Genomic DNA, 72,089 nt, shown 5'->3' with positions numbered 1-72,089 from the left:
ACCTATAATGGGATTTGGCTGCTAAAGGAAATACAAAAAACACACATGAACGCACACACACACTGCACACAGCATTTCTAATACAGCCCCTTTACATTTTCTATGATTAGAGCAGTAACACAATAAAAAACATAAAATAGCACTGTTGATTATAACGACATGATTTTCAATATAAAAACAAACATTCAGTAAACGTTGATCATGGCAGCAAATATAGACACTGGAAAAATTATACATTTTCCATATTACACTTAATAGGGGACAAAAAAACTAGTATTCAATCAGTTGCATAGTTATCCAGTGTCGATCACTTCAGAAGAGCGTTGTAATCCGAACTTTAAACATTCTGTGCGATTTGAAAGAAAAATATCCCCATGTATTTTTTCAAATTAATAAAAATCTTAAATTAGCATGAACATGTTCATGAGATGAAACATCTGGAAGAACTGAGAAATAAACTCACGTTTCCTTTGATGATAAACCAAACGAAGCAGTTCTTTACAGTACTGATATTACACTGCCAATACATTTTTAAGATATCGTGCAGCCTCTGGAAGGTGGAATAGTAAAACTAACGTATAAGGATGGAAAGATGTTTTCTGCAGGCAAAGTTTGAACACACCTTCTCTTTCAAACAAATGGAGAAGTGTATCCAACACTTAAATCAACAATAAAAAAAAAAAAACAATCACAACTTCTAGACACTCAGTGACATTGCATGCACACATATTTTCACACAGACCTCCTGGATCGTCTCCATCGGTGGTGGAGGGTCCTTGTGACGGCACAGGTTGACCATAACCCAGGTGACATTGCGGAGGAAGGTGATGGGGATGGAGGGACTAATGAATGAGAGCAGGGGCTTGACCACACCCAAGCTGATCACATAGTCTCTGCACTGCGGGCCATCACCTGAGCACACACAAAAACGGAAGGTGCTTTGGGACCAATTTTCTTTCCCCTTTGATTTACATCCTTGACACAGTGACAGGTGTGGGTTCTTCTCATAAACCCCAATGACAATTTAAAAAGTAGGGCAGATAAACAGTATGACAATGTTTCCTTTTGTTGTTTAATGTGTTAGATTATTTCCATACATGTCTGCAAGTTTCCAAATATAAGTAAGTATGTTAAATATGTTAGATGGGACTTTTTGTTGCCAAAAGTGACAAACAAACCACCATACTAATTAAAAGACATCCGGTTTGCATCGACTCACCTATGATGTTGCCCAGAGCCCAAACGGCCTGTTCGCACACATTCTGGTGAGGAGAATGAAGCAGCCTCAAGAACAGAGGAACAGCATCTGCAAAAAAACATTAATGCAAACGTCAAATACAGCCCCGACAAATTACGTCTATTCCAGCTCGGCTGAAACCCGTACTTTAATCTAAGGACAGAGATACACTGGCGGCACAGTTAAAAGGAAATTTGAGGATACAAAAAAATAAATCTAATGTTGCTAATTAAATCCTTAGGAAAAAACTCAAAATATATAAATAGCAGATGCCAATAAAATCTGCTATAAACATGTGCATTTTTCACTTTTAATACCTGCTGTAAATACATTTCAAACAGTAAGGTGTCCTAAAAAAGGTGAGACATAGCTTCCAAAAGGAAAACATCAATATGCTATGAAAACAGCATACATTCACTTTAAATATGACTACCAGGTTATTATATTATACCAGTGATTATTTTAACTATTATTTTTGTTTTATGTTATTTACCTTGTACATTAACATCTGATTGGCTTCTCTACATCATATGGCTGTATAATGTAAATATTAAAAAAGGCCAATGTTACAATTTACTTCCCAAACTAAAAACAACGCCCATGGTAAAAAAAGAAAGAGAAAAAAATATATATAACAAACCTAACTAGGTGATAGAAACCTGATTTATCACAAAGCAGACAACAATGGATAAAAACTTTAAAAAGATGTGCGGAAACACAGATGGATGCAACATATCCTGCTAATTGGCCCTTTCCACTGAGGACCTCACTTCAGTAAATCAGCAACAGAAAGAAGTATACTACTTATTCTGACAGATCAACAGATCACAGAGTATGTTCAGATCACAAAACCCCCACCAGAGCAGCGCACACTCACAAATGAGCAAGGTACAACTCCCTTGTAGTCAGTTTCACATTCAAGCATAAAACAATGTACCCAAAGTACAATGTCTGCTTTGTAAAGAAGAAGAAAAAAAAATAAAAAACAACCAGAAATAAGATCAAGACAGTAAAAGAAATTGTGTTTTAACATAGTGGCACTTACTGGACTGGACCACAGCTTGGGTCTGCTCTGAGGTACCCGACGCTATGTTGGTTAAAGCCCAGGCAGCCTCAAACTGGAGAGACGGGCTGCAGAACGATAAGATGTGAGTAACAGCAGCAGAAGCAATGTCTGAAAACGACTGACACTGGGCAGGGTTTATTTATAATAACATGCCGGTGAGTCGTTCCACAGAGAAGGTGAAAACCGGAACACATTTGCATAAAAGCAGCACAACTCAAATCTAGGCTGGGGTAAACCCTGCATGATTTAGAAGCATTCATAAACTCAACATGATCAGGGAAAGAAGTCAACTTTAACTAATAACTGCACATAGAAAATAAATACATTTAAAAAAGCATGAGTCACTGCTACATGCAGATGAACTCTACTGCAGTTTTGCTTACTTGTCATCTCTGTCCAGGCAGTGGACCAGAATAGGAAGGATCCCAGACTTAATCAGGTCATCTATGGGAGGATTACGGTCGCTGGACAACAATTTCCTATTAAAACACAAAAAGAGAGATTCTTGCTTCAATGACACTAACAGATAAACAACCAAATGCTCAGAGTAAAATAGCAAACAAAATGCAAGTCAATCACAGCCCTGGAAATTAGAACAGCAGCAGAATTAATGCGTCCAGGTCAGTCCTAACGTGTAAACTAAAGTCAAGCTGCCTGGCCATTTACAACAGAGCCATGTTTCAAGCAGACTTCATAAATTCAAAACTGTTTGAACAGAGTTGGGAAACCAGTCAGCCACTAACACTGCGAAAGAGAAAGGTTATGTTGTAACAGAAAATCTACTGCAACCCCAAAGCATGAGTCAAAGCACTTGTGTAGTGACACGCAAATTCAGGAGCCAGTAAATAACAGCTATGAATAAAAATTACACCCAGACTGCTTCTGTAAAAATGATAAGTCACGGCAAAAGGGACAGTTTTTCTAGACAATGTGTCATCTTTTTGAAATGTCAAAAACAGAAACCCTGAATAGCAGATTGATGATATTTTGGAAGATATTACCTTGAGTTCTCAAAATCGCAATGTGAAACATAGTAGTACAACAAATAATTGTCATTGTACAAGCAGAGGTAATAGGGAAGTTTTATGGTTTTCTTGTTAGCAATGCATGTTTGTGTCTTTACCTTGCAGCCTGAACGGCACTCAGCTGGATCCCCTGGTTATCGCTGGTGGCATTCTACAAAACAACGTAACAGGATCACTCGCTGTACAACACTCAACCCAACTGGCAATATCCATTTCATTTTCCAAGTTAAATATTTTGCTATATTTACCTTAATTTGCATATTGAGAAACAAGAATATATTTTACACCCAGAATTTACAAATAGGAGTTGGAATGAACAAATAAAAAAAATGAATAACCAAACTTACTTGCACTATTGTTTCAAGTGAGGTGTTGTGCTGTAAAAGAAAATGTTCAAAGTGATTAGGTTTGAATCACAGACCATCCACTATGTAAAGCTCTATCAAGCTCTATCATTTATTCTTTTAAACAACTGATTCTGTGCTTAAGAAAAAAAAAATTTAACACAACAATATTTTTGAAAAGCACATATTTTTGATTATTTTGGGTTTCAAGTGACATTATGATGGCAGCTGACTCTGGGAAATGCATACCGGTGCTTTTATTGGATCTATCTGCAGCTTTTGACACTGTCGATCACAGGATTTTCATCAATAGACCTCAAGCTGAGGTAGGGCTTTTCTGGAGTGGTTTTAAAATAGTTCTCTTCATACCTCTCAAACCAAAGCTTGAGTGCCCTTAGAAATCAGGCCTCATCTGTTCAGCCTTATGTGCATACTTCTGTACTTTTTTCCCTTTGCTGCTTAAACTCTCGCTTAAAAAAAAGCAGTTGAACACTTTTCTTTTTAAATAGGTTTTTTAGTTGATAAATGGTTTTATTGGTTTACTGTTTATTGTTGGAACCTGTGCTTTTAATACACTTTTCGTTCTTTTGTATTGTTTGCATCTACCTTGTGAAGCACTTTGTGACTCATGTCTGTGAAAGGTGCTATATAAATAAAATGTACTTACCATACTGTTGTGTGACACAAGCAGGAGGTAATTTTGATCAGAAAAGGGGTATGTATGGTTCCAAAAAGGCTTATGGGGAACAAAATTATACAACAAATGTTCCCCAGGCAACATAATTAGACTACTGTAGTAGCTGGACTGAGAGCACGTGTGCAGCATTCACTGGTTTGCAAGAACTCAAACCTGCACACTTTCTACAGAAGCCCCCGGAGGTCTCTCTACCTGTCTTATAGCAGCATAGGATTGTTGATATACTACTAAGTATCCATTTTGAAATCAGGTCCCTCAACACTGTGAAGTGGTTACAGTGACTGAATCTCCAAATAGCCGAGTGGCCATTTAAATGCTGGAATACCACCAAACTGAGGTACCTTTAACTCAAATTCACAGAAACACTGTTTTCAGTTTCACAGGGCCGTTGTATTGTGCCTTCTATATGATGTACTCGTCTTGTGATCAGGAGATGTGAAATTGTATTGCCTTCACATGATACAAATGATAGCCAACAGGGGGTCACACGCTACAAAGATTTTGCTACACCAAACCCCTGACTTGTCTGACTAATCTCTTCCAAACACTTACATCTGTCATGAGCATTGAGTTCACAAATTTGTCATCACTAAGGTTAGAGTTAAATTATGACACAGGTAGCTTCTTGTGAGTCAACCTGGTTTCTTAAAAAAGACCATCAAGTTTCTCTCCATGCCTTCTCTCTCTCTAAAATTTTTTTCTCAAAAATTTAACAAATTATGCTGAGTTTCCAGAGTTATTTCTGATCATCGCTCTTGCTAGTGTTTCATTTATCTGTGTCATTCCTTTTCCAGGGTTCCCTTTTGTTTCCCCCCTACGCTATCCTCTCGTCTCACTTTACCCAGAAAGTCTTCCTTTCCTGACTTCAAAAAAATCTCAAACTTGGTAAATATCTTTAAGACTGAGGTGTCGGTGGATCTAATGAACCACATTTCTGAAGTCTTCATGTATAGTGATTACATAGTTCCAATCAAATGTATGCGTTACCAATTTGCCTGCGATGTATAATCTGACCAAAATAAAAAAATTAAAATCATATTGTAAAGGGGATTTTAATAAAAGGTGGGATTTTCTATGGCAATGCCCAGTTGTATGCCAAAGTTGCATATGTTGAGAGTTAACAACAGAGATACTTAGAGTTAATCTATTGAAAGCTCCTCATTACCCAGATATAACAATTGCTAATTTTCTTCAACAATAAAAGGCATCAATATATTATAAGATTAATTACATAGAAACAAGATAGGCCAAAAACAGACCAAATATCTGGTGTAGACATCGCACACATCACCACTCATGTAAAACTAAGAGAATTGTATTGTCAATTTCTTCTTTTATCTTTGAAAAATAAAAAATAGCGGAGATATCCACCTTGGTTCAATGTGTGGATAAAACAGGTAGGCATCCCATCTAAACTAAAAAATTGCTATATTTTGCATTTGTCGTATCACTGCATAGCAAGAAAAAGTATATATGCCTGTTTACAATCCTGTTCCATCCAGATGGGCTAATATAAGAAGCGCTGCAAGGAAGCAGCGCTGCATGGACAAATTATTCATAATTTTTGGAGTGTTTAATCTAAAAAATAAATACAATGTGAAAAACCTCTTGGACAAACAATCACACAAGATCATTTCTACCAAGCTCCATACCCTCACTGCTTCAGCAATGCCATAAATGAGTGATGGTAGTCTACACACCAAACATAAAACCATTTTCATAAAGCAGAGGACACCATATGTGGAAAACAAACACGTACTGATCTGAAATCTCCATCAAGATCAGAGTCCTCACAGATGTCCTCATGGGGTACATTTCTCCTCTTCAGAAGGTGCTCATCCCTTTTGTTCTGTTTTAGAAGGACAGAGACAGAATTTCATAAATATGGCTGAATTTTCACATTCATTTAAGGACAACTTGGTATATTTCAGTGTTTTAGGTCAAAGATTATATGCAGATAAAAAAAAAAGTATACTGTAACTCAAACTTAGAATTATGCAATATGGCAAAAATGTAATTACCTTTCTGAGTTCCACCACAACCTCAGTCCTCTGTCTCCTCATAGTCTGAAGGAAAGATAACATTTGAGCATTATACAACAAGGAACTTTAATTTCATCCTCCAAACCAGAAGAGTAACTGGGCTACAAAACTTAAATGAAATCTGTGCACCGTGTAGAATCAGAGAACAATTTGTGCAGTCATTCATCAAATATTGCTTTGAGCCCATCACTGCACATGACAGCATATAATATATGCTGAATATATCATATATATATTTCCATCCATCCTCTCCTCCACTTCATGTGTACGTAGGGTGGTACAGAAAAGGCAAGATGAAAATTACTCAATCTGACAAACTTCTACAATGATATAACAATAAAGGTTGACCCAATTATCTAAAAATAGAGCTTAAAAGAAAAAAAAGGACATCTTTAAATGTAGCAAACAGGCTTTAGAGTGATTTGAACAACTCAGTCCTGAAAACACTTATACTAATAATAATAATAATAATAACTATCTTAATCCAAATGTCAAATTTAAATTTTTACAATAAACTGAAAAGCTTTAACACAAATACCACAATATCATGAATTGTTAAACGAATATGTCATTTTACTATTCATGGCCCCCTTCAAAAAAGACCCTGTGCTTGGTATCAATCCATCCGGTCCCTCCTAGAGCCCACTGGAACAGCCAAGCTCAGGGTCTCTGCCTTCTACCAATATAAAGCATGTGCATATCAGTCTGAGGGGTAACTTTGTGGAATGGTCTGGATGATGAAATCAAACGAAGCACTAACTTTATACAGTTTAAAAACACATACAAGAAAGCAATTCTGGACAAGTGTAAAAATGGGGACCTCTAAAGAACTCAATTTGCATTGATTGTTATTTTGTTCCTTGTGGGATGGATCATATACGATACAAATATAACTGCCTGCATTCAGGAGTGGTCATGGATCATCGTAGAGGTGACAGAGATTGGATTTTTGAATTTAGGATATTGTAGGAGACCGGTTTAATTATGCCTTGATCTTGTTTATTGGTTGTTGTTTTATATTTATTTTTTGTTATTTTATTTCTCTTATTTCTCTTTCTTTTAATTTTTAAATGGCATATATATGATATGATATTGTGAGGAAGGGACAGGACTAAATAAGCGTCCTGCTTCCTCCTGTTCCCTCTCGAACACATTGTTTTGCTGTGTTTTATTTTTGGATGAGACTGTGAAATTGTTTTGCTTTTTTTAATATTTTGATGGGTTTTGTTGTGTTCGAGACAAAACCAACAATAAAAAATAAAATAAAAATATGGTGATAACATCAAGCCAAAACTACCCCAGTCATGCACAAGGTCCAAAACACTGCAGTCTGCAATGCCTGAATAGCCAAATGTTTTTCAAATATCAACTTGATAAAGTCCTTTGCAGCTTCAGCTTTCAAAATGGCTGCATCTTCAAAAGGAGTTTCAGTAAAAACTGAACAATCATGAAACATTTGATGCAGAATGACTGGATAAATTTAAACCACATGTGCCAAAGAGGAGCATTTGAGCATACATGCAAATCACTACCAATTTCTAAATAACGATATCAATCAGTGTGTCCTTTAAGAGCTGATGCTTGATGGAAAGTCTGGTTTATTAAAACACATTTAGGAGCTGAATCCACACACGTGACGACACCGTCTGAGCAGCAGAACCCCCACAACACAGACTTGTCAAACAGGATGTATAACAGAAACACCTTCAACGAGCCCGCCTCATACTCATATCGATACCCTGCGTCGTGCATGATCAGCCACGAATGCGAATCACCTGGCTTACTTATCGATCCGCCATTGGCTGCCGTGCAGCTTTGATCCATCAGCTCGATCAGCCGAGCCAAACGGAACATCAGCTAAAAAAACGGGACATATACACGAATATAACAATATAACCCCGCGGGTCGTGTGGAGACACGATGTGAGCGGTCAGTTTGGAGACTGGAGTGTGTTTCCGCCATTGTTTTTGCTGGTACAGACGGGGGATGGGTGGAGCTGCAGCACCACCTTGCTAAGCTAGCACCGGGCTGGCCGCCTAAAGGCGGATTCATGCTTCCGCGTTACATCGACGCAGAGCCTACGCCGTAGGGTACGCGGCGACGCGCACCGTACTATGCCGTAGGCTGATTTATGGTTCCGCGTACTCTACGCCGTAGGCTCTGCGTTGATTTACCGCGGAGCCAGAATTTAGCTTTACCCCGCCGCCACGGTCACATGGCAGCCGAGAAGGTTCATCCAAAAGACGTGTTAGGTGTGTTTTTATATTTACATGGAGGTGATTATTAACATTCACCACCGAGCTGAAGGATCGGTGTCACACACACACACACAGGCCCGGCTAGCCCAGGCTAGCACCGCATACACTACACCCTATGGGTTTATTTTATTAATATACATATATATTTATGTCTTATACCAAAAGTGATGTCATTGTGGAGCAGAACCCGGCCCGGGCCCGGGCCCGGTGCGGGAGCCCGGCCGGGCCTCGGGCTGCAAAGTTCCGACGGGGAGAAATTAGAAACGACGTCACAGCGGACACAGCGCAACTTTACCTCCAAATCTCGACCCTTATTCTTGAAATTCTTTAGCCGCTGGTTGTCCAGTTTCTCGTTGTCGGCCATTGTTATCGGTTGTGGACCGTGTTCGGTTTGGTGCGGGTCGTGGGTGAGCTGGGGGAGCTGTCCTCTCTCTGGTTCCCGTTTGCAGCGCTGGTTAGCGGACTATGCTCTGCTCGCTCCGCGGTGCATACTGGGAATGCCGGTGGTGGAGGGCTGGCCCCGCCCCCCTCCTGTGACGTAGAGGGGCGGGGAAACCCCCCGCGCTCTCATTGGCTGCCCTGACGACGTCTACGTGCCATGGCGGAGCTGGCGGAGCTCCGCAGCATGTAAAGCCATGGTTACGCCTGCATGTGAATATGAATGCGTGATCAGGGATGCAAGTGAAGTGGGGCAAATGCTTATCTGGTTTATAATCTGCGATTCTGTTCTGGGTTTTTTTGCTCCTCCACTTTTTGCACCCCTCTCTCATGAACTCACATCGCTCATAGTGATTGTGCAATAATAATAATAATAATAATAATAATAATAATAATAATAATAATAATAATTTTCATTTCATTTTTTCATTTTCCATTTCATTTCATTTCATTATTTATTCAAACAGGTTAAAACAAAAACAAAATAGTCAGAATACATAAAATGTATATACCGAAAAAAAAAACAAAGAAAACCATAAGCAAAACAAAGCAAACTAAAAAGACAAATCTATATGTAAATAAATATTTCCTGTTTGAAAGGGTGTAGGATGAAGTTTCAAAAAACTTTTCTAGTCCTACCCCTTCTAATGTTCTGTTTTTACAATGTATTCATTTCACAGAACTCCAAAAGAAAAGCATAAAAGAAAAAAAAAAGAAAAGAAAAATAATATATATATATATATATATTATTTTTCTTTTATATATATATATAAATATAATATATATATGTAATATATAATATATTTATATATATATATATATATATATATATACACACACACACACACAGGCCCGGCTTTCTATATAAAATTAGAATAGAATAGAAGACTTTATTGATCTCCCAGAGGAGAAATTCAATCGTGCAGCAGCCAAACACACACATGCTCAACTGTTTATACAAAAAATTAAAATAGAAATAACCAATAAATAGCTATCCATCCATCCATTATCTATAACCGCTTTATCCTTTGCAGGGTCACAGGGGTCTGCTGGAGCCTATCCCAGCTATTTTCAGGCGAGAGGCAGGGGTTACACCCTGGACAGGTTGCCAGTCCATCACAGGGCCACATATACAGACAAACAATCAGATACACTCACGGGCAATCAATTAATCATCAATTAACCTAGCATGCATGTTTTTGGACTGTGGGAGGAAACCGGAGTACCCAGAGGAAACCCACGCAAGCACGGGGAGAACATGCAAACTCCACACAGAAAGACCCTGCTGGGCCTGGGAGTCGAACCGGGGACCTTCTTGCTGTGAGGCAACAGTGCTAACCTAAGCCACCGTGCTGCTAAATAGCTACATAATAAAAAAATAGAGCAATATAAAATGTAGAAAAATTAGTAATGTACAAGAGAAAAAATAGTAAACAAAAAAACGGATGTGCAAAAATACATGAGGTATTTAGCGGGCAAAGGTTATTGCACTTTCAAAGAGACAGGTTATTGCACTCGGGCGGCTACAGTTTGTTATTATAAAGTCTGATGGCTGTGGGGATGAAGGACCTGCGGTAGCGTTCCTTCTTGCAGCGTGGGTGGAGCAGTCTTTGGCTGAAGGAGCTGCTGAGGGCTCCCATAGTGTCATGTAGGGCAGTGATTCTTAACCATAGGGCCGCGGCCCACACTTGGGCCGCGAGCGCCATCTAGTGGGCCGCCAAAAAAAAATCAGTTTTGTACGTGTGGGCCGCGAGGGCCGCGGGACTGCATAGCAACTCCCAACCAAATGAGGAGAAGAAGACACTCAGCTAGCTGTACGTGTAATAGTAAGAGAAATGGTGTGTCTTTACAGAGAAAATCCTTCATTTTGCACAGAGTAGGTTTAGATCTGCCAGGATTAGGGATCGATTAATTGGGTCTGCGCCCAGAGCGAGCGAGCACGGCGTGCTCATTTATCCCGGCGCGTGCCCGCGGCCGGGGAGGTCGGCTGAGGCTGCCGCTCGGGCGGTGGGCTCCGTCGTTACTGCTGAAGGATGGTAGATGTAGATGCGTGGGCTGTCGTGTCTGCTGGACTGGACTGTTCGGGCTTTCGAAAAAGCATCAGAAAGTAACTGCTGCAGCGCGACCAGAGAGCCGCGGTGCGGGCTGTGCCCGTCGCAGCTGATCAGGCTCGGATGAACCCGACACGCTGAGTCCTGACAACTTATTAATGTAAATAACTTAAAGTAAAATCAAACTAAGTTTTGTCCTCGCTGTATTTTTAAATATGCAACCCGGAATGGACAAATTCATCCTGTTCAGTCTTCCCACTGGGACAAAACCAGTGTCTCATACGTTCAGAGACCGTGGCGTTCAAAGTGCGAAAGTGAAACGCCACTGAAACAAAACACAAAGTTTTTCATCAAACATATCCACTCAAGTCTGAACTGAAGTCACAGAAAAATAAGCTGAGCATCTTAAAACACCCATGTTTGGGTCCAGATACAGCTGTGAAGCAGCTTTCTCCACAGTGAACATAATTAAAACTAAATATCGTTTCAGGCTCATCAATGAGCACCTCCACATGCATATGAGAACCTGAACCTGAACCTTAAATTGTTAAGATGTGTTTATATTAATTTAGTATAAAAATGTGTTGAGACAATTAACAAAGAAAAGGGGAAATTCAAACTGCTGGTAGAGAAATAAAATAAGATAGCATTTGAAAAATAAAATAAAATCTACTTTATTTTTAAGAGAAAAAAATATGTTTAATTCAAGTTAAACATGTTAATTGGCAAATATGTACTTTTTTTAATATAACAGTCAGATGCAGATGTTGATACAACTATGAGGCTACTTGAATATATACACACACACATATATATATATATATATATATATATATATATATATATATATATATATATATATATATATATATATATATATATATATATATATATATATATATATATATATATATATATTATGATGTTCTGGACCTTCGCTTGAGTAAATTTTCTCTAAATGGACCTCTTAAAGTTGAATACCCCTGCTATACAGTGTTTATATTTAATGGGCCCCGGGTCACTCTGTACTGAAAAAATTGGGCCCCAAGGTCAGAAAGGTTAAGAACCCCTGATGTAGGGGGTGAGAGGGGTTGCCCATGATAGAGTTCAGCTTGACCAGCATCCTCCTCTCACCCACCTCCTCGGCAGAGTCCAGAGTACAACCAAGAACCGAGCCAGCCCTCCTGACCAGTCATTAATAATAATAATAATAATAATAATAATAATAATAATAATAATAATAATAATAATAATAATAATAATAATTAAAGCTGCAAGCAGCGATGAACGGGCCCTGGCACGTGCAATTTTCACCAATAGAGGTCAAGGACTCAAAACTAAGTCCGATGACACCACCCATGACTCTTTTGCCGCTTTTGCACTAGTATCGCTTCTCCTCGGTTCTACCCGTTTTGCGCTTTTGCATTAGGGCTGAGACGGGTAGAGCCGCTCCAAGTCGATACTTTTTTCTGTAACCATTTCAGCGAGGTTCTATAGCGGGCTGAGCAGGGACTATTTCTGAGGTCACCACCCTCCTCGCCACCGATTGGTCGGGGGGCGGGGCCGTCATCACAAACGTCTGTTTGATGATCCAACTCTGAGGTGCAGATGTTCATAAACCTGGTGGCTGTCAAGAAAAAATTAAAAAAGGGATGTAGACGGACTGTTTTTTTCTCAGCCGCTCCCGGCTCCAGCTAATTTCTCATCTGCGCCGACACAAACAAAGGTGCTGCGCAATCGAGTACGTCACAGCAGCTTCACCACAACCTGCCCACTTCTCCCCCTGGCTGTGGAAAAACACACGGGTGGAGCCGCGCCGCGCCGCGCCGGGCTGAGCCAAGACTAGTGGAAAAGTGCCATTTATGTCAAACCATTCAAAAAATATGGCAGAAAATAGGAACTATCAAATATCGACCAATCAGAAGAAGGGGCGGGGGTAATTTTCACCAATTATGGTCAAGGACTCAAAACCGAGTCCGATGACACCACCCACGACCCACCCACAATGTCTATATAACTGGCTCATTACAGGCAATACGCAATGGGTACTACCTGGACAAGTCAACACAGACAGGCCACATATAAACAAACAACCATACATGCTCACACTTTTGGGCAATTTCAGAATATTCAGTCAACATGGTTTTTTGGACTGTGGGCGGAAGACAGAATATGCAGAGAAAACAAAGAAAAAATAGAAACTGCCAGCAGCGATGAACGGGCCCTCGTACCCTTGTGCATGTTCAGGCTGCAGTGGAAGCGCTTGTATGACTTGCATGTAGATTCTTCAGGCCTGGACATTTAGCTGATGACACCACCCACGACTCTCTATATCAAACCATTCAAAAGTTATGGCAGAAAGTAGGAACTATCAAATATGGACCAACCAGATGAAGGGGGAGCACGCTTTTTACGCGTCTATCGTCGCCACGGTAACGCTTTTGACTGAGAAAAGTAATGCACATCGTCGCAGGATGTAGACACACATTTTGATGTATAACACACCTGGGTGCACGTTACGGTTCGGGCCGCATTAACTGCCGAAGGAATGGCATAAATTGCACCAAAAATACACGATTAATTCAAAATGGCCGACTTCCTGTTCGGTTTAGGCCATGGCTCCAAGAGACTTTTCTTTAAGTTGCGACATGATACAGGTGTGTACCGATTTTCGTGCATGTAGCTACGTCAAACCGTTTTGTGGGGCTTGAGGCACAAAGTTTTCTAGGGGGCGCTGTTGAGCCTTTTTGCCACGCCCATTAATGCAAACCATTAAATATCAAATTTTTTGCCAGGCCTGGCTTGCGTGCAAAATTTGGTGACTTTTGGGGCACGTTTAGGGGGGCAAAAAGGCCCTAATTTCATCGGAAGAAAAACGAGAAAAACAATTCTTACAGATACAATAGGGCCTTCGCACTGTAGTGCTCGGGCCCTAATAATAATAATAATTATTATTATAATAACCACAATCATATGATGTAACAATGCACCTTTCAATAACCATGTCTACCTCATATTGCTGCACCTTTCACTTTTTTTTCTAAATTGTATATATATATATATATAAGAGCTGCCATTTGTCCATTTACTGTACAGAGAAGGAAAATAACCAAGCAAATTCCCTGTCTTGTTTGACCTGACTTGTCCAAATAAACATGATTCTGATTCTGATCTCAAAACAGGCAGTCTCTCCATATGTAGTAAGGCAAGGCAAGTTTATTTATATAGCACAATTCAACACAAGGTAATTCAAAGTGCTTTACATCAACATTAAAAGCAGCAAGGCACAATTAAACAGTAAATAACAAATAAAATGAAATAAAATGATAAGAAAAGAGGTAAAATAATAAAAAGCACAAGTTCTTAAAAAGTAACGGCAGTAGAGTACGGCAGGTAAGTATTTAATTTAAGAGTACGCTTCATAAACAGTAATGTTTTTATCCTGATTTAAAGGAGCTGACAGTTGGAGCAGACCTCAGGTCTACAGGAAGTTTGTTCCACTGGTGAGGAGCAGAATAACTGAACGCTGCCTCACCTTGCTTGGTTCTGGTTCTTGGGACACACAACAAACCAGATCCAGATGAACCTCAGGGGTCTGGGAGCTTCATAGGAACTAACAGATCAAGCATGTATTTTGGTCCAAGACCATTCAGGTCTTTGTAGACCAGCAGTAAGATTTTAAACTCTATCCTTTGACTCACTAGGAGCCAGTGTAGTGATTTCATGACCGGTGTAATACGGTCCAGTTTCCTGGTGTTTGTAAGGACTCTAAATATCAGCGAGACTTTAGCACACCAAGCTGCAAAGATATTAATTCATTCATGCAGTCATAAAGTGTTCATTTAATCCAATTCAGTTAATCAACCTATTAGTTATTAGTGGTGCTAATCACGATATGACGTTAAATCACCAACAGGATCACAATATCGCAGTCTGCCAAAGTACAATTTTAATTTGATTTATTTCAGCAGTAAGAAATCAAAATGTTTATTGAAAAATAAAATCACCTCCTTTCACGTGGAGTGAAAGGAGACAAGTAACTAAATGTTTTTTTCTCTATTTTCTGGGTTCAGCTAGACAGCTAAATGAAAAACACATCCGTTCCTTTCATTAAAAATAGACTACAAAAGACAACTTGATAACATGTAGTGATGAGGATTGATGTATCATGTCTGACATATATTCTAAGTTTGTACGGATGCTATTGAATCTTTCAATAAATCTATATATAAGTGTTGATTATTTCACCTATACTGGTGGACCCCCCCCTCTGGTTTGATGACAGCTGGGACAGGCTCACTATTTACCCTCAGCAGGATGAGACAGGTATAGAAATGAGATCAATAGATGGATTTCTCCATCTGGCTACTAACAGTGTCAGTGTTTAATTTTCATGAATAATTTAGCTTGAATATTTAACTTATCCTCTTCCCTAATCAGTAAGTTCAGTAAGGGGGGGGGAATCATCTTGATGTTCTTGGAGCCCAGCAAGGGTCCTTCCCCTTGAGTCATATCCACTGGCTGATTTTTTCGGCTGCCTCAGATAATACTTTAACTGCCTGCTGCAAGGCCTGTCCATGACTTCCAAGGTCTTTCAGCATCCTGATGGTGGAAGAAGCCACAAATCCTCTGCATCCCACTTCAACGGGGTAGTTTTTTGCGATCCATCCTCGTTGTGGTGCGTCTGCTGCCAGCTCTGTATAGCACAGTTTCTTCCGCTCATAGGCCTCTTCAACTGAATTTCCCCATGGGATGGTGAGCTCTACGATGTAGAACGACTTGAGTGAAGGAGACCAGAATACCGGGTCTGTCCAGTTTCTGGTTTAGTCAGCGAATGCTTGGGCTTTTCCTGTCCCTTTCGGATAAAGGCTGGTACCTTGAAGGAATTGGTTACTCAAAGGGGCAAGGAGTTGGTTGCTCTCCTCCTATGCTGCCAGACTCTTGAGGACCTGGTTGTGACTCCAAGTATATCGGCCTTGTTCGAGGCTGGTCTTACAATCGGTGAAATATTAGTTTCCTTGTATGGGACATAAGATAAACTTGGAATGTCGCATTAAACTTCTAACTATTAGGCTGAAGGAGGTTTCGAATCTTATTTGAGAAAGCACCCCCTGTAAATTTAGTTCTTCATATCTACCAATGAACCATCTGAACAGTCTTTTGAAAGAGGTTTGAAACATTTAAACACGTTATGAATGGCCCTCTCTGAAGTAACATTTCAGGGCTTTTACATCTAATCTAAGTTCTCCTTTGTTGTTTATGAAAACCCCTTTAGCTTTTCACATGATCAGAGCCACTTCATTCAATTTGAGATAATTTTATTTGAGAGCAACAGTCTGTCTAAACATTGCTGGAACAGCACTTTGCTGTCTTTGAGTTGAAAGATTTGACAGTAACTTCAAAGTGTCATAAATCAGATTTCTTTGATTTGGTCATGTTTGAGCTGCAGGGGATGATCACTGCAGTCGGACATGAGATGACACTGTCACTTACGATCCAAAATAAACAAATGCAGCATGGCACATGTGAAAAACATGTAAGTAAACAATGGAAATTGATACAAACATCTAATTTGATCACTGTCCATTTACAGTTTGCATATTTTTTGATCGAGCAGACTCAAACATGGAGGCTGCTCATGACGGCTTGTGACTGTAGTCTGAAAACTACTCAGGTAAACTGAGATTTCTCAATGAATCCTCATGGTTTATCTTCACCAGATGAAGATGCGCTGAGGGTCCCAAGGAGCAGCACCACACAGATTTACTGTAAACTGTGTGTTTCCATCATCAGGTGCACTATAGGCTGTCTGGAGATGAGGCGCTTAGAAAGGAGAGGACAAATCCTACACATGGTATGGATAAAACTTTAAAAAAAAAAGAGTCATCATCTGCCACAGAGCATAACTTTTTTCATTGCTGTGAAGCTGAAGCCTTTAGACCTCATTTTAAATTTAATGTCCTCTTGAGTCTGTCTCAACGGTGTCTTCATCAGATAAATCATTCTCCTGAACCCTTCCTCGAGTCCCATCCCGGTGGTTCCTGAACAGGGCTGGATGAACCAAGCCCTGCCTTCACACACTCTCCTCAAGTCCAGTTTCAGGCAGAGGGCTTCCGGACTGAGGGCCCCAAGAAGGTCCTGTTTGTTGGCAAGAATCACAAGAGGAACTCCTCTGAGACTCTCATATCTCAAGATCTACAAACACACAAGGAAAGAAAATGAAGGACATTTTAGTTGCATAATTCAGCAACATAAACCCTTTTATGTTAGGCTTAGTAAAGCAAGAAAGATTTTTTACTTTAACACTATGGTTTTTCTAGTATCTTTCAGCAATGAAAGCAAACAGTGAATAAATTGTTGAGATAATAACAGTTTTTTAGTCTATATTTATTGATTAATCAATTAGAATAATGAAAATAAAACAAACTGATGTTACAATCTGATATTATTATATATATTTTTTATATTGCACTTTTATAAACAATATTACAAAGTGCTGAATATAGCAGCAGAGAATTCAATTCAAATAAATTCAACCCCCCAAAATAGAACACCAAATGAGTCAAAATAATATAAAACCAATAAAACAAACAATAGTAATAGTTGCATAGCTAAGGAAACCAAAAACATTACATTAAAACTGCAAGTCACAAAGGTCACAAGATTTGTTCTTTAATAGTTTAATAATGAGGATGATTAAGATAGTAAAAGCATTGATAAAAGCCCCAACATTAACTCACACTATTTTTGTTTGTTTGCAAAAATTCATTAATATGATTCATTCAAATATAATTTCTTGCTTGTCCATTTAATTATATTTTAAAAGTGCTCTATAAATAAAATGTATTATTATTATTATTATTATTATTATTATTATTATTATTATTATTATTATTATCATTATTATTATTCATAAACATTTTTGTAGTGTCTGTACAGGCATTGTTCTGTAGTAAAGGTCAGACATGCATCTTAAATAACAAAACACATTATTAAAGGAAAAAGGGCATTACTGTTTCTAAGATCTTCCTTTCTTTAAAAAAGCTGAGTAGGGGCAGTAAGCTAAACGGATACTTTAAATACGGATGAACTGATTGAATTACCCGATGGAGTTCCTTGCGGGCCTCTTCCAGTCGCTTCTCATCCCAGCTGTCCACCACAAATATCAGTCCAGCTGTATCAGAATAGTGATGCCTCCAGTGGGGCCTCATTTTCTTCTGGCCCCCAACATCCCACACCGTCAGTCCCGGGCTGCTTCTGTCTGTCTCCAGCATCTCCACGTTGAATCCCACAGTTGGCACTGTCACAACACTCTGGTTGTATTTGAGTTTGTAGAGCAGCGTGGTTTTTCCTGAGCCGTCCAGACCCAGGATCAGGACCTGCGCTTGTTTCCGAGGCTTGGATCCATACATGCCCATGTCTTTAGTATGCAGACTGAGTGTCTGTATCCAGAGAAGTATAGCTTCTTCTGTTTGTGTAACTCTGTAAAGTAAGCTGTCTGCACGCAGTGACTCCGTCGGTTCTTTATAAGCCGAGTATATCTGGTCTCTTACCCCCCCTCTGTTGACAGAATTCCTCCCGTCCCTGCGTCGCTTTCAGTAAAGCTATTTATATCCAAAGTGACGTTGCAACTAAGTGAGGCGGCATGCAGCTCCCTGCCCTGGGTACCACAGCAGAGTCAGTGGAGTCAAGCTGCACCTGCCCGGGGTCATCACACATTCCTCCAGGCAGGAAGTCCACATTTGGAATAAGGGGATGATTTTTCCGGATTCCTCCTGGCTAAATGTCCAATAATAATGACCCCATAGTTTTGTTTTAGATGCACTGGCTGATGGATAAATGTGCTTTATCTTTCGACTTATATGTTTGCTAAAAGTTCAGCTTCCAAACAGAGCTGAAAAGTAGTCTGCAAGAATCTTTTCTCAACTTCAAACCCATTTACTTGTTCATAAAACATATTTTGAATTATAATAATAATAATCTTCATTATTATGTGGACACACTGCACCGCTGCATCCACTTTAATACTTGATGATGGGTGTCCTCTAATTCTAAATGTGTAAATGAGGACCTCTAGGCTGGACTTTATCATAAAATCTAATGCTTAATGTTAAATTTGTTGTAATAATAGTTCATGAAAGGACACTCATAAATCCTTAAAATGTTCACATTAACATGTATTAAACATTAATGAGACAATATAAGTGCCAAGGTATCATAAACACATTTACTGTTGGATTAACATATTCCTAGACAGTTATAAGAGACTTGGATGTTGTCTACGGTTATTAGAGTTTATAAAGTTGGTTTATGATTGTTTATGGAATTCAAAATACATATATGAGCTTTAACTTTGTTGTTGCCAAATTTGATCAATATATACATTATTATACATTCATAAACTCCTATTACTGCGTATAAGCTGCTCCTTAACTCCTTGATCTAATTTTGAACCTAAATTTGAACAAATCTGTCTTTATGGCCTCCAGGCAACTGTTTTTCAGATTGCATGACTGAATAAACAATTGTTTTGCTTTCTACTTTATTAGTATAAAAGGAGGCACTTTTATGAGGAAAATAATAATATGATTCGGTTGTAATACATATTAGTAGTATTGTAGGAGATGAAGCATTTTTATTCATTAATATTGGACAGTTTTGAGGGTCACTACCCCTCACGTTTTACATGTTTGCCAGCTCAAACACACAAATGGATCATTAAGATTTGTGCAGAGATTCAAGCTTGTTGGAGCATAGAAACGTCACAAAAATGCAGGACATTAGCTTTCAAGGCCCTGGATTGGGGACCACAGCTGGTAATACAGAAATTAGGTTAAGAATCAGCCATTAACTCAAAACTAAGGCAATAAAAAAACAATAACCATATGAAGAATCTTGGTGTGATCCTAGATGAGGATCTTAATTTCAGTGTCCACATGAAACATGTACCAAAGTTGTCCTCCAGGCATTTTAAATACAAAAATGAAAAACAGGTTAAATAAGGATAAAAAAGCACGTCCATGCTTTTATTCCATGTAGGGTAGATAACTTTAATGCACTCCTTTCTGACCTCCAAAATAAGAGCATTGGGCATCTAAAACTCCTTCAAAATCCTGCAGCTAGAACGCTGACAAACACCAGGAGGAGGGAACATGTCACTCAGATCCTCACACTGGCTTCAAGAATTCAGTTCAAGGCTCTTATGTTATTTTTTATAGCTCCTGAACGGTCTGGTATCAACTCTCCCACAAACATGTTTTCTTCCCTCGAGTCTGAGTTCAAACCAAACAAGGTGACGTAGCCGCCAGTCATTATGCTGCCCTCTGCTGGAAACAAATCTCCACGAAGATTCAAGTGTGCACCACATGTAGCAATCTTTGGGGCTTCTTTCTTTCTTTCTTCAAATATTTTTAATTAAAACACTCGTTGATTCACTTTTATTGAACCCGTCTGTACCATGTTCTTACTGTATATCATTAATGCATTTACAAGCTTTTTTTTCCTAAATTCTTATGTTGATTTTATTATTTTTTCTGTTCTTTTTTTCTTAATGACTTTTCAAACACCTTGAGCTGATTTATGAAAAGTGCAAAGCAAATAAACTTGCCTTGGCGTATGATTGAATCATTATCATCATGTCAGTACTCATGTCCCGGCATACAGTGATGTCCTCCAGTGTACCACAATCTTTTCAGAAGTTAATACTTGTTGACCGTCACTGTTCAAATTATCTTTTAAAACCATTTTTTCCTCCTTAAACAAGAAACGTTAAATATGGGAATCCCATATAAAAAGGCAGGAGTAAGAAGAACTAATGGACATGTTTTAATTTTGTATTGAATCAACATTTTCTATATTATATATCATATATCTATATAAGAGACTACAAGATCACATAAAATCTATGGGAAGAGCAGCTTTATGTTTTTTTTTGTGCCTCTTTTTCTTTATTGGCTCGTTTATGACTATAGTCTTTATCATACATTTGTAAAAAATATTTGTTTTCATGAAAAAAAAAACAACCCAACAACACACACAAATTGCCATAATCTTTTCTTTTATTTTAATTTTACATTTGTGATTTACATCTTTTTTTAAACAGTTTATTAAAGTCAACAAAAACAGGTACAAATGTCCCAACCATTCTGTAAGGTAAATGATCCTGGAAAAATGCATCCTGGGGCGGAGAAAAAGAAAAACAATCAGTTTTCTCTGGCGTACATCTCTGAAGTTAATTCAAGGACAGGTGAGTATCATCCATGTTATATCGTGTGTTGGGAGGCGATACTAATATGAGGACGGTATGTACATTCATTTTGAAACAATGCTCTTTTAACAATGCTACTCCACATTTGAATGAAAAGAAAAAAATTAAAGAAAATGTGACACAGAGGTCGTGCAACGTGCATGTTCAGATTGACTCCATTATATCAAAACACAGAGGAGTAATTTTGGCAGCAGAAAATATATAAGGCAACAATGACTCGTATCGTTCACAGATTTGTTAAATTTTCATTTTCAATGATTAGGGAAAAATGCAATGAAACAGTTTGTGATCTAGATTAGGAGGAAAGACTTTTGTCCTAGTGAAGATGTCAATTAACTAAATGATCCCACAACAGTAAATAATTGATGTAAGCAAAATAATATGGACGAAAAGTCAGGCAAGAAATATCATTAGGATATAAGAAACATATCTTAAGGGGATAAAAAATACAATATGGAGAAATAAGCTGCTAATTTGATATCAAAATTCTTAATGCCATTTACCTTCTTTTAAACAGTCATATTATATCAGTTTGTATGTGAAACCCTATGAAGTAAGAGTTAGCAGTCATTCATAATGAGATGTTAATACATTATCACTCCATTATGTGGAAAGGTATACTCATTTAAAGGTACATTTCATCAAACTCTGACAAGCTACAGTTATCCAACACTTATTACATTATACATTTATATTAGTAATACAGATCTTGATAAATCAGGTCTGGACAGAGTGGCAGAGCAGATTAATCTCTTAGCATTAAAAAAAAGTATTTAAAAGTTAAAACACATGAGATATGAGACGTCAGAGCAGAAACTATAAGCAGTACTTTTAAATAAAGATGCAAAACAACCAAATGTATCAAAATGGGGAAGCTCAACACAAAACACGTCAACCATTCTTACATCCAAATTTCCCACGTGCAGCAAGTATGATATAAAAATGTAATCGTTTCTATTGCTGTACAATATGAGCAGGAAGGTGAGAAGTACAGGCTTCTAATTTATGTTCATGAATAAGTGTATATTCACGTTAATAACTTGCACACGAAACGTATTACTTAACAAAAAGTAAGTTGCTGCTGTGCTAAAACACCGAACCTTCAGCCCACGACTGTCAGTTCAGGTCGTGAATACAGACATAAAAACTAAAAATATACATAAAATGAATCATAAACATCTCATTCAAAATGATACAGAAATCAAATGCCACGTCATCACGTGATCTCTGAATCTGTTGTTCCTGGCAAGACAATGATTTGCTTAAAAACGTGAGATTTATGTGCAAGTTTATCACAAAACTGTCACTATTTCATCTTCCAACCACACACGCACACACGCAAACGCACACACACACGCACACGCACACGCACACACACACACACACACGCACACACGCACGCAAACGCACACGCACACACAGATATGCAGACTCATGGGTGCTAAAAAACTGATTATTTGCATAACGGCCACTAACCTCACATTATGGACCATCAAAAGTAAGCCAAACCTAAATCAAAGACATTTTCATGGTGTCACTTGTGTGGCGGTAAAAGAAGGGGTGAAGGGTTTTATGGGGAGGTTTGAGATAAGTTTCGGAAAGCAAATTGTTGTAAATATCTGTGATAGAAATAGTTCTCGCTCAAAAAGCGATTAAATCTTTTTACCGTGAGCCTATCAGTTAAATTCAAACATAATTTAGATGCTGTGTGTGTGGGAGACTACTACTTCTCACTGGTCTTGCCTTTAAACTTGACCACCATGACTGTGATGTTGTCAGGGCAACCGCGGTAGAAGGACTGCAGGACGATGCTCTTGGCGCCGAAGTGCGGCTCGTCCAGTCGCTCCCTGATGAAGCGAACGGCCTCCTCGTTGCTGAAGGTGTCCCACAAACCATCCGACGCCAGGATCATGAACTCGGGCTGCAGCTTGTTCAGGTCAAAGGACATGATGTCGGGATCGGGAACGACCACGTTGAGGTTTTTCAGAGGGTAATCACCGAGAGAACGGGACATGGCCAAGATTCCCTGGACACGCCATGAGCCATTGAAACTGATGAAGCCACCTACGGAAGAAGTCAGGATAGTAGCATTAATAAAAGAAATAGGTGGAGTAAAGAAAGGAGGATCAAGTATACGAAAGAGTGAGGAAGAATGATAGCGAAAATTGAAAAGCACATCTAGTATCTAAAGGCCATGAAAAGAAAATAACTTCTCACAACTGGTAGCAAGTTTATTCTTTTTCATCAATTACGAAGCAAATGTGCTCATATCCAAAAGATAAAGTGGATCGCTGCCAGTAACATTTTTTCTTTGAGGGTCCATTGACCATCCTCACGGTTCAGCTCATAAAAACAAACTGTTTTTATCGGATGCATTTCAGCTGACGTCATATCCTGCTCGTACAGCTGCGTCTCCTCTGCATGACTTCAACTGATCTGCAAACCGGGAACTGTGCTGGAAATAACCGGAAAATATGCACACTTCCATCTTTGGTCAGAACATCCCCATAGTCCCTCATGAGCATCAGCAGTCTTTAGAAAAACACTGACAATGAATTCAGGACACAGTTGTAAATATTGACTGATGTCAGCCGATGAAAACTTAATTACTTTTATCTTAAAACCACAAAATGCAGCAAATCTGCTCAAATCCCAGAAAAGCACCTCAAATATTACCCAGTGTACGCCTAAAATACTGTATGAGGTATTAAAATGAGCAGTTTGCCATTTCTGCCAATAAAAAATCCAATGATTCATGTTTATTATCTTTCTTTCTGAATTTATGCCACTGAGTTTGTGCCACAATGTGATACATTGTGTGATACACCAGATTCACACCAGGAAACAACAACCACAGGCTGAAACACACATAACATAGAATATGAAAAATACTGAAAATATACAAATACTGAAAATTAACTTGTGGATAGTCTGTATTCTACCATTATTGATTAAAAAGAAAAACTAAATCTTTAGCAAAACTACAGTAAATTGCTGATTTTATGTACATTTTGTTTAAGATGCCTAACTGGTCTAAGTTTAGTGCATTTGTTTATTTAGACTTCAGCCTAAACGGTTGTTGTAACCTCTTTTTTTTATATCACCACCATATCAAGCACAGTGCCTTGCTAAAGTACTCGCTCTTTTTTAAGTATTTTTCCCAATATTTTACATTACTACATGGACTGGTATGCTTTGAGACTGTATCCAATGAACCAACACAAAACAGTCAAAGGATAAGGAAATTTTATGAAAAGCATGTCTATTTTTTTATATGAACAAAAAACCGAGAAGTAGTGAATGTATATGTATTCACCCTTTAAAGCCTTTTCACAATAATCTGGTACTTATTACCTTCAGAAGTGACCTAATTAGCTAAATTATGTCCACATTTTCATAAACTTTAGTGTCCTGGTTGTTCACAACTGAACTGAAAACTGAAAACAAAGTAGTAGTATATAGTATGTAGTGCAGACTTGTCTGTTTTTTTTGTCCCTGAAAAGCACATAAGTGTTGAGTTTAAAAAAAGAAAAAAAGTCCCAAAACTCCACAAAAACTATGATTAAGAACTTCCATAATTATGGAGCTACAACAAAACTCCCATGAAAGGCAAGACTGCCAGAGCACACGATCAGGAAAGTCATCAATCAGAGATGTGACGGGGTCACAGGTAAACCTGAGGCAGCAGAGACTGGACTATCTACCGGTATTTGTATTCCCACATACACATCCTCCACAAAAGGTAGGCTTCAAATAAAAGTGGTCAAGAAGATGGAAAATAAACACAGAGAAAGAAATAAAATAAACGAAAAAGGTTTAATCAACGGACCCTAAAAACTGACCTTATTGGCCATTAAGAAAAATGCCAGATGTGGCACAAATCTATTACTGTCAAAGTCCATCATTCTCACAGTGGAGTACGCTGAGGCAGTGTTTTCATTGGCTGGGCCGGGGGAACTGGTCAGAAGGGATGACTGATTGTTCTACATACAGTCTTGAGAAAAAACCTTTTTCAGTCCTTCACAGAATTCAGACTGAGATGGAGGTTCACCAAGTAGAATTACAACGACCGCAAGAAGCAACACTCAAGTTGTTTACAGGGACAAATGTAAATGTCTTGGAAGGATTTATTCAAAGCCGAGGCCTAAACCCTATTCAAAACCCGTAGTGTGACTTTAAGATGGCTGTGCGCCAGCAGATCCCAGTAGTGGAGCGGTTCTGCTTTGAGGATGGACCGTATATCACAGTGATTAGACGTGATTAAAGACGTACACACAGATTCAAAGCTGTAATTCAAAAGGGAGTCTACAAAGTATTGACTTGGTCTACATGAATAAACATGAATTCACCACTTTTCAAAATTTTGTAGTTTTACTTCACCCATTTGGATCATTTGGTGCAGGTTCATCTGATGAATTTAAATTTAAAATCCAACCAATTCGGGTAAAGGCTTTCACACGACGGTTAGAGTAAAAATATTTTCTTAATTTTATCCACACTGGCAGACTACAGTCATTTTAACTTTCTTTTATAATCTTTTATTTGTCCAGATTATTTCTATCTTCTGAATTTACACTGAATAGTTTCCATACAACCAAGTTTCTCATTAATACAAACATCTGCACAGCAGCATATTGGATAAACCACAGATTAACTGGTGAGATGGTTGTTTAAGAGGTTTAATGACCAAAGCCTGAGGAAGTCACAGAGAATCATTTAAAAATAGCACTATGAGTTATTTATTTATTTTTCTTTTCATCGTCTGTCACTATCAAACCGGGCCATTAGATGGAGATGTTGGGCTGTTCTCACTGACCTGGCAGTCTGCTGTCAGACTCTCCTCAGAACAGCAAGTATGCAGATAGGGTTGGCGGGAGAATAATGCCTACAAATAATAAATAAATCCTCAGCGTCTGGCAGCATTTGAGTACAGCCTGTTTTAGAAAATGATTCTACTATAAGTCAGTAGGTTTTAATGCCCGCCTTAGACAGAACATGGAAAATATAGCAACAGGACCATTGTTAGGAGGTCTGATCATTAGAAAAGTATTTCATGATTTCATGACAATAATCAGGCTGACGTTTTAACTAATGCTTTGTTTTGAAGATGTATTTGAGAAATCTGTGCTGATGGGGAGCCGTTTTCTCACCAGCCTTCTTGATCCTCTTGCGTTCCTTGAGCTGGTATGGTTTGTGGTCATGTGACAGAGGAATGGCATTGCCGTCTTTATCGCACAGAACTCCTCGAGAGTCTCCAACATTAGCCACAGTCAGCTCCTTATCAGACAATAAAGCCACCAGGCATGTCGTCCCTGAAACAGAGGGAACAAAAGACAAAAATGTAGAGGAGAAATATAAGAGCAAAATGATAAGAGGGGAGGAAATGGGTAAGAATTGTGTGCTTTTCATTGCAGTCCATAGTTGAGAATTCTTTTTCCAAACATTAAGTGAAATGATCAGGGATCACCAGAGTCCTGAGGATTTGTATTCAGGGAACTATGAATGTCTGCAAAATGTAAGGGATGTAAATCAACTAGCATCTGAGGCACCTACCTGCTTTAACAAGCCCACTCTCATCTGCACGACGCAGATGCCACTTTAATGCTGTAGGTCTTTACACTATTCAGCCCAAACTGCTATGTATGCGAGAAGCTTCAGGAAAAGAAAATACGCATAGATGCCCACACAATTGCATGGATTACTTACTGACTGACAAACAGCCCACTGTTTTAAGACTGAAGAATTGTGCATCTGTGCAGGCAGTCAGCAGCACAGGAGCACAGAGAGAGAACATTCCTGCTGGGAATGCAGCAGGAATGTAATCTTAACATTGCCTCTCAGCCGGTACACTGTAGACCTATAGTACAACACTGTCAGCGTTGGTCAGGAGGCTCATTACAGGGAACTAGTGGACCACTGGGATGGTGAAGAAACAGTCAGCTGACATGAAAAAAAACATAATTTCCAACTTGCCTGATTATTCACCTGGACAACACACTGGTTGTCTTTTAGAAGTCCAATAATATTTGCAGTAAGATGTTGCATATCTTCTAAAAGTCTGGAGGCGAGTGCAGTTTTTCTTTTGCAGTCATCTGTTGAGGCAACCGCATCGTGACCGGTAACTCAAAATATCTGAAAAAACTGGGGAAAAAATCCTTTTCAAGCAAGGGATATCAAGTCAAGAACTCTGAAGCAACTTCTGTTCTGTGCACCACTCCCCAAAATGCTTTTATTTCTCCTTCTTATATTTGTTTAACATCCCGGCCAAGCAGAATTGAATATAGACCAGGAAATCTGGGGCCTATTGTGTGATATCCAAAGTCCTGTAGAGAAACAACAGATCTGCCCATTTGGCCATCTGTTCCCATTAAGTAAAGACAAAACTGGAGCGTGGGGTGAGGGGGAATAGAAGAGAGGGTGGAGGGTAAAAAAAGCAAGGGGTCTTACCGCCTGGTGCTGGACCACCAGAGACAGAAAGAGGTGATGTGCAGGGTGAAAAAGTGAGCACAAAAAAGTTAAGACAACAAACATCATAACCAGGAGTTAAAAGACTAAAAAAAAAAACAAAAAAAAAAACAGAGAAGATGTCAAAACAAAGCAGATGAATCGGATTTCAAGAAGACCAATGACTAACATTTCAGACATTGCTTTAAAGTTCCACATCTTAGTGTGATGCCAGATGATAATGACAATTTGTCTAAGGAATTTAGCATTTAGCTGAACAAATGCAATCTAGCTCCTCTGTGAAAGTTCCTTCCAGGTCAGCTGCTCTTTCCTGGACCTGATGCAGAGTTTGAGATGAGAGAACAGGCTGCAGAGGATGCAGAGAAAATGACAAGTCAGAATACAGGAAGGTAAGAGAGACCAGAGACTGCTGAGGGGAAATAAAGACCAGGATTTTATTTACTATAGCATTGTGAGAAAGAAAAATGTAGATAGAAAGTAATGACAAAATTGCCAGTTGAATGGAAACAACACTGACTTAAAGGGAAAGCTGATGCCCCATAGTGTAAATCACATGCTGTATCTTTTTTTTTAAATATTTCTTTTAGTTTCATCATCGTATGCAAGCCTAATACTCCTGCCTGTGCTTATAGCTGGAGCAGCGCTGTGCCGTGCTGTCCAGCTAATTATCCTTATCTAGTTCCCATGGTAATGGAGATAATGGACTGAGGGGCTCTGCAGCACACCCTTCCCCAATTAGCTCGACCACATTCAACATTCCCCATTAAAAATGGCACCACGGCCCACGTGTACACAGTTCTCATGCTAATTATTGGCTTTGCCTGTCCAGACAAACTTTCAACACTCCAATAAGATTACCATCTTTGCCCCAGCTTGTCTTCCACTCCAATCAGTGTCATTATCTTTACTCACTCTGAGCTGGAAAGGTCTGACACACTGCATTTGAGCTCTCAATACAGCTCAATTTATGTTCAGATCCAAACTCGTTGGCATTTAGGTGATAAATATAAGGCCATTACTGCCACCTACTGTGTTCACCATCAAAGCTTTTCAAAAAACCCTTCCTGTCAATTAGTCCACAAACAAATAGACAGTCTTTTTCTCCTTCCCTAATAAGACTTGCCGTACTCTCTTACCTGCCACCCTAGGATTCAGACTATTTTTGGGATAATACTCTTGATATATGCAACAATTCCTTCACTGCTTTATATACCGGTAATATGTATATCACAAGGTAAAATATTATACGCAATTATGAAGCTTTGGAACATCTCTGGGTTGTAATGTTCAATCTTGACAAAACGTATAGATACGTTTCATTTTCCATTCAATTCTCTCCCTATTTAACAATCACTGATGTGTTCAGAATCCTCTTCTCTGGAAACCTGCATAACGTACACAAACCACAACTAACATTGCTTCAGCCAATCACCAACAGAAAAAGAGTTTGTGCTCATGCACAGGAAGTAGGGTATGGGTGGAAAATGTTTTAAACCAAAGCGTCCAAATAAATGTAACAAAGTAAATATAAAACTTGTTGTCTTGGAACAGCTCAACATCTTAATGATTTATTGTAATTAGTCCTGGAGTCATGATGACAACTCAGACTGCTGTGAAAAGTCTGAGGTCGGGAGGCTGAGGCTTCAGAGATGTAAAGGAGAGTTGCCAAAACTACTACAAAGATGAGCTGTGGTATGATATAAACAAAATGTATCAGAGAAAGTCAATTTCATGCCTCAGGCTGTACATTTCCCCATCAGCTTTGTACTGTACTTAAAAGGACTCTCATTTATTACCAAATATTACACATTTTTAAACCGTATATTTACATTTTTGTATTTGCACTCATAGGCTTCTAATGTTAACTAATCTGTGCTTTTAGACTGCAGTCATCTTTTCATTTTTTATGTACTACCGCAGGAAGTACAGAGATTAATTATGAGGGCATGAGTCACACACTGGAAGGGAATTGAACCAATCATTAACGGAGAGATAAAAGACAACAAAAACTTTAAAAGAGTTGGAATCAAAGAAAAACAAAACATTAGTGAAGCCCAGGATTTACTCAGACGATACGTGAAGAAGAAATTTAAACAGAAGGTTCATTATAACCCACAAGTTGGCTGTTGTGTCGCTTCAGCGTTCCTATCTGCTGGGAGGATGAAAGGAAACAAAAAGGAAGGTCAAATGAAGATACGTTGTCCCATAATAACCTCTCCAGACCTCTCAGGCCCCAGAGAGCACGTGGAACTATTTGTGATTTATGAGCCTTAGGCCTATTCTTCTACTTTTGATATCTGTAAATTATACCTCCTCCATCACTCCATCATCAGTCATAAAGTAGAGGAAAGATGTCAGCTCGAGATATGAGTGAGGTGACATGCTGAGAATGTGGACATCTTGCAAGTTTAACAGGATCCAAAACACTTGCAGACTGATTCAGTATCTATATACCCAAGATTTCCAATCCTTTCTGTTAAACCAGGACATCCCTCAGTTATACGTTTGTAACACTCTAATCTAGGATTAAAAAAAGCGCTGGCTTAAGTATTTGTTCCCGTCACAGTTCAAACGGCATCGTTCTCTTGCACAGGAACAAAGAGTTCCAGAGGGTGAAACACCAAAGAATTTACTTGGCAAACATAGTTGGTTTGAACAAACTCGAGCTTTAAGAGGAGAGGAATGTAAAGTGCTTCGTAGAGTAATCACAAAACACTCAACTCAAAACACCAGACGACACAAGTCATTGCAAAGAATAAATACCAGTGACGACAATGAGCTAAAAAAAAAGGGTACAAAAAAGTAAAGATGAAAATATTACTGCATATTGTGGCCATCTGGGTCCAAGAACTGTAGATTTACAGGAACGGCAGTCAACAGTTGAATGGTTTCAAAAATTGGGGAGATTTTACCAAATTTGAGAAAAATGGCAAGTGAGTTCATTAAAACTTTGACATGTAAATCCAAAAATATTGGCCATAGAGCCTTTAAGGGTCAAGTTTAATCTCATTCACATAATTTGGAAGTCTTCAAAAGTTTTTGTCAATTTTCTTTCCCCGATCATTGCCATCCAGAGATGACACAGGACCAATTTAACGACAACTGGAAGCAATGCCTCAGAAGAGTTTCTTTTTTCGTCCACTCACCCCACCAACACCCCTACCCTTTTTATGGAATTGTACTCTAAGAAAGTTTGATGCAAGAGAACTGTAATTATGAAGCCATTAAGTTTTTAGAAAATGTATAAATACAGAGGAAGTAAGAAAAAAAATTCTTTCACCTTCATCTCCCAATATATTCACAAAAACCTTGTAATTTTAGCATGCACTAATGAACAATAAGTGCCATATTTGATGCTCTTTGTTCACATTTCATGAACCCTGGTCACCAACATAAATATTGACTTTTCAAATGTGACTGGGTGTCCAACAGCCATTTTTAGAAATCAGCCAGCACGCTGATCTCCACACCTTGTGGCTCTCAAACCATCAGCCAAAATATAAAACCTATTATAGTGCTGCCTAGAGGTATATCCAGGCAGTTACAATTGTCAGAGATCTTTAAAACGGTCCTGAATCTATATATCTGGCCAAACGTATATTTTTTGCTGCCCAGACATTTTTATGGCATTAAAAAGGGTAGAAAACAAATCCCTTCAAATCCCATAGAACTCCAACACCTACTGGAACTCTAATGACACATGAGCAACATGGAGCCTCATCCAGAAGAGAATGAAATGGTTAAAAACAAAAAACAAGACAAAAAAAACAACAGCTTTTAATGAAGCTTATATTGTGACTTGGAGATTCTATCTGCGAAAGAGACCATGTGCTGTGTATGATGGTCCAATTTCTTGCAATATAACATCAATAGTCTGACACCAATAATGAAAGTGCTCTCTGCTGCATTATTGAGGCAAAACTATTTTCTTGGTTCATGTGGACTTTAGATTTAAGAAACATTCTGCCAGTTGGAGTTTGAGATTATATGTGCTCATGTTGCTGACTGTGCTCACTGTTCAATGTGAAAGAAAGTACTTCATCCATTATCTATACCTATTTGGTCCTTTTCAGGTTAAAAAGGGTCTACTATTGTTTATTTCAGCTCTCTTCGGGCACAAGGCAGGGATACAACCTGGAGCGACATGTCAGTCCATCACAGGGTCACATATACCCATATGGGCAATTTATAATCACCAATTAGCCTAACTTAACAGTTAACATCTATGTTTTTGGATTGTGGGGAGCAAACAGGAGCACTAGTTGAAAACCCATGCAAGCATGGGAGAACATGCAAACTCCAGACAGAAAGCTCCCAGGCCAGATTCAAACCAGGAACCTTCTGGGGCAACAGTGTTAACCAGCAAGCCGCTGCTCATGTACATTTATTAGGGCCCGAGCACTGACAGTGCGAAGGCCCCATTGTATCTGTTGGAATTTTTTTTTTTTTAATTTATTTATTTTTCCCTCATTTTTCTTTAGACGAAATGAGGGCCTTTTTGCCCCCCTAAACGTGCCCCAAAAGTCACCAAATTTTGCACGCAAGCCAGGCCTGGTGAAAAATGTGATATTTAATAGTTTGCATTCATGGGCGTGGCCTAATGGTTCAACAGCGCCCCCTAGAAAACTTTGTGCCTCAAGCCCCACAATACGGTTTGACGTACATGCACGAAAATCGCTACACACCTGTATCATGTCGCAACTCAAAGAAAAGTCTCGTGGCGCCATGTCCGAAATCGAACAGGAAGTCGGCCATTTTCAATTAATTGTGTAATTTTGGCGCAATTTATGCTAACCGTAACATGCACCCAAGTGTGTTATACATCAAAATGTGCGTCTCCATCCTGCGACGATGCACATTACTTTTCTCCATATTTGATAGTTCCTACTTTCTGCCATAACTTTTGAATGGTTTGATATAGAGAGTCGTGGCTGGTGTCATCCGCTAAATGTCCAGGCCTGAAGAATCTACATGCAAGTCATACAAGCTTCCACTGCAGCCTGAACGTGCACAAGGGTGCGAGGGCCCGTTCATCGCTGCTTGCAGCTTTAATTCTCCTTTTGATTTCCTTTATATCCTTTACATACATCTCCTTAAAAAGGATTTTAGCACATATTTCCATTCATTAATTCACTATTGTCAAAATCCTAACCTTGAAGAGCTGAATGTCAACTAATTACTGCTTTTGAGTATAAATGCTGTGATTAAATATGTGCTGAGACATGGGACAAAGCTCCATAAAAGGTTAGTAGAAGCAAATACCACACTGCATTAAGAAAACTGTTTTCATAACACACTCTAGCCTCCTGGGCATGCAGGCCCCATCTCTCCCATCTTTCTTTCAAGAGCTTACGTTTGCTGATAAACAGAGAGAGATGAATGAACAGCAGGATAACTCTGACATGCTGTTGTCCTGGGGACAGTGAGTTCATCGCAGCATGTATCCCTGCATTCTCCCTCACTCAACGCTCCTTGCCAGCTCAATCTAGTTCCCCGATTACTACAAAAAGCTTGGACCGGCGCACTCTAAACAATGTGATTGTTGAATCAGATTCTGGGACATGGATGCAGGACTTTTTACCCCATCAGCAGATCCCCCCCAGGGCGCTGGCAAGAAGCTAAGTCAAATACGGCAGCAAATTCAATCTCTGAATGTCTAACTACTAGACTGGAGGACACAGGAGATCTTTCATTGTCTTGGTGTTTTACTTTAAGTGCATGTGTAAGTTCATTGTTGGTCTCTCAGTGTGCTGTGCAAATGGATGGCAAAAACAGAGAGTGAAGAGAAAAGTAATAAGTCAAAGTATTTTTGGAGCCTGGATCCAACAGGTCAAGAAGCTTAGGAGAGAATGGCAGGAGGATCAGGAGGTTTACTTGGCTGCCGTTTTGAGAACAATATTGACCAGTAAGCTGATGCCCATCTTCAGCTGGGAAGCAAGAATTTATATAAAAAAAAAAAAAAAAAAAGGAGGAGGATAAGGTAAAAGAGGGGATGAAGAGATTGGGACAAACACAAGGTAATGCAGCAGCAGAACACTGTTTTCTGGGAGGTAATCTTTCGCCGCTGCTTCCAAAGTGTGCACATTTAAATCCTCCTCTTCAGTATATCATATGACCCTGCATTCTGATGAGGATGGGACTAGTCAATGGCTCTTTCATACGAGTCACCCCTTCACCAACTTAATTACGAGACGCATGTCCGTCGTTTTTATTTAGGCTATGAAATAAAAACCTTATGAAGGGTGACATGTTCAATATCTCCATTTAGAAATTTGTTTCCAAAAAATATAACTGGGTGCCAGGAAAAATATAAATAAAAACATATTTGCAAACGATTTTATATTGATAGTTAATTCAAAAAAAGATGTTGAGATAAATGTTGATTTTTCATACCTTTATAGTGAATTTTATGAGAGAGGGTAGGTCCTTCAAAAGTAAAAACAGGGAGGGTTTATGCTCTCCATAAAATTTCAGCATTATGTATTTGGATTACGAGCACTTTTGTCATGCATTTACCCACTCAACACGGAGGGACAATTTTATCAGGGAACAAGAGAGACAAATTACCTTCTTACAGGAATACGGAATTCTTATGGTTGGAAAATGTCACGACAGTTAGACCATGAAATGAGAATCTTTCCTCTTTATGTTCAATTCGGTTAAGTTAGTTAGTAAGTTAGTACGTTTTGAGTTAAGACATGTTCTTGGCTTGGCCTAATAACTTATGCTAACCTAGCACAAAGTGCACATCCCTGTATAACTGTGATGTGAGATTTTGTTTTTCCATCCTCATCTCCCAAGGTTGTTTTTGTTGCGTTCACATCACCCTTAGTCATCACCCCTTTGTATCCATGTATTGTGTTTATTGTTCTCCCTTCTTTTGCCGGTCTTATTGGACACTCCTTCGTGTCTACTGTATCGCTCTCAGCAGCACAATGATCCCTTTTCACGCCTGTATTCCTCCATCGGACCCTTCCTCTACCATTCTCCATCAGCCACTCCCTCCCATTTCCTCCGTATTCCCACACCCCACAGATAAATACTACAAACCGTGTGAAGATCAAGATGCATTTAACCAGCTGAATAAGCAAAGCCTTGGAGGTACTGACAGTCATTATTCAACAACCATCAAATCAAAACAGCCTATTAGTAAAAATACTGGTTTAGATTCAGCATATAATGGGAAATATAAAATCTTATTGCTTATCCATCTATATGCCCTCAATTTTATGATCACACATTTAAGTCGGTAAACTGGGTGTCTTTTGTTAGATCATTGCCAGTTAGTGAATCAATGCAGAATCTAGATCAGTGGTTCTCAATCTCCCATCATGTATCATGTATAAAGCTAGTTGTGTATACTTTCAGCGATATCTGTGGTGCTAAACAGACACAAACCTGCTTCATTATAAGCAGCAGAGAGCTTGTCCAGCATTTCTTTGTCCAACATCAGTATCTGCTGCTCCAGGATGGAGGGATAGGAGAGGTTGACCCTCTCCTTTTTTTCATCTTTCTCCTTGTCCTTCTCACGTATGCGCTCTTTCTCCCGTTCATAGGTCAGTAGCTGCTGGCGCAAAGCCTCTGGCAGGTGGGCCTTAGCAAAGTCAGCAGCAGCCTGGTGACAGAGAGCAGAGGAAGACCGGAGAACAAATAAACAGATGCAGATTAAGAAGAACAAATCTGTATGAGGCATTACACAGAACTCACACTGGACTCATCTTTTACGTCGTTAAATTAAGGTCTTTAGGTTTTCCAGCAATGACTAGGGGTGGGCAAAAATATTGATATAGCAATATATGGCGATACTTTGCTGGCCAATTCGATATCGATATTCCAAATTTAAGTCTTGATAAAAAAATAATTATTTTAAAATAATATAATAAATCATGTTTGAGACGGGTTGTTAATCCAGTACGACTTTATTGTATACACAGGCTTAAATAATATTGTTAATTTTATATGATGTAAATAATATGAAAAACATATGAAAGTATGTTGCAACTTAAGCTTGTATAGTTACAATAAAAGCATAATTTGAATTACATTGTTTTTCCCATGAATTTTCACTATAATCTGATGTACGTGCAACTCTGATTTTAAGATGCATAATGCCTTTTCCAGTTTTCAGCAAACTATGTATAACATCGTTATATATCGCAAAATTTGGATATCGTATCGTGATTCAAGTATCATGATGTGTATCGTATCATGAGCAATGACTATGTCCAAACAACACCTGAACCTTTTATTCTGTAAGATCGTATTTTTCTGATATTTGATCATCTTGTATACATCTGAGAAATACAAAAATCCCAGATAATGCATGCATAGCTTCTAGCTTAAACCCTGGGAACTCAGAGAAAAATTTAAATCAGATCGGTTCAAAAGACAACTAAATGATGATAATGATGCAAAATTCTGATTATTTATCACATACACATATTTGTGTATGTGATAAAGAAGAGCTAGTTTGACCAGCTTAAGAATATTGTGCATCACACTGGCATCCAGTACATGTCTGCTGTGCTGTTTAAATGCACATTTCACAGTGGAAACATAAATACATCTTGGATAAAACATTTCAAAGATTCAACCTAACGTGTTTACAGATGGGTTCACACTTGTAGTTAAAGTACTTTTGGTTCAGACACAGGCAGAAAATGATACATTTATTTTGGTTCACTAAAAAAAAAAGTCTTAGTTTGAACAAACAGCCGAATAGAAGAAGCATAGAAAAAGGAATGGACAAATGGTTTGATCCAACTAAAAGTGGACAAAAGTAACAACTTTCCAAAAGGTTTTGATACGATTGCTTGGTGCCCACAGAGGTTGGGTGACAGCATGTATTCACTGACCTCCAAGTGAACTGCAACAACAGGGCAATTGCACCAGAGTTTGCTTAAATCAAACAACAAAACATCCTGTGTGAATGTGCCTTAAGTTACAGTTGGAGCCAAATGCAGATAAGGAGGTTTGGGGATCAAAAACAGCCACAAGTAGATAATGTATAATTGTTATTGTAGTTCTGGCCAACAAAAGGTCTGAAACCACAACATACTGGCTTGCTTTTGAGTCATTATGCTGATATAACCTCGCCGTCCATTTTTGTTCTGAATGGTTGCTTTTTTCTGAACTGAAACAATATTTAGATGATTTTAAATTATTTAAGAACCCACCTAAAATTTGATTGTTACAGGTTTGAATCATGAATTTGAGGCAAGTACACAGCCACCTCCCACACTACAAGAAGAATGTGAAAACACATGGGAGCAATCTTGGCACAGATATGAGTTGGTTTAGTCAAGGTCAGATTAAATATAACAAAAAACGAAGTATCCTGCTATTTCTCGCTTGTTTAACCATAATAAAAACCGGAGTCCAAAAGAAATCACTAAGAAATAAAAACAAAAACATATGTATTTACTTCTGAAGTGTTTTTCCTACACAGCCCAGTAACTCTTACACTGGAACGGTGTCATCACCTTGTAGTTACCAGACAAGAAGAATCCAGCAAGAAAATACATTAGCTTGTTAAAAAAAAAAAAAAAAAGTATTTTTGCTAGAGAATAGTTTTGATAAACCTTTAAATAGCAAACAGAGATCAGCAGATCAACAGTTATATAAGTGAATATACACCAGTCTGGCCAAAAAGCAGGCTCCAGTAGCGGTGACCTTCTAGGCTTTTCTGCCTTGGTGAAGCAGATAAATTACAGATAAACAGAGATAAAAAAGAAAAAGTGCATCACCAGTCAAACGCACATGAGCTCATGCTGTGGGATACGGCTGAGCAAGAGAAACTGTATCCTCACCTCTACCCATTTCTCTCCAAGGATAACACCAAATAAACCTATTCTCACACATTCCCTCAGCAGGTTGAGAGCAAATAATGCTCACCTCCCTAGGCTCAGGGAGAACCAGTCAGCTCAAGGTCATGAAGTACAAGTGCCAGATAATGTAGTGCTGACATGCCTCTGATTCGTATCATCCAAGATTATACAAAGCTCCCACTGAATGCAAGGTTTTCACAAGTTGAATACCTGCAGAAAGTAAGAAGCAAAGGATTAAAAGAACAAAATGAGTCACTGCAGGACACAGAAAAGAAAACGTTATCAGGTTCTTGGCATTGGATAAAATGACTTCAGATCATCTGACAGAGACCCACAAATGAACTCTGTCTCAAGTGTTCATACACCGTTCCCCATTTAACTCTTGCCCTTCTCTTCAACTATATCTCATTCTCCTTGAAAAAATTGCTCTCAAGGACTCGGATAACCCTGCCTCTTTTGCTTTTCCCTCTTTACATGAAAACAATTCGCCTACTCCTCTCATTATATTTTGTCAGTGTTGTTGAGGCTTTTCTCTAAACTCAGTCAATCTCATCTATCTTCTTGGATAAAGCCGACACAAACCCCAAATCTTTCCATTCACGGATGTGGAAACAATTACCTGAACTTGAAGGTCATGAATAGTAAAATTAGTCCTTTGTCAAATATCCTAATTATCAGTGACCCTCTCGTACTTAAAGCATTAAGTTCAAAGTTTTTCCAGGAACTTTCCTTATTACTATTTTACAGCACATATCCATGTAAGTACCAGAGAGCAGGACAGGGGATTCTTAAGTATCTTATCGTCTTACTTGCAGGCTAACCAAAGCAACGTTTTTAAACAAGATTATAGAAATGAGAGAAGGGAAGGGTAAAGCGAGGGATAAACTGGGGGATCAAGGATAATACAGAGGAATGATGACAAGGATCAAATATGGTAAAAGCATGAGAATAAAATTAATCATGAACGTGGATAGCACAATGAAGAAATGTAGAAGGATACACAAGGAGTACTGCCAGAATAAATGAGTATACTGTAACTGGGCAGACTGGTAGTGCCTCCAGCTAGAAGGGATGAGTTTAAAAACCAAAAATCGTCTATAACCGATGAATGGCAGCACATAAAATAAGAATATGCAATAACTAGGCAGTCGGAGTTCCTTCTCCAAATGCCGTTTCCAGCAAATGCTAATCATCGAATGTAATTGTAGAAGGGCTTGTTGCATAAAATTATTCAAAATCCCCTAGATTTATTTTTTCTTTGGTTTAAAACAAATCCTAGGAGAAAAAGAGCAATTGCAGGATGCGCAAATGTATTGCTCCAGCAAAAGATTAATAGGGGGTGAGATGTTTAGCCACTTGCAGCTTCAGTAAGCAAAAAAAGAAGCAAAAAAAATAAAATAAAAAAGTACAGGGTTGACAGGCTAGACCCAGATATCTGATGAACTGAATATTTGTTTGTTAGGCAAGTACACAGATATGTGCTGTACTACCTCATGTCAGGAAAACATCTCTTCAACAACAGGCATATTTATTTTCATCTTTCCTTTCAATGATCGAAATAAGCAAGAAGTGGCATAAGTGCAGACGATGTAGAGCACTGCTTGAGAGGCAAACAATTACTCCTGTCTGAGTGACAGGTTTGCATGTAAATACAGACGAAATCACTACGCAGCCAGTCCCCTTGACATGTCTGGCAGGACTGACTTCCATTTTTTCCCAATTTTTGTGAAAGTAGTGTGTCATTTGGCAGTTCGCACACAGCAAAACTCATTTCAGAGAGCAATCAGTCATGGTGATGCAGAGCATCATATTGAGCTCACCTTCACACTAGACTTCACTTGCACAAATCTGTATGTATGGAGTCAGTACACACACACACACACACACACACACACACACACACTTTTCTAAACATTTCTGTCCATCGTATCGTAGTCAGGCAGAAATGAGGGACATCAGGATTTCTCTTTAGTACCACCCTGAGGGAGATATAACCAAAGTAAAAAAAAAAAAGTCTACGGCCCGACACAGCCCTCTGGGGATAGGAATGGCTATAGGAGACTAGCAGACAGATCAAGCAAGCAGATGGAAAGAAAAAAAAAAGTAGGGGAATAGACTCTGGAGGGGTATAAAACCCCCTTCATTAGCATTACTCAAGAACATTATTACAATAAAAAGAGACTTCATTTTTTAGATTGATTTCAGAAACCATTATAGCAATAAAAGACAGAGGAAGCAGTGGTTATTATTAAGTACAAAGAAGTTCACTGTATTTGCATTAGACATTTTCATTACGGTAAATTCTTTTTAAGCAATTTAACATTTTTTAATAAATGTAATTTTATAGTCCTAGGGCGGACAGAGATGAGATTTCTAACCAAGTAGCATTGCGGACAGTTACCATGTAATGTTATTATGTCCTTAAAACTTTAGACACTTTGAAAGATATTACATTTAACCATAAATTCAGTTCTTGGCGTTGCGTTAGAACATATTTGTTGACTGCAGATGTGAAGCACGTTTCTCCTCAGGACGACCTTGATTAGCTCAGTCTCCCCAGGGTCTACAAGAGCATGAACATACAACACTCATATCATTATCTCACCCTAGAGCTTTGTGTATCAGCACCTTACCAAGAGTGAGAGGAAGTTTGGTGCGTGGGCTGCCTTGGTGTAATGTTGCCACCAACAAAACGACCTCTCATTCGTTCTCTTGAGGAATGTGAACAGCAGTGTGAGATTCACCGAGCACAGACAGGGTCATTTGGAATGTTCTTCAAAATATGAGATGGCAATCTGCTTGGCATTCTTCCAAGCAGATTCTATCAAACTTAATAAACTTCATAGCACAGGAAAATCTGATAAAACAATCTGTAAATTAGCCAGGAGGATTCTTGAAAGGAGAGAAATGAGACCAAAATCGGCCTGATCATCTTGTAGTCCATTTTTTTGAAGTCCACTTGTCATTAGATATTGAAAATATTCATTTAAAAAAGGACAAATGCTAAGTTTAAGTACCTTCAAATGTCTTGTAAAGCCAACGAAAACTGCTGATGAAGTTGCAGATTAGTACGAAAACAATTGCAGTCAAATGAGACGCAGTTTATTAATGTGAGTGAGCTCCCAACAGGAATGACAAATAGAGCAGCTTTTTTTTTTAACAAAATTAACCTTTCTTAATAATACTAGCAAATCACATTGACAGATAGCTTAAAAGAATGACATCCGAAACGATGAAATAAAATACAACCGTCCAAAGTCATTACTAATTTTCCATTGACAGTAAACGCGTGTTAAACTTTGGATTTCCTGACGGAAATAAATACTCTCAGGATCATCTCAGCAATAAATATAACAATAATGATGTGAGCATCCACACTGGTGAGTAATAACATATAGATATTGTTGCCGAAGACACATTATGTTCTCCAGCGGTACAGTGCTCTATAAATAAAATCTATTATAATTAATAATAATAATTATTACTACTACCACACAGACCCTTAAATGGATTTTGACAGGCAGAGTTAGGAAAACGTAGCACGAGAGCCGTTTCCTTTAGAGATCAGATTTTATTCATACATCTGTGAGTCAACACCAGTTTGATGATATCCTGGCATTTTCTCAAAGAGAACATCAGGGGGCAGGGGGGGACAAAAACAAAAACTATAAACTTCAGAGCCCTTGTATGCCTCTATCAAAGACTGGTTGGCACTGTGTCGCGGGTGATTTGACACCTTTTTATGTACAACTTTTAATAAGTATTGGTCTCTAGCCCAGACTGGGTGCTTCCAGAGGAAAAGTGTTTACCCACGCCATCAAATAGACTGCATAAAGAAAAAAAAAAGAAAAAAGAAAATCGTACATCACAAACAGCAAGCAGGGTGTCATCTGTTCTTGCTTGCTACCTTGGAGCAGTCCATGTTTCTGACCAGCGTGTTCCGCTTCAGGACCATCACGAGTCAGGTCAAGTCCTCACTACACAGCACCACAGCAAGCAGAATGCACCTATAACCATCATTCACTACTTAATGCAAGTTGCTACTTAGTATGAATGCCACATGTGAGTCATGCAAGTGCACAAGCAAACCAGTCCAATACTTTCCCTGCACAGATGTAGAAAACCAGGAGGTTGTGCCAATAACCCATATCTGTTAGTAATCACAATATATTTATATAAATGATATACATATAAGCGTTAGTGTTGTGGCCAACGGCCTGCAGCCTACCTAACAGTGCAGAGAGGACATAAATGGCTTTTGTAAAGTGGATTATCATTTCAGAGGCAAGATGCAAAGCTATAAAAATGGGTTAGGACTGGACAGTTTTATATAAGTCCATTAAAAGGTAAATTCAAATGTTTCAGTGTCTTTAGCCTTTTAAAGAGCAAATTAGATTTAGAAGAAATACTGCATCGTTGCTAAACACAGTCACTCTCAGATTTTCATCTCACTGAAAAATGAGAAGTGTAAAGGAATGATCTGAACATCTGGTAACCATGGTTACAGCTGCTAAAGGTACCGGCTGGCTAGACATCTGTCCCACCTCAGCAGATGTCTCATTGCAAGTCCCCTCAAAATTGCAGCAACTTTTAGGACTTGCACCCAAGAACAGTGAACAGCAGGTTATTTTATCACTCCACTTCCAATAAAGCAGATTTGACTGCAAAAGGTGATTATTATGCCAAACCCACCACTCTAACTACACACAGGCAGACGCATACTTGAAATTAGTCACACAAATAGAAACACACTTTTTAAATGAAAGGATCTATAATGACAATTATTTGCAGACATCAGTTAAGTTCCCAACTTGCAATGCACAGACATAGGAGTAGGATCTCATTTTTTGGACTCCTTGTGGCAGCCGGGTCCATTAGGGAAGCTGAAAACTGTCTGGGTGATCCATAGCAGGGGTAGTAAGAGCACCCTGTCTGTGTCTCTGAGCTGGATCTTGTTCAAAAAATTCACGTTTATAGAAAATAAAAAAAGAGGCACAACATAATTTTTAAGTCTTGCCAGAACATTACTTATAATAGTTGACGAAGGAGGACAGCATTGTAATAAACATGTAATAACCTGGCTGGATATTTTTCCATTTTCAGACTGCTGGTTTCTTTTCATAGTTTTTACAGTTGTAAATGTGAAATGGAAAGTACTCACTCTGTCAACTGAATGATTTTACATATCAGGACATTATACATACATTTAAGACCAGGTCTTAATCAATTATATACTGTGGAATAAACACAGAAGCATTGTGGGAAAAACAAGAGGGTACCTAGTAGCCAGGTGCTGCAAATCTAACACACTTGATCATGAGACACAATTACTGCTTTCCAATAATCTGGGAAGAATTACAACACCATTTTCAGACAGACAAATGTCCAGCATTCTACAAGAAAAGTAATTCACCGGAGTAAAACATTAAAGTCCTCAGTTAATTTTCCCAAGAGTGGGCGCCTCGGACACATTGCTCAAACAGACAGACATCCAACAGAGCAAATGTTCCATGTAATTCCAGCTTTTAAGCACAATAGCCCCGTAATTTTTGGGAGATTCAAATGCACATATATCCAGACAATAAGTGCCAGTACTACAAAGGCGAAGGCTTGTGCTCAGTGGGCATGCCGGTTCCAGTTTTTGAGCTCCTATATGTCACAAATGGACAGAAACGGTTACCTTTGGCCTGGATGCCTCACACGTCACCTGCTCATCTCTCAGAGAGGGGAAAATTCAAATAACACCAATGGGCACAAATCAGCATGGGTCATAAACACCCCAGTATTGGAAAGGCAAAATGAAATGAAGAGATGAGAGGAATAGAGCAAAGGCAATAAAGCTATTTTAAATGGGCATTCAGGTGAGAGAAATGAGTGCAGCGAGAGAAAAAGAAGAATGAGAACAGATAATCAAATCCAGCTCAAATGTACTTCTGTATTTCTTGCAAGTGTGGGACTGATTAAAAAACTTGCAAGTCTAATAAGCTTTTATCAAGTGGCTGCTTTGCCCAGAATAATGAAATCAATTCTCTGAATATCAAAACAGGGGTAAGTTATCAGAAGAGGCCATTACTGACCACAAATAACTGAAGTTGGGTCTTATAAGGAATATTAATACTTAGATACCGTCATATGGGATTACTGTAAGAACATGGTACTTTTCTGATATGACAGCTGAACAGAGTCCTCTGGTTACATTCTTGTCCTCCACATTCAATAAGTCTATTATCAAAAACCAGGACAACTACGCATAATCCCAGACCTTTACTGCTCCTGCAAGAACCCAAATCATAATTTTGTTCAAATATCACACATTCTTACTGTATAGTAGCTTACAAATAGCATTTCCCAGAGGTTTCTTCATCTAAGTCAGCTGGAAAAAGAAAGAGGTAAGGCAAAAGGAGCTGCATAAATAAATGGAGGGCTGTCACAAAGTTGCAGGGTCAACACTTCCCCTGCACAGATCAATCTCAGGCTCTTCGACCGGTAAACTGTATTATTGCTTAGAACAAGCTGAGGCATTACATACACTAAAAATTATAGAGCCATCAGTCTTATTGGTAAAACTGCATGAGGACACAATTCAGGAAAATAAAAAATAGGAAATGAAGCCAATATGTAGGTAAGCACTTAAAACTACAGTTCAATAAAGACATAATAAGTACAAAATCAATACACAACTAATACACAATTAATCTTTTAGTTTAATTTCAAAGTTATGCATAAATAAGAGGTATACTGGTTTGACTGACAAGTTAATACTGTACTCACTATGCTAAGCTGCACAGCTGACAACAGCTAAATGGCAAACTCAGGAATTCACAAACCTGTAAGTGACATCACGTACAGTCCAGTTTTGAGACAATTATTTAATCTTGTTGATTAAATTATGACTGGTTTATTAGTCAACTGATTGGGCACCTACTCAGTCAGTTGTGATTCTTTAATTCAAATCAAAAGATCTTTTGCATCGCAATATACAAATATGTTCTTCTGAGTGAAAAAGCGTGTACGAGAAAATAGTGATTAATCGTACTTGGACACTTAGTATTCTATAAATGTACATGGGTGATCGATGGCCTGCACAGAAGGAATGCTGGGCACAGCTTTGGACACCACAATGAAGGAGAATAAAGCATTCTTCCAAGTTGTAAAGGGTATCTAAGGAGAGCAAATAGTTTATTGGGAAAATAATATCCAGATTATCAAGATTTCTTCTTTATTAGAAGGTTATTCACTGAAAACTTGCAGTTTTCAAAAATAAATAGATGCAACTTCAGAATGATGACCATTGCTGTTCAGGACCCAGAGGGTTTGGATGGTATCGTTTGGATAAACACTTCTCAGATATCCATCAGCTCACAGATGTCCTTGTGCTGAGGACAGAGCCAGCTCAGGTAGAAAAAAAAAAAAGTATTTGTATATAATTATAATGTTCATATCGACCGAGAATAGAAGAGAGAAGAAAGAAGAGGATATAAAATAAGAGAATATTATAGAAAACAGAACAGAGACAAGAGAAAAAGGAGAAAGGATAAAAGGATATAAAGAAAAAGAGCACAGAGAAGAGAAGTTCAATATAGATGCTTAATATCTCCATAGGCTTGTTCTTTGGCATCTATTAAAACTGCATTTACCCTTCAGACCTCAACACCTACCTCTGGTCTATTTATGCACACTCCTCTGCAGGATTTCAGGTGTGTAGAATATATCATCGTCCTTTACTTCACTTTCACTGGCTTTGTGGAAAAGAAAAGACCCTAGATTGCATTTGTAAATTAGTGTGGCACAAATTTTTAACAGCATCAGAATGAAGGACGACCATCTCACAGTGCAACCTATTTTGCCAGCTGACAGAAACATAGCGTCAAATAAAAGGCTCAAACGGGAAAACGCTGCCATTGTTGGAAAAAAAGAAAGAAAGAAAATATTTACAAAAGGAGCACATGAAAGTCAAGTTAAGATTCCAACATTGGCCAGATTTAATCATTTCACACCCGTTGCCTGTTAAGTATTTACTGAAGAGGCACAATCCAGTGTTTGGGTTTGCATGCAGTAATGATAAGTATGTACAAATGGAAGTCACCCAAAGTGCAAATTTCAGACAGGGTAATATGTAAATTAATCCCAAGCTTTGCAATACAAAATTTACCCCCAAACCGGGCCATTATTTGAAGCCAAAGAGAAGGTTATTCTTTATTAACTGAAGAAAATCTGAAATGACCTGGAATTAAATTGGAGTCACACAATACTTTTTGCACCAATTAAATGATTTATGACTCTGATCCTACAGAAGAAAAACTACACAAATAGATTTAAATGTAGTTAAACTGAACAGAAGTTATTAATTATCCTAGCTACACGCTAATCAATACTCGTCCTTGTGAATCTGGACCAGAAGTTCTAGTTTAATTCAGTTAGCAGACACTTTGTTTATGATTTGTCCTCTAGTTGCGCCGTGGAGGCAAAAAATCGTGTCAGGACTACAGAACCGTATTCCAAAGATGTCCAACTCATACATTAAACACAACATATTATACGAAGTTTATGACTTTAAAATATTTTTTCGTTGAAGCTTAGTATGCGAGTTCCTTAACGGAGGCCAAAATGTTTTTATTCTTATCAATAACATTCTTCTAAATAAAATAATTTTGTCTCGTCATTTGACAGAATAGCTGGTGAATACTGGCCGCCAAATGTGATTCTTTTTTTTTGTATAAAAGAACTGGTGCTTCGGTCTTTCATCTTTTATTTTACCGTCACGCACTAAGCTCTTTTTATCCATGTGCCTGGAACAAACAGCATAATGTAAGAGGGTGAGGGAGGCTGAGACATGAAGATGGCAAGCAAAAGTTTCTAAAAGCAGGAACGTCATTCTCCCCTTTTTGAATGTGGGGCATAAAAAGCCTAGAGGAGAAGAGCTAAGTAAATGTCAGCCTTTTCTTGTGTGTGCATGTGTGTGACACAAACACACACATGCATGGACGTGCACACACACACACCTCAATCTTACACCCTCCCAATTGCTCATGTCCTCCCGGGCCTATAATCTTCTACTGTGCCCACACACACACACACACATTCTTATTTGTATTCTCTCTATCTGGAGCCTGTGTTCTCTGGCAGACACTGATATATCAATTGCATAAATATTCATACTCTATCATGGTGGCAAGCTTCATCACCCTCCTCTCTTCTTGCAAGTGTGATCACACACACACACACACACACACACACACACACCGCAATGGCGACGCAATCCAAAACAAAGCCAGCCTTCCACATGCACAAATAGCATGTAAACACATGACTGTTGAGAGCTGCTACATCGGGGTCTTTCATTACCCGCTAATTAAACACGTTAGAGTCCGTCTGTCACCTCACGTGCCCACAAATGTACCCGCGGAAAAGAGATCTCTGGTTCCTCCTGTGATTGAAGCTACAGTATATACCACACTTCCTGGCAGATTAATGAGTAAAGCGTACGTCTGGGTAGAAAAAACACATATTGTATGTGGGGGCGGGGATCTGTTTCATCAGCTATACAAATGAGGTCGACCTATGTATGGGTGCACATACGGTGTGTGTGTGTTTCAATCAGCAGCAATTGTTAAAAGCAGATCATCATCCCATATTATTTAGTGATGGTCACTAGAAAAAAAGCGGATCATAGAAGCTGATCAGTTTTAAGAAGGGAAAGATTTGCAATGTATCACTTTGCAAAATCTAGGATGTTGGAATTATTATTATTTTTGAAATTGCTAACTTTTAACTGTGTTGTTCATGTAGTTTAAGCAGTGCATAAACATAGTGCAGGAGTTCACAGAAGAGACTGGGAATGGGAGGTCCAGTAACAGGAACCCCAGGTTCCTTTTACGTTGTGTATATACATTTTTGATATAGCCATTTTCGGCCCATGCAATATGGTCTTGGTTGCAATATTCAGGTTAGCCTTCATTTTGGCTCAGCAATACGGGATCTTATTCTTCTCAGTTAAAGGTTTTGGCATGGATTGGCTGCCACGTTTCTGTCCGTCTGCCCCAGGGGCAGGGCTGTGGCTACTCGTATAGTTTACCATCACCAAGTAAGAATGAGGAGTGAATGTATGTGAAGATTTTAACTTACATTGTTAAATAGACTTTTAAAAATGTTATCGATTTGTTAGACCTGTGAACTTTATTTAACTCATTTATTTGGTAAACCTTGCTCATACTGGGTTGGAACTTTTTACCTCTAGAACTGCTTTTATTCTTTGTGGCATCCACCAGCTACTTCATTATGTTTCCCCGCTCAGCTGCCTGTTGATGCAAACATCTAATCAGCCAATCAGATCGGAGCAGTTTGATGCATTTAGGCATGTGGACATGGTTAAGATGACATGCTAAAAATTCAAACCTAGCATCAGATTGGGGAATAAAAGCTATTTAAGTGACTGAATGTTAGAGCAGCTCAGACAGGCTGGTCTGAGGTTTTCAGAAACTGCTGATCTACTGGGATTTTCATCCAGATTTCGAAGGTTTAATTCAGTGAATGGCAGTCATCTGGGTATAAATGCCTAGTTTATGGCAGAGGTCAGAGGAGAATGGCCAGACTGGGTCAAGATGATGGAAAGGCAACAGTAACTCACATAACCACTCAATATATCCTAGTTATGCAGAAGAGCATCTTTGAACACACAACATGTCAAAGCTTAAAGCAGATGGACTACAGCAATAGAGGATTATATGATTGCCACTTCTGTCAACTGAGGACAGGACACTAAGGCTACAATGTGTATAGGCTCACAAGAACAGTACAACATGAGACTGGAATAACGACAGCTGGTCTGATGAGTCTTGATTTCTGCTGCAGTGTAGTATGAACCCCCCAGTGTTATTTAGTGTTAAGACGTGAACGTGCTGGTTGTGAAGAGACAATTCAAAGCTTTTGACGGGCATGCGCACACGCACACGCGCACGCGCACACGCACACACACACACACAATATCAATTTGCATTTCTCTAAACTTCACTGCAAGTGCACTGCACATTTATGCACTGATACCCCATCAGTCACTCTCAGCAAAACCTCATTCTTTTCCGTCTTAGTCTCTTCAGCTTTGATTGACGGGATGATTAATATTTATGCCTCTGTCAAAGAAGCACAAACTGAACTTGAAACTCTTCATCTCTCTGACTATTTGCCCCCATCTCCTTTCTTCGATTAATACATCCTCTCCTTTTTGTAAAAAGGACAAACGCAATGTAAGTACAGCAAAAACAACAAACAAAAGTGAAATAAATGGAGATAGAGTGCAGTTGGGTGTAAAAAGAAAGAAAAAAGAGATAAAAAAGGCAAATGTGACAGATGACAATTTCCTGTGTGGATACCAAAGCATTAGTTTGACAGGAAAGCAAAGCAAGCTTTTTGTTTGCAGATTATCACCTTTGTTGTGCCAGTGTTTTATCCAGGCACAGTGCCTTCTCTGTAGGCCAGGAGAAAGGAAGAAAGGAAGGAGCTGTTTACACCCTTAAACATCAACTTACTGCTGCTCTAACAGCTTCTTTTATTTTATGGTGGCCTTTGCAAGCACAGGTGAAACCCAACTACCAGTGCAAGTAATCAAACAACATTAAACGACACGACACTCACTCTAGCACTCGCACTAAATGTGCATCACCGAGTACAAGATGTTTCTTGTCTATTGACAGTTCTATAAAAAGCTTTAAGATGCGTTCATTTAAGAAAAAAAAACAAAACACATTGACAAAGAGAAAGCCCGGACTGCTTTGCCTTTTCTTGCTTAAGCTCATTATAATGAAGTAAACTGTATAATTTAATAATGAGGCAATTATGTTATATCTGGATAATTGGCATAATTGCAAAAATAAAAAGAGACTAGTAAATAAGTCATACTTTCAGATGGAAGTGATGACATTCTCTGCTGGAGACATATCTATGTTGCAAATGTTCTTTTTAGCAACCTTACGAGGTAAAAACACATGCACTATTATTTGAATTGTTTTTTAATGTGCCTGTTGTGATTCCAAAGAAATGGCTGCTATTCTTAATAAGGATAATGTGAATTACAACGTCATTAGCAAGCTTAAACTAGAACAGTGGCTTAAAAATAAGCAGAGAATTCAAAGATTCAATTACAATTATGTCTTCATCTTGTGACAGGCCCATTCCTACTTTAAACGCGAAAAGCAAAATGTAACTTAAAGATGCAGACAGGAAAGTCTGCCAAAATGACAGAGATAAAACACAAGTTTCATATCCCAGCACAATGTCAAGAGAAACCCTGCTTCAGTGAAGAATACATCAGTGATGTTAAAAGAAGCTGAACGTTGAAACAGTTTTGTTTTTTACAACCGAGAGGAAACTGCAAAGGAACCCAATGCTGTGTAAAAGAACAACAGTCACTGGTCACAACAGTAATTATCAGGCATGAAAGCCTCCCTCTGACTGACAATCTTTTTAAATAACAAACTGTACAGCGTTTCACGCCGATTCTAAAATGAGTCATTCAGGACCAATTAAAGTGAATCTGTGCAGCGTCCGAACAGCTGGATTTCCAACTTAAATAGATTTACCAAAATATCAATTAAAGAGCTATAAATGGAAACCCTTAAAAAACGTGTTAAAATGTCATCTTAAATTGCACTCAACTAGTGTATAAGATTTTTGTAATTTTTACATTGCAAAAGAGTGATTTGAGTGTTGTCCTCCGTTCGCAAAAAAGAAAAAGTATGAATTTTTAGCTATTGAATCAAAAGATTATTTAACAGCAATTAATCCTCAATTGCAGCCATCTACACTGTTTACATCCAGATTATGTCGCTGTTCTGTTGTCACCGTCTTAAACTCGCCCAGAGACTCTCTACAAGGACAGACTGACTTTATTAGCTCCAACAGATGGTAGCCAGGCGTATCATCAAAGCTAATTTAAATTTGCTATGTCTACATTTCTAGGCTAGGTTATGTTCAGTTTCACCAATTTATTGAGGAAGAAAACAAAACTATTTATGCCCCCAGATAAACTGGCATTCCGTCTCAGCTTTACATTTAACATCTGCCACTTGTTGATAATTGATATGCCGATTGAGATGTAGCAGCAGTTTCCTTCTCAAAGGCACTTGCCACAACAAGTCACAGTGCACCCGACTTTGAGTGCCAAGTTTTGCTTCCACCATCCCAAGCCAACAACTTCCTGCACTCCATTCATCCCTTCCTGTGTCCATTCATTCGTGATCGCACTCATCTCCATACAGCTGGCTTCCTTGGCACAACTCTTTCAATTAAACAACATTGCAGGGATGAAAAATAACCCAAAGCTGGGCATATGATGCAGAGTAAGTGTTCCACATTTTGCATCCACATAATTTCCGTACACATGCAGAGCGCTCAGAGGCAGGAGGCCTATAATTGGGACACCCATAAATAAGGAGCAGAGCGACGCCTGGATTGCTACTGATTTGTTTTGCAGGAAATGCATATGTGCAGAAAAGGGTGATGTTTCATATAAATAATCCTGTACTCTCCTAGTATCATCACTCCCTCTCTTGACTGTAGTTACTTAATCAATGAAGTAAGAACATCAGGCTATTCAAACGCTGCTATAAGCAGATTCTCATACTGAACTACCAACAATTGATGTTATAATGACCATGATTTTTTATTTTATTATTTTTTCATTGTCTTTTTTTCTTCTGTGCATGATGCTTTTCTTTCTTTTTTAGCTACTTTTATTATGGTGATTGTTTTTGTTTTTTTTCCATTGACTTTTTTTCCTTCTCTACTGTGCTTGATGCCTTTCGTTTTAGCTACTTTTATTATTGATTCACATGTCTTTTAATTACTTTTATATTGACATACTTTTATATGTCAAGAAGAAGGGTATACACTGTATATATGTATTATTATTATTATTATTATTGTTATTGCTATTATTCTTTTATATATCGGATACTCTTATATTGCAAGAAGGGGCCGGACTAGATAAGCATTTGCTTCTTCCTGTCCCTTCTTGAACAAAACTGGTTGTCCTTTATTATTATTGTTGATGTATGTGTTTTAAATTGTTTTGTTCAAGATGAATAAAGATCAAATCAAATCAAAAATGGCCTTAAACTTTTTCTACTTATCATTCACTCTCATAATGATAATTTGGCTCAGTTGGTAGAGCGTTAGCCCATGAACCTAAAGGTCAGTGGTTCGAGCCCTAGTTCCTCCTGTGTCAACACTTTGGTGGACACAGGAGGAACTAGGGCTCGAACCACTGACCTCCACCAAATTGTGGACACACGCAAACTGAACCCCCAGTTACTCCCGGTTGTCAGGCCAGTGCTGTTGCACGGTAGCCCTGCCAACAACTGTTGTGCAAATGGGTGAATGTCTGCAGCGTGAAGTAGTACAGCTGGACAGCGCTATACAAGTGTAAGCCATTTACCTCACAGTCTTATTCCGGCACTTCAGTACACATCCTGTTCCTCCTGCTTTCCAGCCTCACCCACTCAATCTAGTTGTTACCCTTGAGACATGATGGAGTCATCACAATAATAAACTTCAGTCTGTTAAGTCGTAGGAGAAAAAAAGCACAACTAAAGGCATCCCTACATACAAATGTTACACCAGAGTGTTCATAGGTGTGAGCAGGTTATACTGTTATCCAACAACAATTCAAACCTCTGCCCTTACAAAATTAAAAAAACAATGCAAATACAAAACATTATTTTCCGTGCTATGGGTTCCCAGTCAATGCATCACATGCTTGTGTCACAGACCAAAGAAAAAATACAAGCACTCATAAACAAACAGGCATTCATAAAAATCAATACACATATACTCCATCTGCAGCATCCACGCAGCTTGCTGACAGAAATCAAAGCTTTTCTTTGTGTGCATATATGCATGACACTGAGTAGTGTTGATGTATATAAAAATCAGATAATCATGAGTCCATACTGGGGCAAGACTTCTCATGGCAAAGCTATGTATATTGTAAACCAGAAGAGAGATACGATCAGTTTGTGTGACAGGTTTGTGAGAGAAAAATCTATTCACACACACACACACACACACACACACACACACACACACACACACACACACACACACACACACACACACACACACACACACACACACACACACACACACACACACACACACACACACACACACACACACACACACACACACACACACACACACACACACACACACACACACACACACACACACACACACACACACACGTGGATAAGGGAGATAGAGCATCTTAAATGTAAAATTAAAAAAGATAAAATGTGTGTGTAATTAAAAAAAAAAAAAGAAAAAAAAAAAAATCAGTTCCACAATGACTGTCTTTAAATATGTGTCACCTTCAATCTGGAAAGAAACCAAAAGCACAGACTTAATTAATCAGGCTCAGGAATAGACCTGGTGTTTGCCTACTGGATCAGCATGTACAGTAAACATAGGGAATAATGGCAAATTAGAACCCTTCTGAACCTTTTCATTCACTTTTGGCTTGTAAACTCTTGACGGACTGTGCATTTGTTGCTATGCCTCTTTCCTTTTTTTTTCTTCTTGCGGGGGGGGGGGGGGGTCAGGGGGTCAGGCTTCAAGCCACCTTTAAAGCAGTCCAGTTTCCACAACAGGTGCAGCACCATCATGGAACAGACCAGCTCCAGTCTGTCCTACTGAACATTTCCAGCCTTAGATACCACTGTCCCCCAAGAGAGAGCTTGCTAAGAATAGAAGGCAGCATGAGCCTCTACTCTTCTCTGTGTACAAGTTTGTGGGCGAATGTATATACCATGTAAATCCTGATGGATGGTGATGCAGTATATGCTATAAACAGCAGGAAAACATGCATGAACTGACTGTGACAAAACCCAAGCACTTGTTACGCAATGACTGATCTGCAGCAGACAAATTACTTCATATCTCAACAAGACCTTTGATTCACTTGGGATCTAATAATAAATAATAATAATAATAATAATAATAATAATAATAATAATAATAATAATAATAATAGTAGTAGTAATAGCTTGAAAATTCAAATGTGAAATAATGCAAACCAGTGATTTTACATTTCAATTAAGCAACACAGAATAACACTAATGTGTCAAAGTTTGACGGTGAGAGAAGAGGGAAATATGGGATCCAGTATTTTTGGATCACATCTAATTAAAAAGGAAAAATAAAATGTATTATCATTTTAAGATTTTTTTTTTGTTCTTCTGCTCTGAACCCCATCATTATTTACTAAATACTACTTAATACTGCAAATGTATAATTCATTTGTAAAAACATTCATTATACTGATTTAAAAAAAAAGAATGAAACTATAGTGGCACATTGAGTTTTAAAGGAAAAAACAAAGATCTAACATCAGAAAAGGTGCGTGGGAAGAAGCTTTCATCCTTTTCCTTTGGTTAATACTCATGTTTCGGAGCATAATTCACTGACTGAGATGTTAGTGTTTCCCCGGTTTTTTGGGAAATTGCTCTACACAAGATCCGCTCACGTTAACTGATGTACTAGAACTGACATGCCTATTAATGACAGCCAGTCACTGAATCACAGATGCCAAAAGATTTTTAACATGCAGCTTCAAAAACCAAGAAGCACACATTTTGTCAAGACCCTGCTTGCAGTCTGTCAGTTTTCCAGAACCGAGAAGAGATGGTAAAATGACAAGACATCTAGTATAGTTTGCACAGAGCACAACGCTGCAGAGTGCACACCGTCATCACAAAACACCAGGTTTTATGTTGCTGGTGCACGCGTTCGCACATACATGTGTTGTAAGCAAAAGTCGTGGCCTTCCCTCAGGACTAGAGGAAGCAGACTCTTTAATATTTCAGAGCAGTGATAAATAAGTCAGACTGCAGAGATATAAGGTGACTGCGGGTGCGGGCGTTCACTTGGGGGGGGGGGTGAACGAGGAGGAGGGAGACAGAAGTAGAAGAGGGGAAGAAGAAAATGGATATAGCAAAGTATAGAGAGACGCATAAAGTAACAGAGCAAAAGGTCAGGGAAAAACTTGGGTGAACAAAACAGGTGCTGTCTAAAACTAAATGAATTTTAAAATGCCGAAATACTTAAATATATAGTGTCAATGAGCTAAGCAGAACAACAAGTAGCTATAAACAGCCATAACATACTTTAAATTTGCTTGTAAGGTGTATGCAAACTATACAGCATAATCCAAAAAAAAGGAACCTTGGTCCTAACCTGAAGACTCGCGTTCCATGACACAAGAGTTTAGGAAGGATCAGAGTAGGAGATATGTGATGAAAAGGAAAGGGAAGTAGATGATGAGATAGAAGGAAGTAGAAGGTACAGAGTAAACAGAGATAATTGTAGAGTTGGTTCAAATAGACATAGAGCCAGTGTGAGATAGGAAATGAAAAACAAGTGAAAGAGGATGAACGGCAAAATCTAACATATTATTGTTCGGCTACACTATGAAACATATACACACGCACACACAGATATATACATACATACACACACACACACACACACACACACACACACACACACACATATACATATATATATATATATATATATATTATACATACACATACACATATCCAATATTACCCTCTACTAAAGAAAAGTAATGAGGCGTCCTAACAGTAGCTCTTCTGTTATCTTTAATTTTATCTTCAGTATCCAGAAGCATTTTATTCTCAGCTGCTCTGCCACTCCCTTGTTCATCTTAGCATCACTCCTAATGCATGTTCCTCTCACTCTCACCGTTCCTAATGAAGGACACTACTCAGTGTCATAATGTTCCTCTCTTTTCTTCCTGTCTTCCTTCAAGAAGCATTTAGTATAGCTGCAAGTCTTTCTGGTGGACAGGAGAAATCCACTTCAGAGTTGTATACAATATAGGCAAGTCCTATAAACCACACACATTCAGAAAAGCCTAAAAAGTTAGCCTTGTATTAGTCCATGTTGTAAATTACATTATCATTAAAAAAAAAAGGGATCAAACCTTCCCAAAGAGAGTAATTAATAAAATAATTAAACAAACAGATGACTGGAAGAGGGTTGATGGAGGAAAAAAATAATACAAAATACAAAAAACAATCAAGGACCCACATTTAGTTCTGATCTCCCTGCTGGGTTTAGAGAGTCAAACCTGCCCTGCATTCTCTACTTTCCCCCATAACCTCAGCTTAGTTACGCTCTCAGGAAGAGAGCAGGGATCTGAGCTTTTGTCATTAGCTCACATCACTGTAAGCTTTCTCTGCACCACATTAATCAATTACTAACCCTGCTTATCTGGCTCTACACTTCCCATCCATCCGAAGTCGTCAAGAGCCCAGGAAACTCGGCACGCTTTCTGCAAAGCCGCTTTAACACAGACACATTTACCCATATGCACCGTTACATGTACAGTGCAGTGTGCCAACATTTCTGAAACTAAAAGCAGAAAAGAGGATGTGCTCCGAAATAAAGTGGAAAGTGGATTTGAACAAAAAATATTTTGCATGACAAATTTTGCTTTTAAGAAGCAGCAATTAAAGACAGGTTTGATTCATTTGTCAGTGTGTACTTGGCAGTCTTTTGTTCAGGACTTTTGCTAAATTTAAAATAGTATATGAACTTAAGCATTTTCACCCTTTCCTTTCCAAAAATGAGTACTTAGGGGAAAAATGTATACCAAGAAAGATTCTTGAGGAGTTTTTCCTCATCTCACAAGGACTTGGGAGCTTGGAAAGTGTTGAACAAAAGAAACAATCCCAGGACCTTTGACAAATTGACATTTGCACCTGTACTTTGTTGTCTTACCATTAAAATTAAATAGAATATAATGCAATTACTTTTAAAACTAGATTGTTTTTAAACCCCTCCAAAAAGGTTCCGCTTCACCGAGGCTTATTTAGGTTGCTAGGGTCAGAGGATATGAACAACCCACTTCTCAATTTCTGAATGAGGCCACTTTACCTCAGGAGGCCTCAGACATAAAGCTCTGGCAGCAGAAAGCCACATCCCAGACAAGGACAGGCTCAAGTGCAGAGCTCACGCTCACCCTGTGAGCTGTGACCTTTAGCACTTGTGCTCACACTTTCGGATTACAAGGCATAAGGTCAGAATCTACGTCAAATCCCATTGTAAGATTAAGTTTACTTAGTGCTATTAGTATAATGAACACATTAATTGTGTCTTCAATCTGTTTACAAATACCTCCCCTTGTTTCTTTACATTAATACCCCATCTGTTTTCCTTCTCAGTGATCCTTCATGCTCATCATTTTCTCTTCATACCCTACAACTTCACCTGCAACTTACTAAGCTGCCAGATGGTGCAAGTTTGCTCCTGCACCACCTTCCTCAGTAGAAACCTCTATAAAAAAAAAAAAAAAAAAAAAAAAAAAAGGAACCAGAGAGGAACACACACACACACACACACACACCATTTTAATCACAAGCACAAATTAATGACATTCTGTGGAGTCTAATCCTCATTCTCATCCCGTGAGCTTTTGTTGCGGTGTAAATTAAAGACAACCTGGCTCAGGATTGCTTCTCCGCAGAGTTTATTTGAGGGTTTGTAGCTCACAGTTTTGCTCGTGAATACAAACCATGTGGTAATATCAAGCCTTCATATCAGCTGCATTCCTGTTGTCTGGATGGATCCATGTCTGGAAAGCTGTGGAGCACATGTGTGCAGCAGACTTCTTCAGCCTGCCGTGTGCCTACACACACACAAACATGCGTGCAGAAATATTAAATTGACTAAAGTTAGAACAGAAATCTGTAACATTTATTTAGTAAGAGAAGCTTACTTTAAAAAAATAAAAATAAATCTTGAATTTCTGAGCATCTACTCAGATACTCACTGATGCACCTACTCCAGCCTATACTCCACCAGGTATCGCAAAGAGGAAAAGGAACTGTGAGAATTAAGAAAATCGTGGCTCAGTTCTTTTGCATAAACAAAACCCCAACGTTGCCAACTCTGAACAACTTGCTACTTTCACTTTGCCAACATTCTTCTCCTGCTGTATCCACTGCCAAGACAGCCGGCAGACAAACTTCACCTGACTCATCTATTTTCTCAATCACACACACACACAATCACTTAAGGAGGTACCGATCACCCATGCTTACAGCCATGGAGCAGAATTTGAGATTGTGTACTATAGTGCCGCACCAGCATTCTTTCATTTAAGCATTTTAAGTAACAATCTACATGCAAAACAAAGCGTAGATTAGAACAAGCAGTTTAGTCAACTTCAGCCATGTGAGCAGATTTAGAGACTGTTAATCAGCTGCAGAACAAAAACACACAATAATACACAATCTAATAGCTTTGGGCAATCATTATTCAGGGGCAGACTTTCGGCTTTGCAACGCCTCCAACTGGATTTTAAACCTACACTACCAACACTAATCGACATGTATGATAGGCCTATTTGAAGTCGGGAGAACATCACATGAGGGATTATTTTCGTGCACCACATTAAGCAAGTGACTGAGTGCACAAAGCCGCCAAGGCTGGTAGGTAAACAGTGAGTTCAGGGGAGACGTTATAATGGGGACAAGTTGAAGATTTTGGTGGCAGTTCATGTAGGGCAAAACCCCCAGGAAATGAGGCAACAGAGGGGATGTTAAATTATTTAATAGTCAGTAGTAGCAGTGAAGGATGGCTCACCAAGGCTGAAGAAGGTACTTTTATCTGCTTTTACATGCTGTTAACAAGCACACACAGACAATCCTGCCACAGAAAGTGTGTGGTCTTGTTAATTTCTTTTTTTTTTTTTTCAAAATCCAGTAGAAAGCGTCAACAGGCAAAGACAAAGAAGAATGACATTACAGGTTCTGAACAAGCCTTACATTTATTTTAAGAGGATGACAATAGCCGAAAAGAGCATGCAGATGTTTACTGAACGGCTAAACATTTGGGTTGCTTGACAGGCAGCAGACCCACTCATTCCTTAAATGTGCTACGTTTAACTCCTTGAATCCTATCTTTCTCTGCTCCCTGAGGGTTCCCTTCCTACCAGAAAGCAAAATTCACCACCAGGGACTTTTCAGCAGAGCTCTTTGGTCTCTTTTCCACTGTACCAGTATTTTCTAAGTGAACACAACGTGTCGCGTGCCGTTACGCTTTCTGCTTCACTTGACTTCCAGAAAGGTCTGAAATGTTAAGCATCAGCTTTCAACCCTGTCAGAAGAGGAGAATAACTTTGACAATAAGCAAACTAGTAATCCTTGCTGTAAATACTTCCTATCTTCATCTAATACAAAGTGAACTACTTGAGCTGCCAGGTATTTGGTAGTTGGCAGAATGTGCAATCATGTATCATATCGCTAACAGAGATGAGACGGTGAGGTAGCTATTAGATCAAAGTCCAAAATAAATAAATACATTTATGGATCTCATTCCACCTGCAAAAGTCGATTTTTTTTACCACTGACAAAACCAACAATGATTCTTTATTAAGATCAGTTTTGCCCTCCGTTAAGTGCTGAGAGGAATAACAAAGCAAGCTTGTAACAGGTCTGGATTACCATAGCAGCTCATGTGTTCACTTCTGAGTTTCAAATTTCAAAATAAAAGAATTAAAGTCCTACCTTTTCATTGATTCAACTAATTCTCAACTCTAGGTAGATTTTGTTGAGGCAGCGAACAAAGCCTGGCTGTACTGAACTTGCCTTATATGACATCCCTCAAAAGAAAATATTTGTCTTTTTAGCACTCAAACACCCGCTCACTTGTCTAATCTGTCACGGTCTGAGGTTGAGTGGGTGTGTCTGGCTCCTTCCCACCTACCTGGCAACACCTGCAATCACTCTGGTGCAATCAGGCCCACAGCATTTAAGCCTCAGTCACTCTTCAGTCCATGCCAGATTGTCTTGTGTTCTCCAAGCCTTCAAGCCGTTTATCAAGCCAAGTGAGTTTTTCAAGTTTTTGACCTTTTTGATCTTTTGATCTTTTTCTGCCCCCAGACCACGTTTTTGCCTAGCCCTTGCCGGTACCTCTGCCTTCGCTGACAGCCTTTTTGGACCTTGACCTTTGCCTGCCCCTCGACGGATTTTTGCCTGACCCTTGCCTGCTCAGATTTACTCAAATAAATCTTTTGAACCGTTTTCCCTTTGTCTGCAATTGTGTCCATTCCTTGTGTGCCTGACATAATCGTGGTGCTGGTTCGGTTGTGGACAGTGGAGTTCTTTTGGGTTGGGTTTTCTTTTTTATTGGTCCCCATTGGAAACACCTGTAAGTGTTGGGTAGGGGAATCAAACATGATTTAGCTGTGGGCCTGAGGCCAACTCGGTATTTTACCTGGTAAAGCATGTGCAAAGGGTTAAGCCCTTAGCGGAGCAGGCCATGTTCACCTCAACCCTTATGCTTTTGCTGTACATCATCCCCCCTCTTTCTTGTTGTCAATTGTGTTTATCCAGTGAAAACAAACTGATCATTTCCAGCTGAGAGTCTTTGAAGTCTGAACAAACTAGCCTAGGGCAAAAATAGTGTGAAGCAGGTGCACGTTGGAGATATGCCCAAGTCATTTCAGTTAGTGTTGTCTCTCCCTAAAACAAAAAAAGGCCAAGCTGCCTGTCCTATCTCCACTTACACCATCAGTGTTCATATGGGAGAAAACAGCTTCTTCTGCAAGCTTGCAACACACGTTATAAATATTAATACACACTCATGCAAACACTGGTATCCTTGGTCCTCCCTTTCTAATCCCTTAATGCCAACAGTGGTATTAAATACTGGGTCTTTCATTTCCTCATTGAGAGAACTCTGGAGGAATTCAGATTGCTTACTATGTAAACGACATGACCTACCCTGTGGTTCTGAAATAAAACAGACGCGAGCATACCCAAATTAAAATGCCTGAAACTCCAACAAAAACTTCTAACCATAAAATGGTTGTTACCTTTGAAAGCAAAGTAAATTATGCAGCATGATCACACTCAAAAAGTCCTGTCTAATCTTTAATTAAAAAAAATGAATAATGAATGCATAATGCAGCTGAACATTAAATGACTTGAATATCAAGCAGAGGTGAGGCGAGGCAAAGCTAGAAGCAGAATAAAGATAGGCAGGAGCCATCTAAAGTCACAGCTCCCCGTGGTTTTAGTGTTACCTGTGAGCCTTCGCTCTATACTCATCAAGGATCTTCTTCACAGTTATAAACCATATTTATCACAACCCACTCACAAACAAACACCACTAGTCGAAACTAGTTGAAAGAGGCAGCTATGATGGAGAAAGAAAATCGACAGAACAAAAGTGAAAAAGGATGGCAAAAGCCAACGGGGAGAGAAACAGCCCCCGCACCTGAGTTTAACAGGCTCAGAGAGAAGGTGTTCTCTGCACTCTGCAGCTGAGGTAAAGCTGCAACACCGAAAACCATAGCATGATCGTGAAACAAGGAAGGGCCAAGTTCAGCTGATCCTCCGGATGGTTCATGTTACAGTTAAATGGATAGAAGGCACTGGGTTTTCATGTTCATGTAGGTTATATTAAAGTGTCAGCTAAAAATGTATCTCAATTTTACAGAAAAATCGCCAGACTGTGGAAACATGATATGACTGAGAGTGAAGATAGATTTGTTCACATTAAACATGGATATCAAACATCTGAAATTTGTTTTTGATTTGTTACGCATCATCTGGTTTGAAAAAAAGATTTCCTTGCAGCACTGACAGATGATTTCTCTGTTGGTCAACTGGTTGGTTCCAAAAAAGCTGAATTAATTAGTCTAACTTTGCAAAAGCAAACTCTCAATTCCCGACCGTAGCCTGCTGAAGTAATATTAAAATATTCTAATCAACCGGGATTTATGGTTTTCCATATATATATATATATATATATATTTTTTTTTATTACCAAGAATTCCCATGAAAATGTAAAATTCTTGCAAAAGAAAACATCTCATACAAACTGCTTTGTCACTTCTAGACGTATGGAGCTAGAACAGTCTCATAATTCACAAATGCACAGGACAAGTTTTACAAATGCACGGACCGATTTGCAAATACACACACCGTTTCACACGTGCACAGAACAATTCACACGTGCACAGGACAAGATTCACAAATGTATTTTTGATGCACACACAAATATAACCTGATTTACAAATGTTTTTTTGTCTGTGAGCTGCGCTGGATTTGTGTGTGAGTTTTGAGACTCCCCTGACGTGACTCGATGCACAAATAGGTTTTTTTTAACACGGAAGGATCTGCAACCAATCAGATGTCTTCATTTGTTCCAGCCAATCATAAGAGCGCACCCCACGTGGGGGACGATTTACTCTAAACCAATCAGATTAAAGGGGCGGATACACCTGCTGTTTGAACTGCGTTAGCGCTGTTCACATAGAAAAGTGATTCATATTTGGAGTTGGTGGAGTAAAGACAGCAACAGGAGATAAAAGATAAATAAAGGATGAAGAGGAGATCACTGTTCTGATTTTTTGTTGTGATCTAAAGAAAACAGCGCAATCGGAGATGGTTTGTCGGGCCGTTCAACCAGAGCCGTCGGGAGACTGGAGACTCTTAGTCCTGCCGATGCAGCAACTGATGATGAGAAACAGCAGAGATTTTTCTGTATTTGAACTACAGGTGTCTTTCAGGAGAACGAGCCTGTTGACGGGGGTGAATATTGCTGCAGTCGCGTTCTGGCTCTGGCCGTGGGTGGCGCTGGTCCCGGTCAGACACCAGCTGACCACAAGTGACCAGACACGGAGGTCAGAAACAAGCAGCTGTTATCCTCACATTTATGATGTGACGTTGCCACCACACAGAGACAAACGTGTCAAAACAGCGGTGGCAGATCAACACAGTCCCGGTGCAGATAGAGTCGTGCATGGGAAGATGCAGCGGTGATGATGCTGTTCGGGGTTTAGTCCACCGATCATCAAACATCTGAGCTGGATACAGAGGTTCTTCGGTTATCAGTCGACTGATACCGACTTTACTCCAGATATTTCAGTAAATTAATCTCCTGACATGCGCTGCTGCTCCACCTGGCGCTGCAGCTCGTCCCGTCAGGCAGCGCAGCAGCTCTCTGCTGTCTGTCTAGTTCTGAGCTGAATCAGCGGGACAGTAATACGTCGTGAAACCAAACAGAGCAAATATATAAAAATCTCCACTGTTTCTCATCATCAGTTGCTGCACCGGCAGGACTAAGAGCTCTCCAGTCCCGACGGCTCTGGTTGAACAGTCCCACAAACCATCTCTGATCGCGCTGTTTTATTTACCGGGATCACAAGAAAAGCAGCAGTGATCTCCTCTCCATCCTGTTTATTTATTTTTTATCTCCTGTAACTGTTTTTTATCTTTACTGCACCAACTTGAAATATTAATCACTTTTCTATGTGAACAGCGCTAACGCAGTTCAAACAGCAGGTGTATCCGCCCCTTTAATCTGATTGGTTGCAGATCCTTCCGTGTTAAAAAAAACCTATTTGTGCATCGAGTCACGTCAGGGGAGTCTCAAAACTCACACACAAATCCAGCGCAGCTCACAGACAAAAAAACCTTTGTAAATCAGGTTATATTTGTGTGTGCATCAAAAATACATTTGTGTATCTTGTCCTACGCACGTGTGAATTGTTCTGTGCATTTGTGAAACGGTGTGTGTATTTGCAAATCGTTCTGTGCATTTGTAAAACTTGTCCTGTGCACGTGTGAAACGGTGTGTGTATTTGCAAATCAGTCCGTGCATTTGTAAAACTTGTCCTGTGCATTTGTGAATTATGAGACTGTTCTAGCTCCATATAGACGGCTGTAGAAACAAGACAGATAATGCCATATTGCAAGAAAGAGGAGTCTGTAGCGCTGGAAATTAAAAAGTTAATTCCATATTAATAGCAGCACAATGGTTCATATTATTCAGATATTAAGTTTTTAAATTCACCTAAGATGAGGCATGTGCCAACAACAACAACAACAAAAGAAAACAAATGATTTATTGAACTTGTGCGATGAACAATTTCAAAAACTAGCACAAGTGAAAGTGGACATGAAGTTAATTGGTGTGAGGGTAGAGGATACAGAGGACAGAGTGGAGGAGGATGTCGCTGTGGTGACCCCGGAAGGGAACGGCTACAAGGCAAAAGGAGAATGGAAAGCAGAAGAATACAGCTTTGTGCGCATATATAAGTCTTTATGGCGCAGAGTTCTGGCCTAGTGCGCTCACAGGGGACACTCGCATCAGCAAATCAGAGTGCATCAGAAAATATGTGTCATCAAACACCTGAAACAAAGGCAAAAATATCTGTGTTTTTTCTTTTTAAAGTTGCTCTATTGACACGTCATTAAAAGAATCATGAACACGTTTATTCTTTTAAGAAGTGTTGCAACCTCAAATCCACAGCATGAAACAGACATGTGATGACTAATAATTGATTGTTAAATTCGTAATTATGTTAATTTTGTCATTGATTTATATCAACTATGTTGATTCATTGTTGAGACATGTAAAGTTAGGAGAGTTTTCTTTTCTTTAAGTCATATATTAAAGCAAATGTTGCTGCCAGAGCAAACAGCCAGTGATATGGTAAATATAATTCATCCCTCATAGTCGTCATTGATATGAAACCAAAACACTTTTCTAAACCAGGCTGTAAGCAAATGTTTTTATCTGCTGCAAAATAAGAGATTTTAACATGGGGGTCAACAGGGATTGACTCACTTTCAGAGGCAGCCCCTAGTGGTAGGTCAGGGGAACTGCAATCTTCTTTACTTCCTGAATTGTATCTATCAAACCGGATGTAGGTCCTATTCAGTGAGTAAAGTAAGTTGCCATCCACCTGGAATGGCAGTGAACTTATCCCTGGCCCAATCACTTGTCAAACTGCCTTGGGCAGGGCACTAAACACATTGACCCAAGTGCAAAAACCCTGCCAAAAAAAAGCCCCTTTTACGTTATACAGTTTGACTTGCCTCGCCTCTGTCCCTGTCTTTTTCCATTACAGTTGATCACCACCTCAATGTGGTTGGGGCCTCGTTCTCGTTTAGCATTGTCCCATCGATTGCGTCTGGGTGCGATTGTCGGCTACAAGGCACAGAAATACGTGAACCTCATTGTTGCACCACGGAGTAGGTTTGCTTGCAATTTCTTCGCTGTACAAAAGTTGTTAAGTTAATATCGTGGTAGCTGTTGCCAGGTTTTAAATATGGCAGGTTTGAATGAGTTGCGAGACGTTACTCTCTGGCCAATCAGTGGCCTGCAGCCTGGTGACGCCCGACTCAGCTCAGATGGAACCAAGTAGGTATGAAAAAAAAAAAAAAAAAGGGAGGTACTAACCGCTACCATCACCGAGAGGAAAACACTTAAAACAGAGTTGAGCCGAGCCGGTAATAGTGGAAAAGCCCTATAAGAGTTCACACGCGAGTGCTCTCAAAAGCCTCTTTTACATTGCAGGATACTCCGTATTTTTAACTCCAATTTAGCATGTCACCCATTCTTTTTGCATTAATTGACACGGGGTTTGGTTTTGAGCTGGCTCCACCAAAAACTCGCCTCTGAGGGTACATTTAATCATGTTTTTAAAAATAAATAAATAAAAATTTGTCCCCGATTTTTTCCTATTTTCTTCCAGGGCTCTTACCTAAGAGCCCAGATATACTTGCAGTTCAGAACCATTAATGGGCGCCACGTGTATCCTGCGTTCATTTGACGCGTCGACGTGCACGTTCTCAAAAAGAGACGTACGCGACCTGCAGTTCTCGCTCTGCCCGCTAATGCCGCTGGTCCCGGTCAGATACCAGCTGGCCACAAGTGATGACACAGAGGTCGCTGGCGCTGTATCCTTTGCCAAATTCGCAACCAAAGCAATGTTATAATCTCCTCTTCATCCAATGTTGTCATGTTAACTTGTTCGTTGTTCTAATCTGCTACTGCTACTACTAAATATTTAATCACTTTTCCAACTGTTGCTCTGCTTACTGCCCCCAATAGGTTACCGCCGGTACGACGCGTTCTCCTCACCTACTACGCGAGCAACGTTGCAGTTGGTGGTGCACGTGAACGGACGTGAAGGGACGCGAACGCAAGCAGCACCAACTGCAAGTATATCTGGGGCTTTAGTCAGTCCTGGGCATTGCTCTCCCTCTGCCAGCCCCGGGAAGGCCATACTGAGCTCAAGTCTCCTCCTTACTTGAGGAGTGAGCAGGCTGCTTCTTGGTTCAGGTCTGATGTAAACAGAATGACGCGAGAGTGAGATGGTGGGACCTGGGTGTGATTTATTGCTAGCAAGACGAGGAGTTCTGCAAGCTGTTATTCAGCATTGATCTGGCTCCTTCTCCTGCACCCAGCGCTGCATCAGCCATCTTTCCTTTGAGTTAATACTTCTTGGATGGTTGGCCTCAAACAGACGGTGGAGCAGTCATGTTACGCATTACTACGCGATAACGCATCCTGACTCCTCTTCCCTCCCTGCAACTCGGCTTCAGGCCCCGTGGAAGCAATAACATGCCTTGCATTTACGTCGCCCAAGGTGCGTTAAATAAAAATTCTTCTTCCAGGGCAAGTCACTGGGTCCAAAAACACCTTTAGTGTCAGTCCCAATCCCAGATAACAGGTGGGGGTTGTGTCAGAAAGGGTATCCTACATTAAGACTATGGGGAGCATTATGATCTTCTGCAGTGACCCATTAAGGGAAAAGCCACAAAGAAGCCACTTTTGGACCGTGTTGTTGTAAATTATAGATGCAGTTGCAATCCCCAGTTATTTTCTGGAAAGAACAGATGGACTCAATGAATTAATCAGCAGCTCCATAATCGGTAGTAAATAATCATGAATCAACCACCTTTTTTTTTCCCCCAGTCATTTTTTGTGTCATTGATCTGATCAACTGGCACACTTATAATCCTGTGAAAACTAACATTTTAATGCTACATTTTGTTTATGTCGCTTTTGAACAATAAACATTGTGTGTGTGTTTTAAGTAACAACAGCACGTGATGGATAACTAACAAGCCAGCTGAGACAGACGGTATTCCTAGTGCTGCCTTAGGTCACACAGCATCACGCTGCTTTATTCAGCAGCTTCTGGATTTAAAAAAAAATATATAAAATAAAAATTCCCCAAACAGGGAGAGTTGTTTGCAAAAATGGAAACCACATCACAGACTTCAAAAGAGGGCAGGGGAATGAAAGCAGACTAAACTGACACCCATGGACATGCTGCGAAAAAAGCAGGCCCATGAAAACATCTCAACATACTCTCATCGCTGATGCTCGCCCACTTATTTTCATCTTTTTCTGTCACATGACAAACACATCTCCAGTTGCTTTTTTCTTTAAGTCTGCTTTTTGTGCAGGGAAGCGGTGGCATGGCTAACAGGTTAGTTCAGTTGTTTCTAAAAATGAACTCCACAGAGGGGAGGAAGCATGGGGAAACAGCCACAGGAGAAAAACAACAATCCAATGCCCACTTTTGGTCAAAAGCTTCAGCAGCCACCACTGCAGACTAAAATTTAATTTCCCTAAAAGAACAACCACATCAGTGCTTAGGGCTGCCCGTTTTTGAAATATTATCGTTCAACGTCAGAAAACACCCGCTGAACTCAAGATGAGAACAGTAACCGTCGCATCAGGGGGTCCTCGCAGGGCAGAAGTGACTGATCAAAAAAAAAAAAGGGGGGGGTTCTAGGACCATTATCTGTCCTTTACTAAGAATAGAAATGAAAAAGTTTGTGTTATATGTGACTTAGCTGAATCGGTTGCCAGCTCAGAACAAAACTAAAGTCACACTAGAGTCTGGAAATTTGATGACTGAGTTACTCTCCCACTTTGTCCCCTTCTAAAATGCTCTTTGTCCCCTTATCCAACAATGTTTTAAAAAGGTTTCACAATTAGTTATTCAGTAAAGGTGTTCTCTTACTCTCCTGAAAACACACAAGCAAAAATCCTTCTTACCGTCAGATCTCAAAAACTATGATATCTGCCAGCAGCAGTCATTATGTTATGCTAGTACTGATGGGTGAAGAAAAATCTCTTGGAAGTGTGCATCGATTTTTATCTCAATACACCAGTGAAGCTTCATCTGTGACTTGCACAGTTGTGTCTTTATATGGTAAACACACCGCAGCACTAAGGAGGCGAATAGAAAGCAGATCGACTGGGGAAAGACAGTGAAAGGCAGTTCAGAAATTGATGACCCACTTTAATCGTTTTGCTCATACTGTGAAACTGGCTATGCACACGACTCTCTAGCACTTACGAGTTTGACCTGCTCCTTCCAGCTGTTATCATTTTAAACCATACATGATAACATTACAGACAGGAAATGTGAACGACTGGAATTTTGTTTGGTTCAAGTTATAAATCAAAAAGAAGGACCTCCTTTAACATTTAAATAAAACAGTCTTGAAGTGTCTGAGAGGGTGCACAGGGCCGTAGTAAGACATTATGTGCTCCTGCTGTGTAGGGAATACTGGGCCCCAATCACAATTGGTAACAAATGTCCAAGGCTGGATAACCATTTGTTGTCAGCAACCTGTTTCAACGGTGGCAGTCTTGCTGCATCTCATCTGGTTAGTCCTTATTCCATTTAAACAAAAAATAAATAACATGAATAAACAGAACTTAATCAGTTTAAACATCAACTGAAAGGACAGGAGTCTTGGAGCGGTTCATACTTTATTAACTAACCCTGTGCCCTGGTCTTTAAGCGAGCTTTCATGTCAAATTGTTGTTTCATGACCTTAATCATCAGTTGAATTTGTCGTGGTATGTTGCGTAGTCCGGAATCAATTTAGATTTAATATAATTAGCATTCAGTAAATCTCATCATGGGAAATAGCCTTAGTGGGGCAGAGGGAGAAATGAGGAGAAACAATAATTAAAATAAATTAACTAAACCCACTAGTAAGCACAACCCTTATTTATAACATATATCATAAATATCTGACCTGTAAACACAAAATTGTCAGAAAAATAGGCTTAACATCTGCAAGTCAACTAGGATCAAGACTATGAGTATTTGTAACGGGCATTAGTACATTTATAAATATTGAAGACATTTTTTAATAATATGTGTTAGAAACCATGCTGATAAAAAACACTTTGGTCTTTAAAAGTGTAAGACAACCAGTTTCATTGGAATCTTCAAAAGAAAAACCTACAATTACACTTAAGCTAGAGAAGAATTCAAATCCGACCACACATGAGACAGATTACTTTGGAGCTCACTTTAGGTGCCTAATGGTTCAGTGCAAGGCCCCTACAGCTCAGTTAATGAACCTCAAGGGCCTCCACAAAAAGGTAAATGGAACAAGTGCAATAGTCTTTTTTTTTTGGTTTAGGAAGGGTCTTCAAATAGTGAAATGAACCTAAAGTATATTAGATTAGATCAACCTTTATTGAGCCCAGAGCAGGAAATTCACTGGCCATAGAAGTTCAAAAACAATACAAAAGTGCAACGAAATCAATAAATATACACTGATACAAATATTGTGCTTGATCTACTTTTTGCATGAGATTATTATGTAGATCAAGAAAGACTAGTATTTGTATGAACTACTTAATTTTATGTATGTGATAAATACATTTTGCAAGTACAGTCAACTTAATTGTGTTAAATTTACTTTATTTATCAAAATTAAGTTGACTTTAAAAAGAAAAGAAAAAAAAGAGAAAAAAGGGGGAAAGAGGAAAAAAAAATACAAAATTGAGTTGACTTTACTTGCAAATGAATTTTGTACATACTAAAAATTGAGTAGTTTATACAAAGACTAGTCTTTCTTGATCTACATAGAAATCTCATGTGAAAAAGTCACCTTAATTTTTTTTTTAAAGTAGATCAAGCAAGATATTTTTTACTATGGTGTTCTACATAAAACAAATAAAGCATGTTTCATCTAAACGTTGGTCAATCTGCCCAATAGATTAAAATTGTTAAAAGGAAAGGTAAATACAACAACATCATTGCTTTTTGTTTGTGTGTAAATGAAAAGATTGCCTGGGATTACATAAATACTGCTTGTTAAGGAAAAAATGCACAATGTCTTGTTTTTTGAACAAATGCAGATTAAGTTCAAAACTAGATGTATTCATGTAAAGTAACAAACTTCATTTTTAATTGTTAATATCACAGATGTTACATTTACATGCGCTTAGATTTATTTTTCAGTGTAGTAAAGAACATGGGTAATGTATAATGCACTACTGTAGTGGTGTGTGGTAGTTTCATTAGTGAAGACCCACATCAGGGGGGAGTTGTTTTGCAATTTCTGCTTAATTTCATGTCTTTTTCCAGTGTGTGATGTAATTTTATTTTTAGATTGATTGCTCATGCTCAGTGTTTTGGACAGAGAGAGAAAATAAGTATCGTAGATGACACAACCACTGCACTGATTGTCAACATCAGACTCACCTCTCCTCCATGACCATCGAAGATGCCAAAGATAGACGGGTGGCTCTTGTTGACGGCGTCCGTGAGCACCTGGAACCGGTCCTCCATGTGGTCTCTCCGGCCCTGGATGGAGTACACGGCCGCGCTGCTGCTCTTAAACTCCCAGGTCTTGGCGAACTCTGCGTCCAGGATGTCCAGCCCTCCGAAGCGCTCATTCTGCATCATCTCCGCCACTTTCCCCTTCACCATCTTCACGGCATCCCGGCTGGACTTGACGATGGTCTTCACTTCGTCCGTGTGGAAGAAGTAACTCCAGAGAGCCAGGCTGATGCACAGCAGGAACAAGGTCTCCGGTCTGAGCAAGAAATAACGCATGATCCGACCGAGCAGAGATAGTAGGGTCATCGTATCCTCTATCATCTATTTATTTAAGGCAGGAAATCGCGGCAGGTTGCGTGCCGCAAGATTTTACTCCATCGTCATCTGATTGTTTGGTTTCCAAGCTGTGAGACATTTAAATAAGCCGGGCTGGAGGATCCAGTCTCCAGCGGGCTCCCTGCAGCACGTCTCCCCGCAGCGGTGAGCGGCCAGCCGGGGTCCGTTCACCGCCTCGCCCGCTCCCAGAGCACCGGCTCCCCGGGAACAACACGCTCGTTGTAAGACTTTGGATTTAGGCCACCTTGCTGGCTTGAGTGGTCCAGAGTAATGAGCAAAAAAAAAGCTCTCCCCGGCCAGCTCCACTGGAGTTCCCAGTCCTGGAAATAGCGCCGGGTGAGACCTTCCTATTCCCGGCGGCCACACTGACTGACTGCGCCCTCCGCGCTGCTGCTCATAACGCTAGTGCTGCCTTCAGGTGCAGCTCGTAATGTCCTCGAAGTCAGCCGGTGCGCTTGCTATACCACAGGAGTTCTACTGTTTAATTAAAGGGGACCTATTATGGCATTTAATACCTATTTTAGACAGGCCTTGAATGTCTCAAAAATAAGCTGTTGTTTGTTTTTGCTAAATAAATTAGAAATTCAGCCCCTGAGCCATGTCTTTATCTTCCCATTCTCTATGCTGGATTCTGAGTGGGCGGGGAGGCTATGATAATCAGGCACTGTGCTGATTGGCTGCCTGAATGACACGATACACCGCTACGAAAAAATGGCGGAAGCTCCGGCCGGCGAAGTTACCGTGTCCTAACTGCATGCGAGTGCGAGTGAGCTTCAGCAACAAAATCAATTCCATTGCTTTATTTTCTATTGGACTGTACTAACTGGCCGCGAGCGACGCAGCGCAGCGCAGCGCAGCGCAGCGCAGCGCAGCGCGTTTTCCACTGAACATTTGTTGAACGCCCTGCTTCTATTTTCTTCCTGTCGCTCACGTTGAAAGCCGGTTGAAAGCGCTGTAGGAAACAGTCATGGATGAGGAACGGCTGATCCAGTTAGTTGAAATGAGAAGTTATCTCTATGATACCTCCTCATTTCACTACAAAAACCTCAATAAAGTGGCAGCTGGCTGGAGGGAGATGGACAGAGAGCGTCCGATGTCACGCAGTGCGACGCGATAGTCGGACACTCGCATGCAGTTACATGGTTTTATAGTTGTGCGTGGTTTGCATTTTCGTTATGTAACGACGGGAGCAGAATCTGAACGGCTCGTAGAAGCCACATGACACTGGACGGCTCATCCGGGGCGGCTGTACAGACACTGCAGAATTTGGTTGTTTTCCTCCTTCTCTGAGTTGGCAGGCTGAGGGGAGACCACTTTATATATGTTAAAGCAAGAAAAAACGTGTTTTTCATAATAGGTCCCCTTTAAGATAAAACAATTATAATAATACAAAAAAAACTAACCTCTGTATAAAATTGCAACCAATTTCACGTCCCTTGTAAATTCAAAATTATATTTAGAAAAAAAAAGAATACTGCTTGCACCAAGCAAGGCAAGGCAAGGCAGGTTTATTTGTATAACACAAGGTAATTCAAAGTGCTTTACATCAACATTAAAAGCAGCAAGACAAAATTAAACAGTAAATAACAAATAAAATGAAATAAA

At 39.3% G+C, this 72,089-nt stretch overlaps 3 protein-coding genes across 4 annotated transcripts in view; all 3 read right to left on the bottom strand.

Moving 5' to 3' along the window:
- Positions 1-9,160, bottom strand: part of kpna4 (karyopherin alpha 4 (importin alpha 3)) — a 13,063-nt gene extending 3,903 nt beyond the window's left edge. Inside the window, exons 1-9 of the mRNA XM_061719468.1 lie at positions 8,965-9,160; positions 6,391-6,435; positions 6,129-6,218; positions 3,676-3,705; positions 3,427-3,479; positions 2,687-2,782; positions 2,283-2,368; positions 1,220-1,306; positions 743-912 (exon numbers count right to left, since the gene is read on the bottom strand). Of these exons, the coding sequence (XP_061575452.1) occupies positions 743-912; positions 1,220-1,306; positions 2,283-2,368; positions 2,687-2,782; positions 3,427-3,479; positions 3,676-3,705; positions 6,129-6,218; positions 6,391-6,435; positions 8,965-9,033 (726 nt within the window). The 5' untranslated portion in view covers positions 9,034-9,160. The remainder of the gene's footprint in view (positions 1-742; positions 913-1,219; positions 1,307-2,282; positions 2,369-2,686; positions 2,783-3,426; positions 3,480-3,675; positions 3,706-6,128; positions 6,219-6,390; positions 6,436-8,964) is intronic.
- A 5,360-nt stretch (positions 9,161-14,520) lies between these two features.
- LOC133442381 (ADP-ribosylation factor-like protein 14) lies at positions 14,521-18,675 on the bottom strand. Its single transcript, XM_061720359.1, has 2 exons — positions 18,262-18,675; positions 14,521-17,353 (listed from the first exon to the last, which is right to left on the bottom strand). Exons 1-2 carry the CDS (start codon positions 18,574-18,576, stop codon positions 17,045-17,047), a joined length of 624 nt encoding a protein of 207 aa, XP_061576343.1. The 5' UTR covers positions 18,577-18,675; the 3' UTR covers positions 14,521-17,044.
- A 2,529-nt stretch (positions 18,676-21,204) lies between these two features.
- On the bottom strand, positions 21,205-70,841 carry ppm1lb (protein phosphatase, Mg2+/Mn2+ dependent, 1Lb). 2 transcript variants are annotated; one of them, XM_061719464.1, is made up of 5 exons: positions 70,071-70,841; positions 35,289-35,505; positions 26,576-26,737; positions 23,169-23,489; positions 21,205-21,335 (listed from the first exon to the last, which is right to left on the bottom strand). In XM_061719464.1, the coding sequence occupies exons 1-5, from the start codon at positions 70,467-70,469 to the stop codon at positions 21,271-21,273; spliced, it is 1,164 nt and encodes a 387-aa protein (XP_061575448.1). In that variant the 5' UTR covers positions 70,470-70,841; the 3' UTR covers positions 21,205-21,270. The 2 variants fall into 2 exon arrangements, with proteins under 2 accessions (XP_061575448.1, XP_061575449.1); XM_061719465.1 differs by having other exon boundaries at positions 21,205-23,489.
- Between the last annotated feature and the right edge of the window lie 1,248 nt (positions 70,842-72,089).

Source organism: Cololabis saira, chromosome 4, assembly GCF_033807715.1.
Source record: "Cololabis saira isolate AMF1-May2022 chromosome 4, fColSai1.1, whole genome shotgun sequence".
NCBI classification, from domain to species: Eukaryota; Metazoa; Chordata; class Actinopteri; order Beloniformes; family Belonidae; genus Cololabis; species Cololabis saira.
The sequence above is the reverse complement of the archived record's forward strand: the minus strand, read 5'-3'. Positions and strand labels throughout refer to the sequence as shown.

Excerpts from the sequence above, each read along its gene's own strand:
- LOC133442381 (XM_061720359.1), bottom strand. The coding sequence starts at position 18,576 with ATGGGCATGTATGGATCCAAGCCTCGGAAACAAGCGCAGGTCCTGATC. Across the intron at positions 17,354-18,261 it reads CCCGCAAGGAACTCCATCGG|ATCTTGAGATATGAGAGTCT; the intron begins GTAATTCAATCA and ends GTGTGTTTGTAG.
- ppm1lb (XM_061719464.1), bottom strand. The coding sequence starts at position 70,469 with ATGATAGAGGATACGATGACCCTACTATCTCTGCTCGGTCGGATCATG. Across the intron at positions 35,506-70,070 it reads TCGATGGTCATGGAGGAGAG|GCTGCTGCTGACTTTGCTAA; the intron begins GTGAGTCTGATG and ends CTCTGTCACCAG. Across the intron at positions 23,490-26,575 it reads CAAGAGGATCAAGAAGGCTG|GTGGCTTCATCAGTTTCAAT; the intron begins GTGAGAAAACGG and ends CTTCTTCCGTAG.